This window comes from Carassius auratus, chromosome 4 (assembly GCF_003368295.1).
Source record: "Carassius auratus strain Wakin chromosome 4, ASM336829v1, whole genome shotgun sequence".
Taxonomy (NCBI): Eukaryota; Metazoa; Chordata; class Actinopteri; order Cypriniformes; family Cyprinidae; genus Carassius; species Carassius auratus.
The window spans coordinates 26,959,383-27,010,487 of NC_039246.1; the positions used below are offsets into that span (position 1 = coordinate 26,959,383).

Below are 51,105 nucleotides of genomic sequence, written 5' to 3' on the forward strand. Positions count from 1 at the left end.
GGATCCACTCTCCAGCCTCTTACCTGGAGTGATGTGAAGTAAAATCAAACAGTGATTCTAGAGGAAGTACACACAGCCAGCAGTGTTTTGATGCGTGTCAGCGTGTCGACCTGAAGCACAGCTGGTGGTGAAGCGCACGGTGAGAATGCAGCTCTGGGCTAAAAATAGAAGCAGTGTTTCATTTCTACATACATTACATGTGTGAGCTTTCCCGTGGTGAGCACAGGAGTGAAATAATGCAGACACCGACTTCAGTCAAGATTTAACATCTCCAATACAAGTCCCAATAGAGACTGACCCAGTATTCACAACGCAACCAACGTTTGTGGTTTAATATGAATCATGTCATTTCAACTAGACAATCAGACACTGCTTTAAAGGAATAGTTCATCCAAAAATGTACATTTGCTGTTAATTTACTCACCCTCGGGCCTCACCCAACAGTAAAGAAGATTTTTTTTGCTTTTTAAATGGTTTGGTGTGATGTTTTGTTTGCGAAGGAATCATTCTTTTGAACGGTTCTTTTTGGCTGAAATGAAAGTTTTTATGGTGATGTTTATATTTATTCACTTTACATGCTTTAGACATGTAAAACATAATAACTATTGTGTGCTTTAATAATATAATTGCATGTATCTTGCGTCTAGTGAATTGAACCAGATCTTAAAATCAAACTGTCTCAAAGAACCAGTTCACGGAAAATAATTGGATCTCCCAGTTTGCTTGAGGCTCTGGATTACAGGTATTAATGTCGTAAATAATGTTCAGTTTCTTGCACAGACTAATCATTTTGCTTCCTAAGACCTTAATTCAGACCATGGGAATTAATTTTGTGTTGTCTGTATATGTCGTTTTTTACTCTCAAAGTGACGGCAGCCATTGACCTACAGTAAATCTTGGATGACCTGAGGGTGCGTACATTAAAAGTCAATTTTCATTTTTTGCCTGAACTATCCCTTTAAGATTCTGAGCTCTTGAGCCAATTTAAAACAATTTCAATGTTTCTCCTCATCAGACGGCCTGATCCTGGATTGCTAAAGCTCAGGTGGCCGATATAAGCAGCTTAAATGGCTTTCTCGCTTGATCTCCACAAACAAAATGCTAGATGCTGATTGGTTCCTCTCTGTCTCAGTGGGCGGGGCATGTATCTATCAGAGAGGCGAGTGTCAGGGGAAATTCTTTAAATGCTCATCAGTTTAAAAGCCAGCGATAGACTCTCATCTAGGGAAGAAAATTAAGTCATCACAGTGTTTCTCCTTGACTTTGTGTGTGTTTTTTTCAACAGACTTCACGGATGCAGTGCAGTTGCCAAGGCAACGTCGCCAGGCAGCCGAGTGTGAGAGAAAGTGAAGCGGACTGACTTTACTCTTACACAGAAACACTTATATTCTTATGGGGGTTATTTAAAGACATTGCAATGCTTCATCTACTCAGCGTATTCAATTAACCCTCTGTGAGGAGAGACTAAATTTTAGTCAATTGCTATGCAGTTGCTTAGTTGTTCTGGTTGAGATTTAGCGTGTTTTAAGTGGTTGCTAGTGTATGTGACATTTTATCCACCTGTTTTAACATACACAAATAATGCATAGAAAAGTTAAACAAGCTACCAGGTTACAAACCAGACTTATCATTAGGGGTTTGTTCAAATCACTACCCCAACTAAGAGCCCATGTAATAGTGTTGCTTGGCTAAGCAAACAAAGCTAACCACAACCTGTCTTTTGTTCTTAAGATGGTGCCATGTGAATTACACGCTAGCAGCACTTAATTGCAGTGTAGCATCTGATGCCATCAATAGCTTTTGGAAACATTGGTATTAATGTTCAGTCTACGTCTGACAGCCTGTGCTAGGCACTCAAAATGATGACTCCCAACATGTTATCAGCTGAGTGTCTCTGTAGAGCTTCATAGCATCTCTTCACATAAGCTCGCAGCGGCAAGCGTCGTAAGAGCCAATTGGAAAAGTGTCTAGAGTCAACATTCATACCACAGCCTTTGCTCTCCGAGGGAAAATACACTGGATGGGGAACGTCACAAGGCTTCTTTGAGGCTGAGTTGGCACTAGCAACAGTTTTGCCGTTAGCTTTAGCACTGTACTTATGGCTAATTTGTTCCTGGCTGTCATCTTTTTTCTGTAAGCATGTAAAGTTCCATACTGGCTGAGAGCAATGCACTATGGGATTTATTCACACAACTTTGTTCAAAATAGTTGGTTTGACCAACTATCTTTCAATAAATTAACAAGTATATGATAAACTTAGTACACTTACGCCATTATATCACTACAATTTGTGACTATTTTACATTTGGTAAACTGGCAGCTAATTCAATACAATCTAATTTGTACGGTTTCATATCATCTGCTTACTTCCCACTCACTGTTCGGTTTAGAGATGGACCTTCTAGTATATGTTTATTGGATCATTCATTCAACTGATTCATTCAAAAGCAACAATTCAATCAGCAACAGAACAAGTGGATATCTCTATTAAAGGGTCATTGAATTGTTCACTCAATTGATTTGTTTAAAACGCTGACTTATTGTGAAACACAGGATTGTCTTTATGAATGGGTCAATTATTCACTCAACTGATTTGTTCAAAAAAACTAAAAACTAAATCAATTAGCAAACAAACACTGTGTTGCTTGGTCAAAAGTCGCAAATTTCCTTACAAATCACATTTATTTAATTAATATGACTTCGCCACATCGTGAACTAGTTAAATTTTCTCATGAGATTTGGTTAGATATATATATATATAGAGAGAGAGAGAGAGAGAGAGAAGAGAGAGAGAGAGAGAGAGAGAGAGAGAGAGACCATAAAGAGACTCAGTTGATTCATTATGCTTAATGAGAGTCGGTGTTTTTTTTTTTTTTTTGGTGCAATTTGTTTGCATCAGCTCTCTGATTGGTGGAGATTCTTTTGCAGAATCATGGGTAATGTAGTTTTTCACTAGATATCCCAATGTTAAATGCAAATAATGAGGCCTGGTGGCTTCAAGTGAATCATATAATATTCATTAACAACCATGTACTCTCAGTAGATCTGGTTAATGGTTTTATCATTAAGTATCACTTCCCCTATGGAGAAAATGAATGGGGTTTTTACTTACAGAACCTGACTGATGGACTCTATTAAAAAGAAAAAACAGTTTCTGAGGTTTGATTGGTCAGAAATGTTTTCAGGGCAGGTCTTAGTGACTCCAGGTCAACTGCAAACATCTGAGTGCAGGGCTGCATGTGTTCGGCTTCAATGATGCCAAGCATATGTTCAACACCAGCGCCTCACACTTGAAAAACAGGCTCATGCTGGCATGCATCAGACTGGAAGAGTTGGCAACATCAATAAACAGCTAGCAGCAATTGTTATTCAAGAAGTTTCCAAGGAAACACACTGGCAACGTCTTTCCTTTGTCGGCATCTGGAGATGCGAAACCTGCCCATGGCTGTCATTAGCAGCTTCTGAAGAGATTCCACTGCAGGTTTTCATTTATACACCTTGTATGAATATGATTTTTCCACTCTGGGCTAGTATATACTGTGTGACAGTGGAAATGTAGAGATTTTGCTGTAGCACACCTCAGGAAAACACTAATCATACTCTTCCGCTCGGCTACGCTGACGTCTCTGCATCTCGCTTCTATGTTACAGCAGTGATATGAGAAGACGTGTTTGTTTTCCATCCTGCTGTAAGTGTGCTGACTCTCAACACTATAGTTTTTTTTTTAGTCCAGGATGTTCTGCTCCAGTTTGCAGAACAAATCAAAAGCTCTTTGAGCATGTAGGAGGTTGTAGCTGAATATGCCCTTGTCTCAGGTCCCTTGTATATAGTATTCAAGCATCTATTATTTTAATACTGTTTTGCTGAAATAGTCTTATAATGGGAATGAAAGAAAAAAGGGACTAAAGAGTGCCTGGTTTCTTCTTCTTCTTCTTCTTTTTGTCACACTTAAAGGCAAATATTTATGGACTACACCAGAGCTTGACTATATATTAATGCCTCGACTATCAGGAAAGCAAAGACCCAAAAATATGAATGAAATGCATGACACAGACACTTCAGGCAAAGACTGAAATATTGGAGCCAAAATCCAAATGAACTTCATGTTGGAAAGTTGCTGTCATACACAAATGAAATAAATAGACTTTTCAAACATATATAGAAATATATAATTACAGTCTTATTTCATTTTAAATATTTAAATTATATTATTATACATACAGTACAGACCAAAAGTTTGGAAACGTTACTATTTTTAATGTTTTTGAAAGAAGTTTCTTCTGCTCATCAAGCCTGCGTTTATTTGATCAAAAATACAGAAAAAGATGTTATATTGTGAAATATTATTACAATTTAAAATAATTGTTTTTAAATGTATTATACTTTAAATTATCATTTATTTCTGTGATGCAAAGATTATTTTTTTGAAATTTTAGAAATCATTCTAATATGATGATTCATAAGTTGGAAACAGTTCTGCTGCTTAATATTTTTTCAGAACATGTGATACTTTTTTAGGATACTTTGATGAAAAAAAGTTAAAAAAAAGAAAAAAAAGAAGCTATGTTATTAAAATATAAATATTTTGTAATAACAATATACACTACTGGTCAGTAATTTGGGGTCAGTAATTTTTTTTCTTTCTTTTTTTTAATAAAATCAATACTTTTATTCAGTAAGGATGTGTTAAATTGATAAAAAGTGATAGTAAAGAAAATATATTATTAGAATATATATTATTATAATATTTTTTTAAATAAATGCAGTTCTTTTTAACCTTTTATTCATCAAATATATTAGACAGCAGAACTGTTTCCAACACTCATAATAAATCAGAATATTAGAATGATTTCTAAATGATCATGCGATCAACTATTATTTTAAGTCGTAATAATATTTCACAATATTACTGTTTTTTTTTCTGTATTTTTGATCAAATAAATGCAGGCTTGATGAGCAGAAGAAACTTCTTTCAAAACATAAAAAATTGTAATGTGTCCAAACTTTTGGTCTGTACTTTATGTGTGTGTGATTGAATCATTCACTCAAAAATGGCTCTTTATGAAAAAGTGATTATCTTTCTGAGCTGCTCAATTGATCACTCAGCTGATTTGTTAAAGACCACTGAATCATTCAGCAAAGAAAAGCTGTGTGTTTCCTGGTGTGACAATTATTCTGCTGTGACTTTGTTTGGAAGTTTTTGTGTTGGTGGCAGTGATCCAAAATATAAAAATGCAAATCACAAAATCATCTCAACAAGCAACTACCAATGAGCAAAGACTGAATCTTGCTGTAAGCATACATACTGTAAGATTGGTGTAATGTCAATGAACTTATTGATTTAAATTGCATCAAAAAGTGTTTTAAAATAAAGATGAAAGCAACAGAAAATGGTCCTACCATTTAGCCATAGTAGTGCAACATGGACAATGATTTTATACTAGATGTCAAAGTTGAACAAAACTGGTATCTTGGGACACTCACGACCTTTCCAGGTCTAATCGAAATGTCAGTAACTTCATCCTTTGCCAACTCAACCCTTTCTTAGCCTTTTGCTGTACCCTTGCCATCTGCATTGATTTTCATTGCATTTTATTTTTATCTCTCACACCCATCCCTAACCTAGCTCATTCTGCAAAGAAATAATACAGAAAAATAAGAAATTATATTTAGCATAAAAAGAAGCCTATGATCATTAAGAATTTATTGCATTACAAAAAAGATATGATGATGATTAAGCTAAATTTTATTACTTAAATGTGATAAATACTTTAAAATGTAAATAGTATTAAATCATACTTATTTACCTTGAGAAAAAAATATTTTCATAAAATAGAATGCATTTGCAAAGTTTAATTTCTTCTTTTGATTTCAGGTTGAAATGTGACTCGGACAGGTTTTTTAAGCATTCATTTATTAATTTTCTCTCTCTCTCTCTATGGACAGTATCTCTTAGCCAAATGACCTATTTCTTTCCTTCTTTTTCTATATTCATCCTTCAGTCCTCAGACTGAGGCGAACAGTCCACTGAGTTTCATCACTGTAAATGGCACCTAAAGTATTTATCTGCTCTCACTCTTAGAGCTGCATCTGAGCACATTTTACACGGATATAGAGCCTGACCTGGCAGAGATGTGCTGGAAATTTCCGTATGTCCTGCAAAGCTAATTTCATGAAACGGTGTGCTGGCCATTTCAATTTTAGCAGCATTTTAGTAGCTATTTCAGATGCATTTGCATGTTGCATTGTATGAGTGCAAGTAGTGTTAACACAGACTGTGAATAAAACAACAGAGACGCTACAAAAGGACACTCCTGACTTCAATGTAATTAAATTCGAAATTACAAACGCAGCTGCAGATGAACAGTCTCATGAGGTTGATTGCCAATTAGCAGAACCTGTCAACTAGAAAGGATATCTTGACAATTAGCGCAGTGATATGTGCATTTACAAAGCAAACATTAGACAAATAACAGTCACAACGAGGAAAGATTGAGACACCGCAGGTGCACTGGTCTCACAACCGCAAAACGGTTTGTTAATTATGTGTACACGTCTATGGGAAGTCATGCTAGTTTCTTGTAAAGGGCAATGGCAATGTAACTAAATGCACCTACATTGCTACATGAGTAACCTACATCAGCAGCACTGAGGCTGAGCTCAACAAAGATGGAAAATGTACACCGTAAGCTTTATTAAGCTGCGATTTATGGTGTTTTCACTGGTTGTCCACAGACGACGCACAAAAAAGCATAACATGATAATCTGAGACATATTGCTTTTTATTTCCTACATCTGAAGTGGTTTACACTTTTGACTTTATCCCACAGTTCTGACTTTTTTCTCATAATTCAGATGTTTGTATTTTTTCCTCACAATTGTGAGATACAAACTCAGAATTTCAAAATATAGGCTGATAATTGATAGACGTAAATTTGTCATTCTGAGAAGGAAAGTCTGTAATATAAAAAGCCTTTACTTGTGGCATAGGTTTTAATTTGTGCCGTTTGACTTTTCCGTGCGTTTTATTTTCATCATTGTCTTCATCCTTGGACTAATCGTGACACCATACATTTTTTTCTTTCAGAATTCACTGATGTTTTGAAAATTAAAAAGAACAGCACTTTTTTAAAATTAACGTAATCGTCTTTACTGTCACTTTTGATCAATTTAAGAATCCTAACTGAATGAAAGAAATCATTTACATCAAAAACAAATCCTACTCGAGTCAATAATGCAGTAATTGTTATGCACGTCTATAAGAACTGGATATTTCACAACCCCTCCGACAGGATTTCATGAAAGACTGAAACCGTTCTGAAGGAAGATCACACTTTATATTCAGCGTGATAAGGACACGAAGGCTGAACGGTGTTCTTTATCGTAAGGCGCTCTGTCATAACCTCCTGTATTGCTATTGTCAAGTGCTGTCGAGGGATAGAGGAACACAATAAAGCCGTACTGTATGAGGCTTTGAGGTGCTAAAGCCTCGGTGTTCGAATCCCAAGCCAAATGCACCACGATGTCGCCTGGCTGCTGGTTATTTAGAAACAGTCCGGAGAGATTCGGATCCAGCTGGAATGGATGAAACTAAAGCATATTAGCTGTCAGTCAATCTGTGAGTGGCTCTGGATGGGCCTCGTCTCGTCACGCCGAGGTGAATGCTAATGGACTGCACACATTTTCATGTTTCCTCAGCAGGCTGTTCTTAAAGACAAACTTGTGTCGAGAACATTAAACACCTGACAGAAACACAGAGCTTTCCTGCAATGACACTTTAACTATTGCTTTGCACACTTCATGTCTCTACTCTTGCACATTTATTTCTCTGGTTGTGTTTGTAAAAGCACACTAACACACTGCTCTTGCTATTTCTAAAGTGTCTATAGCAAGTACACTGTGTATAGCATGCGAACATTTTTAAACATTATTGGAGATTGGAGATATTGTCAATTACTATATTTAGTAACAATTTCTGAGTAAAATTTGTTTCTACACAGTGTGCACTACTGAATCCTAGTATTATTTTATTATCGTTAACACACTATAATAGTGATACTTCTACTATTCTTTTCATCTTGAATTAGTTTTTATTTTTTGCATTGATTTACATTGAATTTTTGTTGAATTTTTTAGTAGTTTTGTGTTTTTGAATAATTTTTCTTTCAATACAGATTTCTTTTTTTTTGTATGTCAGCATAGTTTTTGAATTAATTTTTAGCTCATATGCAGTTTTTTACAGAATTTATTTTTATCTTTTTAGTAATCAAAAAGTACAGTAAATAATAAGTACAATACTCAGAATGGGACACAGTACAACACACACCCATCTGGTTTTTGAAACCTAATCTGATAAAGCTAAATTGGATTCTAAAAGAAATGTTTAATAAATAAATAATTATTTTCAAAAGGAGAACTGCATATCATTGGAATTAAATCTGCAATGAGAAGTGCATTCTGCAATTTAAAAAATGTAACTGTTTATATCATGCAACACAAAGATATGGAAGATCAAGTTGAGCTCATTGCATTGTGGGATACAGCAGAAGTAGTATGCCATTCCTAAACATCCATCTGTGCATGTGACAGTCCATCAATCCTCATGTCTCTTTCATGTTTGATCATAAAACACACACACATTTCTTTTGGATGAATGCAGGACATTCTGTCTGAAAGCACAGGTCTTTTCTATGCTGTTTTCTGTGGTTCAGGTAATGCTGTCATACAGGTCAGGACTACAGGAACCATGCCGCACACTGCCGCAGGCTAACGAGGAACAACCACCGTCATGATGATCCTCCTCTGATGTTTGTCAGAGATGACAAGCCTCGTGTTCCCAAATCAATCCTCAGGACGGAAGAGCAGGAGATCTGATCTTATTTTGTTTATTAAGAACATTATATAGACAAAGAAAAAAATCATTCACATTGTAGAACAACAAATAAACAAAAATACAAGAAAAAAACACTACAGAGTACAAGACGGTATATAACTATAATCCCAAAAGATCACATCAAAGAAAAAGATTAAAAGACTTACAAATTTCAAAGCCTTCTTGTTACACAAGTTAAAAAGTAAAGCAAGCAAAACATAAAAAAAGTGGTTTCTGACCTGAAAATGTACATTTATGTATATAAAATGTTGTTAATAAAATAAGATTAAGTCGATTTTGTTTTGAAGTAAATGTCATTTTTTACAATTAACAATTCCAAACAAAAAAATTTTCTAAAGTAAAGAAAAATCCTTATCAATGTTCTCAGTCACAAATACGGACAAATCTTTTCTCAATTATTCAGACTAATGCACAATAGTCTCTGGGTGCTGTTTACAAAAAGAATAATTTGTATCAATTTCTTTTTTTTTGAATTTCTGTAAGAAGCTATTTACAGGATACGCACGGTGGATAATAGCAAAGGAAACTTATCTTATCTTATTAGTAATTAAGTATCTATTTGGAATCAGCCAAATTTTCCTCCAGGCAATATCACAAATCACAAAATAAATAAATAAACTGTCACATTAGGAATTGAAATATTTTCCTTTAGAAATAATGAACGTATTGATCTATTAGAAGAAGTAGACGAAAAGCAATATTTACCCACTGTAGCATCTAAAAAAGCTAAAATTGAGGGGATATGCTAAAATAGTCTTAATTACTCCAGATGGTATGGCTAAGAATACAATAGCAAAATCTTTAGGGGTAATAAGAATGTTTAAACAATTAAGAAATTCATCATAATTTAATAAAGGGTCATTTGCATTAAATAATTGACTTACAGGCCAAATATCTGCCTCAAACCATTGCTGGAAGAAAAGAGATATCAGTTTTTATATAGAGTATCTCTGTTATTCCATATAAAATATTTATGAGGAGAAAAGTTGTGCTTGTATAGAAAAGACCAGGCGAGAAGGACCTGCTGATGGAATTTAGATCATTTAGCTGGAATTTCAACATTATAAATACAAAGCAATAACAAATTTAATCCACCAAATTTGGAGAAAATATTTTGTGGAATAAAGTTCCAGACTGAGGTTGGATTTTTGAGAAAGCGTTTGGCCCAATTCATTTTAAGAGCATTATTAAATGTGCAAAAATCTAACCACCATTTTCATAAGTATGATCTTATTACAGCAAATGAAAGCAGAGTAAATGATGTTTTTCTTTTTGTTTGTGAAAATATAGAAAACAAAACTACTAGGAAAACATCAATAAAACTATATTTTAGCTGACAAATTCAATCCAATTCTTATGGTTCTTCAATGGTTCTGTGCAGAAAAACACTCTTCGTTTTATAGGATATTTTTTAGTTGACTACATGAAAATTAATGATTAAACATTTGAATAAATAAATTAATGCATGTATTAAATAATATAATACATTTAAGATGTTAAATTATAGATAAAAAAATAAAAAATGCACACATACACACACAGCCAGTCAAAAGTTTTTGAACAGTATTATTCCTAAAGAAGTCTTTTCTGCTCACCAAGCCTGTATTTATTTGATCCAAAACAAAAACAGTAAAACTATGAAATATAATATCATTTAAAATAACTGTTTTCTATTTAAATATTTTAAATGCAATTTATTCCTGTGATCAAAGCTAACTTTTCAGCATCATTACATCCAGTCTTCAATGTCACATGATCCTTGTGAAATATGGTATATGGTAATAAAGACAAACAAGCAGCTTACAGCAGAAGTATCGGTGAATGTGGTGTACAGAGCATTGATTTTACTGACTGAAGGTCTGTGTATATGCTGCCAGTCGTTGGGTTTAGAGTTAGTCATTTCTTCTTCCTCTGGCTTGAAAGCTCAACTTTCAGCCGTCTCCATACCGAAAGATAGAAGGTAGAGGAGGAGCGGCGTTTGACTTGAAGCTGATTTCATTTCAGGGTTAATGGGCCCAAAAACCGTGTCTGTCTCAGATCAGAGAGTGTAAAGCAGCCAGACTAAATCTGACCTGACAGCGTTCTCCTCTGTACTGTCATTCACGTCAGAGCGGCTAACCGCATCTGCTTCTGCCTTCAAGACAAAGGAGTCCGCTGGGTGAAGCAGTCGGGCCCACCTACATCCATGAGATTACACCATCAAACTTCACCTGGATGCCTCACATGATTATTATTTGCTTCCAGTTGTAGATTAACTGATGCTCTTTACTGTAACTCAAACTGTATTATACTAGCAAAGCCAGGGCCATAGGCTCAGTTTCCAGCATGAACTGATAAACTGTACTGAATATTAAATGCAATTATAAATCTCACACTCACACATACTTGTCATAAAGATATGGCATCATCTTTTGAAGAATAAAAAAACAAAAAAAACTAAATTATGCTTGTTTAGTGTGTTCACTGTAGCAAAATGATGTATACTTTTTTCACATTAATATTTTCCATTACATATTTCTCATCCTTAAGATAAAACATCTTTTTGCTAATGGCCTTTGAAAAAAAAAAATAATGATAATTGTATATATATATATATATATATATATATATATATATATATATATACAATATTAATAAATTTGAAGGCACATTTTAATTAAAAACATACATACAAATTGTAGGATATAATTTTTATACATGAAACATTCTAATATATACAAAAAAATAACTAAATTAATTAAAATATAATGTATAAACTTTCATTTACTCTTTGCATCATTTATAATAATTAAATTATTTGCATTTATATAATAAATTACATATGTAAATAAACAAACAAACAACAGAAAATGTAGAATATGCTAAATATATTAAAATAAATAAAAAACATATTTCAAATAAATAAAGTAATTTGTCACATTTCAAATATAAGATAAAGAACAAATTCAATAAGATTGAATAATGTCTAAATAATTTATCGTATAATATATTTTTTATTATATTGTTCATAATCATTAACTGTACATATAATTATATAATAAATAAAAATCTATATTTTAAGTTGTTTTTTGCATTTTAAATCCTGCCAAATAAATAAATAAATAGTATGATGTACTGAATTTGCTCTTACGCAAGAATAATTTGCTGAATAAGTGTGCATATGCAAATGTAAAAATCCTGTTTCTATGATAAAACCCCTTAAAGGTGTGGGCCACCAGGATCACGCAGAGCTGGAATGACAGACGTTTGATCTAGAATTTTACAATCCACAGAAATCACGTTTACTGTCAAAAAAGGATCTGTTCTTTCTGTTCTGTCTCTATGATAACGAGTGGTGCACCAATGGCAGAGCAATAAGTCAACGGACCAATGAGAGATCTCTCATTCATAGGGAAGCATCTCATTGGAGCGCTGCTGTGCTCCCATAATGCAGAATGATGGGTAATGATGCTTGGAAAAACAAAATCAGAAGCAGGAAGCACAGCACAGCACTGACAGCACAACGACTGTATTAACAATTCACAGTGTGTATATTTTATGATGACATGTATATCCATGTCATGTCCAGTTCTGCATGATAATAAAAACAGAAAAAAAATTTATGCAATCATATGTTCAAGAAAGAAATGATAGAAAATAAATAACCCCAAAACAAATAAATAGGATACCCCCGATGCAGAAAAAAAATAAAAAAATACATGTGGACGGAATCACAGAATCCAGTCATAAAAAATCGGAATGTCATGAATAAATCAAAAATAGGTCAGTACACTTGAATCAAAAGCAAAATATTAAGAAACAAAACACTATTTAAATATGAATGTTCTGCGCGTCTCTGTGTGAATGAATGGTGCAGACGCAAACTTAAAAGTCTGAACAAAACCTGTCAAAATAAAAGTTAGGTTTAACTTGAAGAAACTATGACAGAAATATATTACTTAATGTAATAATAATACTACTACTAATACTAAAATGATTATTTTTAAGCTATATTTACCAGAAAATGATTTACCAGAAAAAAATTATAAAAGCACAACACAAAATTTCAAAAAAACAAACAAAATAAAAGTCATTTATGAAAAGTTTTTAAATAAAAATAAAAAAAGATTTAAAAATGTGAAAAAATTAAATTCAACGTAAATTTCATGGGGCCCTAAATGAACAAGATCGTCTTAGAAACACGCAAATGATTTGGTTGTTAGTGGTTGTCAGGGTACTGGTATGCGGTTGCTAATGTGTTGTGTGTGGTTGTCAGGGTGTTTAAAAATATGGTGTTGTTGGTGTTTTTGGCCTGTTGCTATGCAGATGCTACTAGTTTCCAGAATGTTGCTACAGTATGCAGCTGTGGGTGGTTGTTCCAGATTGTTGCCCTTGCCATTTCTTGTGGTTGCTAATGTATTGTGGATGGTTGTCGGGTTGTTGTTATATAGTTGCTAAGGTGAGTTGGATGGTTGCTAGGGTCATGCTATGTAAGAAAATCCTTTTAGTAGTTTAAGTGGGTTTCTACAGTGTTTGTTACCAAGATGTTGCTGCAATGTTGTTATGTGGCTGTGAGTGGCTGCCAAGGCATTTCAATATGGTTGCTAGGATGTTCTATGTGATTGCCATGCAAATATGCATGCAAATATGTGTGATAATGTACGTCGTGACACACAAAAAAATGATAGTCTCACTTTTTATTTATTTATTTTTTATGTGAGACTATCGAACTCCACCAGTCTGCACCAAAACGAGCTCCCCTGTGTGAACTGTGAACAGAATGCACAATGACACTGCAGTGCCTTTAACGAGATTAAGAACTTTCCGTCAAGATTTGAAGAGGAAAAAAAGCAAAGAACCGAGACAGAACAGGACACAGGACAATTAGCGAGGGAATAATGAAGAGGATATTATGGCACACAGAAACTCCAGCCTGTTCGGTGCTATTCTGTGAGTCATTTAACCTTAAGGCGAGTGAAGGATGATCAAAAATAGATACAGGCATGTAGAGTATGATGCATACTGAACAGTCTGATGTGTGTCCTCCATATACAGTAGAAGCAGCAACTAACTGTCCTTCTGATAATGAAACACCCACTTAAAGGGACAGTTCATAAAAAAAATATCGTCCTCATTTACTCTAAAAAGCACCATTGAATTAGTATATGTGATGGTATCAGTAAATAAATGACTTAAGTATAATTCTGTGCATCACATAAAGCTATAATCTAAAAATATAGTCACACTGGGAGAGGATGATGACAGAATTTTGATTCTGCTTCAAAAAGCTCTGTTAGATCCAGAAGGAACTTTGTGCACTTTGGACTGATTGCAGTCTCTTTAATGTTGCATGAAATGCGCTCGCTCAGATGCCTTCCACCTGGAAGATGCGCTGCCATCAGACTGTGCCAAAGCCTTCGCTCCGGAGAAGTGTTTGAGATTGACCTTCAGTGAATTGACTGGCATTGACATGTCGACGGTTAGTAGACGAGCCAACGGGCTGTGACAGCTCTCTATAAATCACCCAACAGCACCAGGTAACTAATGACATAGAAAAAAGAATATTAGAATATTTTTGCAATATACAGTATGTATAGTGTTCAGATGTTCTGTATGCATGGAAATAACAGATCCCACAATGCAATGCATTCAACTTCACAAATTACTTTGTGACAAATGACTTTCAACAGTAAATAAAAAAAAAGTTAGAGGAAATTGTTTGAATCTTTAGAATGTTGGAATTTAAATATTTGAACTACATTTTTAAACTTTTAAAGAAAATGTAAAATTCTTATTTGTATGATCTGATTATTTGATCAGACTGACAAAATATATTTTATATAAATAAATAAATCAACTTAAAATTAAAATATGAATTATGTTTATTTAGAATATTTATATTACAATATTCATCATTTTTATTAAAAGTAAATTTATTATTTGAGTAACTATTTGATCAGATAAAGACAATTTATTCTAAACTACATGCAACTTTACATTAGATTTTAAAGATTAAACATTCTCTTTTTTTGTGCAATGGCATTTTGAATGTGTGTCTGATTTAAACAGTCAGTATTGTTTCATGTGACGACAATACAAAATATTTGACATTGCATATTGTATAGTTTCACATACAGTTCACTCACTAAAGCAGCAAACAGTACACAGTACATACTATGTAGTGTGCACTACGCTGCTGTTTCATTCCAAACACAGCTGTGTTCCAAATTCTCTGTCACTTGTGAGAACTTTTTACAGACCTGTGCTCTTTAGCTGCAGGCTCGGAGTTAACAGACGTGATTTTGTCACACTTTTGCAGTTCAGAGTTATTAGTCACAAACTCAGTTGCATCCTGTAAAGACACAGGTTTCAAAAGAAGGTCCACAGACCCCCAGGGGCCCATGAAAGTACTGCAGGGAGACTGTGGACTGATAAAAACAAATGACATAAAACATTATTTAATGTGTTAAATTCATTATAAATATTTTTTTAAATATAATAAAACATTATAGTAATTAAAAATACAAAAATAACATTAAAATAATATACATTTTATAGTTAAAGTGTGCTGTATTGTCTGATGTAAATTGACCGTGAGGCTGAGAGTGCAGGAGGGATTGTGTGTTAATTGAAAGTGTAATGCATTTGCTGCTTCAGACTGCAGAAATAAAGCTATCTGGCACAACTCCTTCCTCTCAGAGAGACAGATTACACCAGAGACTCAGGGAGAAAAGGTCGACTGTCAGAGGAGCAGCAGATGCCGGAGAGGAAAGAGAGAGAGAGAAAGTGAAGCCGAAAAAGAAAACTGTTCATATGTTCTTATATTAATCAATTTAAGTATAGCATGCTAAGGATGCTTGGAATGGCACGATGCTTTATATACACAATACAAATGTTGCAGTTTAATATAAATCAGTTCTGACTCAGCATGATGATTGACTGGTACTAAAAAACAAAAGAAGTTCTATAAGCCATATTTAATTCAAACAGTAACATCTTAAAAATAAATATTTTAAAAACCTCATTTTAAATTAATTTAATTTTGCATAAATTGGATAAATAATCACCAATAATTGTATTGTTTCATTAATTGTAATTAAAAAGATTTTAATATTTTTAAATGCAACATGTAGTTCCAACATCCTGCCAATTTCTATATAAAGCTGCATACTTTTAATCTATAAATATAAGTTGCATTTAATTTAGCGTCAGATGTCTTGACTTTTGGAAGACTGATTAAATAATCACTTAAAATGAATACAAATCTGATGCTAAAATTCCAATATTATAAATATTCAAATGAATTATCTCAATTTCACACACACACACACACACACACACACACTTGTTTCTGTGAATTGTGGGGACTTTCCATAGACTTCAAAAACCTGTGTGCACTGTTTTCAGATAAACATCATTTATTAATATTAATTTTTTTCCCCCACAAAATTTCAGGTTTTACTATCCTTGAGTGGACATTTGGTACCTTCAATATAGAATAAACAAGTACACACACAAACACACACACACACAAACACACACACACACATATACACAATTTTATTTTACTCTGATTGTGGTGTGATATGGATTTCAGCCTCCTCAGTCTTTAATTTTTGATTATGAATATACTGATTTCAATTTTTTTCTTGTTTTACAGCTACTCACATCCAGCATCAGAACTGGATCTGATATATTCAGACATATTTCAATGGTTCCTGAGAGTGATTTACATAAAATACACACTGCTTTTGATGTCTTAGGATGCCATCTAGTGTCTCTGGGGGTAAAAGACTTTCAAGTGCTTCCAGAAACCCAGCAGAGATAAACAGAGCCACACAGATTGAGCCAGAGACACGTCTGTCACGGACGAAAGCGTTAAATATAGTGATAAAATATAGATGAATGTTTGTCCCTGGAGTCGTCAATGAAGGACTTCTGCACTGCATACATGGCCTTGCTCCTGTGTCTCCACAGAAGGACTTTTAGAAGTGTGTGGATAAATAGATTTGTGCTAGTGAATTATTCAGCTCAGGCTCTACGAGGATTAGAAATGACTTTCACCCTACTGTATGTACTCTGCTCCCACAACGTCTGCTAGAGAGGGGTGGTGTATACAGACCACACACACACACACACACACACACACACATGCACACACACACACCCACACATGTGCTTCTGTGAACTAACTATCCTCATTTATATTTAACTATCCTCATCAATTTTCAGTATGATATATGCATGTTTAGAATCATATATGCATGAAATAAAGTGATTGTCAAATGGAACTACATGAAGAGTTAAAAAGGTCATATTACAGAAAACTGATTTTATTTATTTATTCATTGATATGCTATTTTGTTTTATTTTATTGTTATCCATCTCCATTTCAATTATACTTAGTTTAAAAAAAAAATCATTATTTTCTGTTATTGTTACTTTAGCAACTTATATATATATATATATATATATATATATATATATATATATTTATAATTTTTTGTATGTATTTCAGTTTTAGTTAAAATGAGAAATGCTTCCTTAGCAACTACCAGAAATAAAAATGTAAAAAATGATTTTTTTATGTTTTATTTTAAGTTAATTTATTTTTTATTTTTATTTAATGTTTCTTATGCACGAAATTTTTTTTTTTTTATGGTTTTAGTTAACTATAGCAAACTGTCTCTGACTACAGTAATCCTGATGTAGATATCCAATACTAAATTATCCAATATGTAATTTCTTATTTAATGCATATATATATACATATCAATTTTTTTTTATTTGTCCAATAAGACCCTTAAATGCAATTTAACGATATGTGTGTTATATAAGTAAATATATATTCTGTACACTAGCAATATAGATGACCTGAAAGCTAACATACATGGACTAAAAGACATGCAATTGTGATTTTCATCATTGCATATGCAGCAACTTTAATAAACGTGTAATTCTAGAGCTGACCGCTTGATGTCGCTGTCGTCTAAAGAAGAGTCACTAGGTGCTGCATGAACAGCTGCTGTTCTCTCACACACATCTGTGCACTACAAACAGTTAATGAAGGGTTGTCATAATTTACATTAAATGCTTTTTTAATAAACTCAACAAGAAGTTGTGATGATTGCTACGATGTGTTTAGTAACCAATCCCAATAGTGCCGATAGCACAAACCTTGCTACAACTGCGTTACACAATATATAAACGGAAATCTCAGATCTTTAGTGTTTTGGATAGAGATGAAAAATGTGCACCAGTTCATGATGATGTCAAGCATTTATGACTGAGGAGGTTTGTTACACAGTAAACCTGTCGCTCCTCCTATAAATGCTTCAGTCATATCAACACACACAGACTTACTATTACACAAGTCGATAGTATCCTGAACTTCTGAGACACCGGTGAAGATTCAAAGACAATGCAATTAGATGATGTGGAGTTAGAAAAATATGTGGAGACGTCATCCCGTGAGAGCAGGACGGCCACAGACAGCCCAAAACTTCTGTCACACTCTATTGAAGAAATACTGAAGAAACCTGTCAACAAGACACTTAAAACATCTGGATGCACACAGACCAAGATAAAGACGGATGCTCCTAAAATCACTCTATACACAGGTGTGTTCTTTTTTGTATTTTTGAATAGGTTTTGCAGCTTGTATATTGATCGGGTTAAGAAAAAGACACTCTTTCTTATCTTTTGGACCGACTTGAATGTATTTCCTGAAGTTATGAGATCTACTGTATCATATTCTGATGGTAGCTCGAGGGTCCGGTCGCAGACGGGTAAGGACCACGTTCACCGTGATCCAGCTGGAGGAGCTGGAGAGAGTTTTTCAGGAAACACATTATCCTGACGTTCACACCAGAGACCAGCTCGCCTGTCGAACGCAGCTGTCTGAGGGAAGAGTTCAGGTACAGTACACTATCTCCTGAAAACACACTGCGTCTGCAATAATCTTGTTTTCCACGACCAGGGGATGATTTCATAAAATATGGGTAGTTTAAATGTTAATATGCAGGCATGTAAGTAAAAAGTGTATAATTTGTAATAACTTGCAACTAAACACAGATTATTCTTAATTGTAATATCTTTTAGTAATTTTAGTAATTAATGAATTTACATGAAGGTAAACATTTTTACAAAATATAATATGCAAATATTTGTGTGTGTGTGTGTATATATATATATATATATATATATATATATATATATATATTTTTTTTTTTTTTTTTTCTGTATTTGCAAGTAAAATAATAATAATACTTATATATAATAACCTTAATATAATATCTTATATATAATATGTGTGTGTGTGTGTGTGTGTGTGTGTGTGTGTGTGTGTGTGTGTGTGTGGGGGTCATTTTTTTTTTTTTTTTTTTTTTTTTTTAAGAAACTTTATGAAATGTTTTTTTCACAAAGATTGCCTCAATATTTGTGCTATTTAAGCATAAAAAAAATAAAAAATAAATAAAATAAAATAAAATAATAATAATAATAAAAAAAATAAAAAATAAATCCATCCATCTATCTATCCGTCCGTCTGTCTATTGAATATATAATAAATGTTTAATGAAAGTTTACGAAATGTTTGCATTATAAGTTTGCAAGTCCAGGTGTGTATCATGTGTTTAGATCTGGTTCCAGAACCGGCGGGCGAAGTGGAGACGCAGTGAAGCTAAAGCAGCACACACACCTCTGACAGTGCTGAGAGATGCAGAACACACTCACCTCCAGACTCCTGTCCTCTGGGTTCACGTAAATACTTTCATTCACCTCCATCACAATCACCGCATCCTCTGCAGTGACTGGACTCATCTCCCCAAAAACACTGCGGACAAAGGGCAAAGAAATTTCATTGAGATTTCAAAAAACATATTTACAAACTAAACACAAATTACTCTTTATTTTAATCACATTTCAGCTTTTTGGAAAGGTATAAATAGTTCTGTGGCAACATTCAGTTGTAAATTTGCATCATTTTATTTTTTTATTTACTTTTTTAATGTTTTGACCTCATAATGTTTAATCAGATAACTGGATCTTCTGGTGAAAACATCAGATGTATATACTGTAAACTATTATATGACCAATAAATTACGACGTGTTTTTACATTATCTCATCAAAATAAGTTATAAGCAATAAGCAATTTGCAACTTTCATTTGCACGCACATGGTACAACAGTTTTTTTCTAAGCCAGTTTAATGTCATTTAAGTTGAAATAGTTAAGTTGTGTGTAGTTAAAAATTCTCCTATCATTTAGTGTGCTTTAACTCCGCCCTCACAAGCCACGCCTACATCTCAACTGCCAATCAGCTACCACTGCATAGAACCAAGTCCCGCCCTCCATTTCCTGTTTTCCGCTAATCAAATGTATATCACAGTACGGAATAAAAGCTATTTCTATTTCATCACTTTTTTTCGTCATTTAAAAGCGTCTGAATTTAAATACCCTGTTTCTGATTGGCTGTTTTCAATTGCAGTACCTGAGTTCTCACCAGAAGCTCTGGCTGCCGGAGTCAATCTGTCCTCGCACTGGTTCTCCTGAACTCGTCACACTTCAACACGGTTCATACTTCTGACCTCATCACCTTCATGGGCCACTGCCAAACAGACATTTTCACAAGATCAAGGATCCTTTCTATGAATAAAAGGACATATCGTGTCTTGTTTTATATCGACTGTTAACAGCTTTTCCCTCATGTGCTTTGTATTTAAGAACTTCCTTCTTTTTTATTCTAAAACAGAACTCGTACGTGAAGTGATGACCATGTTGCAAGTTGTAATTCAATTTCCTTATCTCATCACAATAAAACCCTGATAAAAGCAGTAAGTGAATGCAATCATTTGTGACACAGCACTCACTGACTAAACCGATGGATTCCCAGAATCATACAAGAAGACAAATGATGAAATGCCATTTCCAGTCTTTCGAAGATGCTTAAATTTCATCTTTAAAAAGAGAAAAAGAGACCATTCAGGCTCATGCAAGTAAATCAGTGTAGTCCAACATCTATAATTCAATTTCACACCCAGTGCATGAAATTGTGGATGTGTGCATGTGTCTGTGGTTAATTAAAAAACATTAAATATGTATTTAACTAATTGTTTAGAACAAGTGTTCTATGTTATTGCCGCCCTCCAAGAGATGAACTTGTAAACTTGAATGGATATGGTGCCATAAATGAATTTCATTGTCGAAATTTCTAATTATCACTGAATTGGTTTATTGGCTCGTAACCCATAAAGTACAGTTTTATCTTAATTTGACTGAGTTCACAGGCGGGTCACGACGGGTAGAGAGGGCAAACGCGAGAGTGACTTAAAGTTGAATACTGAAGGAAAACAGACAACAGATAACAGCAAAAATCAAACCTAGTCTTGAGTTATCTGAGGGTAATGGAGCTGATTCATGAAGTAAATCCACATGTTTTTAGGCTGGAGGACAGAAAACACTAAATGTTTTTCTTGAAACCAACACAGAAGAGCATGCTTTTGTCTCATTGGACTTTTGACTCAAATTCTTACAGAGACAACTATTATTTGACATACTTTTAAAAACTGTTCTGAAGAATCATTTGGTTTCTTGTAAAGCTCATTTGGACTATGTATATCAACTCATTTTTTTTGACACACAATGATGTCGGAACAGTGCACTTGGGCACACACTTAGACATACCTCATAAAACGGTAAATAAACAAAACTTTTTATTGGACTTTGAGATGGATTCAGTTTGTGTGTCATAAATGATGACAAGCTGATTCAAAGTGACTTTACACTAAACGGTGAACACGAAAATCTGTCTGAGCTGGAATATTTTCTTTATGTAAAATGTATGTATTTTTATGGGCTACATTATGGGAAATTTGTTGGAGTCTGATGGTAAAGATGACACTTATCACAGTAAATCAACAAAGCTATGTCATAACTAATACTCTTACTCTTTATGCCACAGAAAGATTAGGTAAAAGTAGTAAGAGTACAGAGACTTTTTTTCAACAAAAAAAGTTCGGTTATAAAAATGATTCATTGATTCTTTTATCACGTGGTCTTGGATAGCATAGACGAGTTTTTAAAATCTTTTTTTTATTTAATAAAGTTATTTATTTTCATTTTATATGTGGCAGTGCATTTTGTTTTAACAATGATTCAGCTCATTTAAATACTTAAATGACTCATGGCTTGGCTCATTACGAATCGTTCGTGCTTCACTGAGTCGAGTCGGTTGTTCCCCCAAATGATTCGGTCCGATTAGTGAACAAATCCTTCTGTGAACCGGATCAAACAATTAACAGAAGATCACTGATATATATTAGTAATTTATTTTGTGATTTCCCCACTAGTAAAATTTATATGTGATTTAATTATCATTTGCTTGCTATTAGCCTATATATGTAAAAACTAATGGAAAAGGCAAAGTTCCTTAGGTGTTCTAATTAAGGAATAATTAACAACATCTATAGTCTTTGGAAAAGGCCTGAAAAATAAATGCATTAAATATATATGAAAAAAAAAATGTAAAATTTTTTTTTTTTTTTAAACAATAGCTATGCTATGATCTTAAAAAAAAAAAAAAAAAAAAAAAAAAAAAAAAAAAAAAAAAAAAAAATATATATATATATATATATATATATATATATATATATATATATATATATATATATATATATATATATATATGTATGTGTGTGTGTGTGTGTGTGTGTGTGTGTGTGTGTGTGTGTGTGTGTTTTATTATTATTAATACAAAGATCCAAATCAAAGCAATGATTCATTTGCGAATCGGTCATGTTGTTGAAGCTCGCGAAATGGGAATCTCTGTTTAACCTAAGATTAAAGCTGCTTTGGTTCAACATTGTTTTTTTTTCGTAATAAAATACTCACGTTAAAAACGGGAAAATAGCTACAGAAGAAATAGTTTACCTACTGATTCATATATTGTGTTGTGGCGGGTTCAGGTTTTTTTCTGCACCTTCACACACTTGTGTTTATTTTTACTGTCGTGGCCTCACCTTTACATCATAAACGTGGGCTACTCTTCCAAATGTTCAACTTTTCACCTTCGTGTTTATCTGTGTTTACAACCTCTATGCAATGAAGCGAAATCCCACTATCTCGGTGTTATCAGTGCACCCTTCTGACTACGTTATTTAATTGATTAACATGAGGATTATTCAATATTTTCTGAGTGATAAAATAAATGTTGGATCAGGGATTTCTGTGGAGTAAAACACGTTAACATGGTGAACAGTGACGCAGACTTACAATACACTACGACAAGTATATAGGTTACGTGAAAGGCCTATAATCAAAGTACCTTTCAATTATATAATAATTAATGCGCAGTCTTGTTTGCATTATCATCAATATTCGCTAGACTTCTGCCCTCTTGTGGCATTTTTAGCAAAAAAAAAAAAAAAACTCCTCAAACAGACTGAAATAGACCTATGCATTGTTTATATAAAACTAATTTGAGGATATGCATGACTAAATTACGTAATTACAATATAAATTTAATTGTAATTAGTTACAGTTACTGAGAAAAAAAATCTGTAATTAAATTACAATTACTTATAAAAATGTTTTTTTTTTCACACACAACGACATACAGATTTAATTGTTTTTTCACAAATTGCAGTGCTGCTCTAAAATATGAGACACCAATGTTTCAGGAGTTAAGGACACAGGATAGGACGTATTTTGATAAATAAAGATATGGAGAAGAGTCACATTTTATATTAAATCTAATATTATTAGATACGTTTTATATACACAAATGTAAATGGTCGGAAAGGAAGGCCAGTATCTCCCAAAGCTGACTTAGGGATTTATGTTAATACTCTTCAAGGATTTTCAAGTCGGAAAGCAACCAGAACTATGAAAATGCTTAAAGAACTAAACTCCGACTCACTATTGTTAATATTATTGATAGGCCTACCCTCCTTGTTTTTATTATTATTTTATCTTCCTTTTTCTTTCCTAAAATGTGATTGTCCTGTTTGTTATATTTAATTATGGCATGAAAGTTAATTATTCAGTATATACAAATAAAAAAAAAAGGAGCAGCTTATGAATATTAATTAAGTCAAGCAACGTCGGCGCGACTCGATTCATATGCATGAGCTGCAGCAAGATGCGCTGACGTCACAGCAGGAGGAGAGCAGAAGTGAGCCGGGCCACTCTTCTCCATCCTAGCGATGATGGCGTCCCCACACCCATGAGCAAGCAGAAAAAGACGAGGAAGAAAGAAAGGAAGAAAGAAAGAAAGCGAGGCCCCTTTCAGGATCGCGATGATTAATTTTTGCTTCGGACTTCAGTTCGTTCGTCTTTTGTTGCTGATATGTCCGGATCATTGACTTTGTGTTGGAGGTTGGGGTAAGGCGCAGGTGCCTCCATCCATCCGTTCATCTATCCGTCCATCCAGCGCAGTGGAGGGGCCGGGCCGGCCCGATGGCTGCTGGGGGAGGTGGAGGAGGATGCGGGGAGTCGGTGGATCATTACCGGGCGGAGGTGGAGCGGCTGACCCGAGAGCTCGCGGAGGCGAACCGGGAGAAGGTCCGGGCGGCGGAGTGCGGGCTCGCGGTGCTGGAGGAGAACCAGAGCCTCAAACAGCAGTATGCGGAGCTCGAGGCCGAGCAGGAGACTCTCAGACAGGAGCTGGAGCAGCTGCAGGAGGTACAGCTCATTCTTCTGTAATAACAGTCACTGAAGATGCTTTTCAGACAACAGGCCTATTGTGCGCTAATGTTATAGAACAGAAAACAACAATTACATTGAATTGAATATTGCTAAGAAATAGGTTATGTTATGTTATGTTATGTTATGTTATGTTATGTTATGTTATGAAACAGAACAGAATATTGGGCAAAATCGGTTCATGTCATGTTATGAAAAGAATAGGAAATAGGAAATCTGAATAGAATAGGAAAAGAATAGAGAACAATAGAATGGAATTTTGACAAAAAATCAGCTGCTTGTGTTATTATTGCAAAGAATAGACTACTGCAAAAATCTGATGATGTCATGTTATGTTTGGAATAGAATACTGGTCAACTCATGTTATGCTACAGAAAAGAATGAACATTTTTTAAAAGTATAGAATATTGTCAAGTTATTATTGAATAGAGTATAGAATAAAATAGACTTGCAAACGTCTGTTCATGTCATGTTATGTTTTGGACAGGATATTGATAATATTTATGTTATGTTGTTTTTCATTATGTTCTTAAAAGAATAGAGATCAGTAGAATAGAACGTTGTCAGAAATCTGGTAATGTTATTATTTAAAAGAGTAGAATAAATTTGACGATTGCAAATAAATAAATACAAACATTTAAAAAATACATAAATAAAAAACTGTTCATGTTATGGTTTGCATAGAATATTGACAATATACTGTAAATGATATGTTATTTTGTGTTTTGTTATTAAAAGGATAGAAATCAATAGAATAGAATATTGTCAGAAGTATGGTAATGTTATAACTGAAAAGAGTAGAATAAATTTGATTATTGCAAATAAGTAAATACATTTTAAAAATAAATTAAAAAATACAAATCTGTTCATGTCATTTTATGTTTTGGAAAAGAATATTGACAACATATATGCTATATTTAGTTGTATTATGTTGTTGAAAAGGAAATAATTTTATGTTAGAGTGAAACAGAACAATAGAATAGAATATTGCAAAAAAAAAAAAAAAAAGGAAAATAATATAATTTTGCCCAAAACTTAAAGATAGATTGACATACAATATGTGTGTAGAACAGAAAACTGTAGAAGGAATTGTAGAATAAAATAGAATAGAACAGATTATAGTACAAAAAATGAATAAATGCTAGTCACAAAAATGTGACCCCCCCCCATGCCCTATGAAACTTAAAAAAGCAAAGCATGTGTAATTAATGTGCTGTAAACCATACGCACTAGAGTCTGTGCTATACTGTTCAATGGAGTCTGTGCTCTGACCTGAATAATGTCGTTTTGTGTCCACTGTGCTCAGAGATTGTGAGTCTGCTCATGCATGTTTGTTTGCAGCATTTATTTACAAAGTTGCAACATAGTTTCAGATATCTAGTTTTAAATTCTCAGCAGCTATCTCAAAAGGTCTGAGTAAACAGTTCTTCAACATGTTACCGTTACAGAGCCGCAGAGTAAATGGTGTTCTTGACCGATGCATGTATATTCCCACAGCCTGAGTTTATTCATAGCTTCATTAGTAGAGGCAGTGTACTCTTGCTGACTGCAGTGGACTGCGCTGAAGGTTAGCACAGCGATAATAAGATTGACAGAGTCACATAGAAACGCGTCTGCTTCAGGAGTCCTTCATATAGTACACTTGAGTGTCAAAGACTATCATTAAAACCCCCTAAAAATCCAAAGCGAAATGAAACTAAACTCCAGAGTAGATTGAATTACAGGCATAAGTCTGGCTGGATTTATGACTCTGTTTTAAAGAATCATATTATAATCTTAACTTTTGTTGTAATGGATGTGAATAAGGTTATAATAAGAATATGAGATTAAAATAAGAACTGGAGGTTTTGCTAATGCACATCTTTATTTGGCTGCTTCGTTTCTTCATTAAACCTCAATGAACTTTATTGATCGTTGACTTACAGATCAGAGCTCTGTGCTGGAAATTGCTCACAAATTTGCCATTGATCGATATTCTTCAGTGACTTCAGATAATAAGAGAACTGGGATGAAAGCCATCATTGCATATCAAGATAATACCCAACTATTGGATAACATATTTCATTTTTATTTAGGTTGAACTGCATTTTATTGGTTCTTTTTGGATGGATGAATTATAAGTAAATTGTAAGTATGTTTTTAAATGTATAGCCAGAATTTCTTTCTTTATCCTTTGTAATAGATGGATTGTTTTTTGTTGCAAGTATATAGGAAGGTATCTTAGAAAGTAGTGCAAGTCAGTCTGTGATGACTAAATGCTTAAAATAAAATGTAAGCAGCTCACATTAGATTTTTTTAATTGTCATTAATTAATATTGCTCATATAATTTATTGTAATATGCATTGGTAATTAAATGCAATAGTAATGGTAATCTTGAGACATACCAGATGATAAAGGCAACTGCTGATACATTATTCATAAATGTCTATTTCTGACATACAATACTCCCCTACTATAACCTGAAACTGGAAAAGAGCAATAATATGCTTAAAAATGACAAACACACACAGACAAAAAAAAATAAATAAATAAATATATATATATATATATATATATATATATATATATATATATATATATATAATATATATATATATATATATATATATATAAATTAAATTAAATTAAATTAAATTAAATTAATATATATACTTTTTGTTGTTATTGTTGTTACAAAAGCATGTTTCCTTTGCAAAACCACAACCCCGTGAGCTCAGAAGCTTCCAGGAGCCTTGTGTGACCTTCCCAAGAATTCCCATTACAAACGGCCATTCATTAAAAAGCTTCATTATAGTTGTTTACTTGGAATCCACCGAGCACATGCATCATTCAGAGCGAGTCTCCCAATCACTTTTCCCACAGTCTTTCATAATGAACAAGAAGAGCTGACAGTTTATTGGCTGATGCCGGTTTACCTCCATTTGTAATATTGGTAGAATATAACAGTGTCTGTTGTGGCTTGTAAGCTGCCAATCAAACACAATGTCAACAGTTGTTCCTTTAATATCACAAATACAAGCAAACACTCAGATGTCGTCTTACTTCTCTGATATCCTCAGTATGAGAGCATTTTTTACTCCTACTGAGAGTCTTCTGAAGGCTTTGAGGATTGAATCTGTCTCAGAACGATAGGGATATCCGAGGCTGTGTCTTTTTCTAGTGGGAGTTTTTCCAACAAATCTAGATCTGAGAAAAACTGGGTTCTTGTGATCCTCTTGTGCATTTCTATGCTTTCGGAGGATTATATAATTAATATGATTGATGCAATAGCTTATTATTGTGGCCATTTACACATGAACTGTACAATGTTTACTTATTCGCTGTTAATGAGATGTTTAGACTCATAGCACTGCATTTGCTAATTGCTGATTGGTTGATGGTAATATGCATTAAGAGCATGCTGAAGTGGTTTCTGGATTGGTGTTTCTGGCGGTGCATCATGTTTGGCTTGTAATGTACATCAAATGAAAAATGCAGAGGTGCATTAGTTGCAGCAGCCCGGAGCTAAAAGCATCAGTCGGCAGAGCAGCATGTCTCAATGCAGCTCAAGTGTGTTTGAATGTGTGCAGATATCAGAATAGGTATCCAAAATAACCTGGGAAAAACCTGATGGATATGTGGGTTTGAAGTGATGAAACAGTAGATAAAGTGTTGAGAATAAAGGCACTTTGTGACCTTTAAAACAAAGGCTTGTGCTTTATCTTTTTGAAATAATTCAGTGACGGATTTCTTCAGAGTTCATGCCGAGTTCCTGATGTGCTCGGCCCGGAGCTTGGACACACTGAGTTATGAATTATGGATGGGACAGATCCAGGCTCTTAGGGGGAGACATGTGAACGTCAGGTTGTATAATACACACAGAGAAAAATTCGCTGCATAATTCATGTGATGAGTGATGCCATGCACTTGACTTCAATAAAACATCCAGGTCAGATTTAAGCATAATATCATAAGAAAAAAAAGCCTAATTAATTAGCATAAAGAAAATTAAGCCTATTTAATTAAGCCCAGGATTAAATATTACATTCTTTATCATGAGACTTAATCACATGGAAACTCTCCATTTTGTATTTTTTTGTATTATGTTTTTTATATTTTTTTTAATTATTTTTATGCTCAGATGTGTCATTAATGTAATACAATGCTAAATCTAACAATATATTGAAATAATATATCTTTAGTATGAATATATATATATATATATATATATATATATATATATATATATATATATATATATATATTAAATATATGGAATTTATATTTTATAATTTTTTTCACATTTAATTTTTTCTTTTTTAATATTTGTCAAACATGCTTATGCTTCATGAATAGCATACTGTATAAAATATGCTTAATTTTCTTGCATCTATATATATATAATATATATATATATAAAAAAAATATATATATTTTTTTTGATGTTGGCATGTTTTTGTAACACACAACTGCTTATTTTATTGGCTCTATCTGATTCATATATGTTAACTTTTATTGATCATATACAGAATTTCAATATACATACCAGTTAATATATATAGTATATATCTCTCAAGCACACTTTTACAAACTCAGGCAAGGGCAAAGCTGTCAGTAATTAATGATTATTTTGTTTAACGCAACAAGAAACTCACGAAGGCGTCCTTTTCACCAGCTCTGTCTCTCACAAGCACTGTACAACATGCATCTAACAGACATCATGTTTCTGTTGCAGCGCCATCTGATCTGATTCTTGTACAGAAATAACCTGACTTTGAGCTGCTTTGGAGCTCTGCTGCTGCTGCAGAGAGGGTCACATATAAAGGTTCACTGCACCCACGGGCCTTCATATCGATCCCTGTATCTGTGTGGAGCTCCCTCCAGAAAATGATAATGCTTAGCTTACCGCCTGCCTCTCACTGTTTAAACCAGACAGACAGAGAGAAAGAGAGACAGACAGAGAGACAGACAGACAGATAGATAGATAGATAGATAGATAGATAGATAGATAGATGTGTAGAGAGATAGAGAGAGAGAGAGAGAGAGAGACGGAGGGCTGCTGTGCTTCAGCTTTGTCTTTGTGAAGAAAGAGAATCTCCTGGGTGATTTTCACAGCCTCTCTGTCTCTCTGTGTGTGTGTGTGTGTGTGTGTGTGTTGTGCGTGTTTGGCTCTCATGCAGTCAGTCAGACAGATCTGTTGAAGTTTCACTTTACTTGAAACAGTTTGTTCTTTTGGAATGTTTGGAAACGTCATCAAAGAGTTGACATCAAACATCAAACAGAGATTAGGAGGAGTATGATAAAAACACTTTAAACAATTCAAAAAAACTTGTGAAAACAAATATAAATCGTATTTAAATATAATTAATATATAAATAAGACATCCAAGTGTATTTATATAAATATTATGCATTTAAATTCATTTAAATATCTCATTAAAATATAAATAACTATGTTTTATCTGAAAATAAATATTTTCATTGCCACATATCCTTCTCAAACTAGTAACCACTGAGGTAAATTAAGTGTAAACGTTGGTCACTTTTCACCATGTTTATTTTATCCTATGTATGGAGGTGAATCACAGTGACTCAGGGCTATATCTCTCCAGTCTGCTTCCTGTCATGTGATACATGAATGTACTGTTCCTCATGCCGCTAACATCTGATACTCCCTATAATTAAGTGCATACCGTGCAGTGTTATGTTAGTAATGTTTATATAATTACTTATTAATATGTTTAGTATTTTTATGTGCTTTTGCCATTTACATTAGCTTTTTAATCTATTTAGCTTATATTCATTTCATCATTATTTCAATGAACTGTTTCAATTTAATTAATAATTTAACATTTTTAAAGTGTATAATAATTTCATTCAGTGAATAACATAAATTCAGTTCATCTTAATAACATTTATAAAATACATTTAAAAGCTTTTTAATGAGATCCGGTCAAAAGAGCTCAGATTGTGACTGTGATGATATTGATGCTTAAGAATATCATTATGAAATATTATCGACAGACTGTTGTTGGAAAAGAACATGATTTTGTGCTTGATTTATTAGGCATGCTGGATGTGATATCATGCATGTAATTAATATTATCTAACAAATGCTTTTGGCAAGAGCCAGAACTGGACTCGGATCAGCCGAAACGTTTAACCTTGCAGATTACTGACCCGCTGCCATGCTTTTTATAATACTGCACGACAATTATCTATTTAATTTGTGTTTATTCCACATCATAAGGTCTAAATCAAGACACAATCAAGTTACTGATTTGTGGGATAAATAAAGCGTGATAAGAGTCCTGTGATAAAGGCTCAGTGCGTCACTCATTATATCACACCATATTATTACTGAACTGATGAATTATAGTCTCAGGACGTCTTGAGGCACGTCACAAAAATGTTTGCTCAGCACAGTCTATATTTTGTCTTTTGTGTCCTGTCCCAATCACATATGGCAAGTTTTCCCATAATTCACTGCTGCACAGCCCTAAACGTCACCGCTGTACAGTTAAAGTCACTTCTAACTAGATTTTTGACTATATATTGAATAAAACTGGCTGCATTGATGCAAGGATGTTGTGAATGGTTACCAGGGTGTTGTTATTTGGTTGCTAAGGTGTTGTGGACGGTTGCTAGGGTGGTAAATGTGGTTGCTAGGTGGTTACTTTCTGGCCCAAGTCAAAAAGTTCTCCTCAAATGTGATTTTCTGGTAATACTTTACAAAAAGGTTTCATATACTAACATTACTTAACTACATTAGTTAACATGAACTAACAATAAATAATACAGTATTTTTCCTAATCCTAACGTAGATTTCAAAATGTAATATTTAAAATTTAAAATATTGAAACTATTTAAAAAATAGTTTCAGTTACTATTATTTTGAACTAACAATAAATAATATTCTCCTAATCCTAATGTAAAATTAAAAAATGTACTATAACAATTCAGTTTATATGCTATTATAGATTTTATTATTATTGGGAATTATATTTAAGCATTTCATAATGTGAATTCTATTTATAATCTTAATTGTAAAGTTTTTGCAATTTTCTTGTTTTTGTAAATTTTTATTGTTTATTAAGTTACATTTTTATATATTTAGTTTTAGTTATTTTAATACTTCAATTTATATTTTGATTCTATTTTATTTTAATGCATTACATTGTTTTTAATTCATTTTTATTGTATTTTATTTTATTTTATGTTAGTTATATATATATATATATATATATATATATATATATATATATATATACATATATATATATATTTTTTGTTCTTTTTTTTTTGTTGAAGTAATTAAATTTGTTTATGGTTTTAGTTTCCATTTAAACTTATGATAATATCCCTGATCTTTTGACATTAATTATAATGCTTTGTGAACTACTATTTTTGTTAACATAATATTTTTTTTATATTTTATTATTATTATTAAACATTAACAAAGATGAATAAATAAATAAAATATATTGCTGATTGTTAGTTCATGTTATCTGTTATCTTTATTATTACATTATGTTAAGCTAGTTTTGACCCCACTATATTGTCCAGTTATAAGAGATTTGCCTGGTGTTCATAGACCCTCTCAAGGGGAAATTCTATCCCAAAGTTTAATAGAATTAGGTGTGTGTTCAAATGATTTGAGCAATAGTAATAGTGAGTCTTGATTTAACAAACCCCACTAAATAATTCAAGAGTTCAACCCCGACTCTGATCTCATCCGAGTGTAAAAACAGCTCTCTTTCACTGACTGACCATGAGGGAGAGTTTGATTAAATTTCCAGCTGATGGAAAACCCCAGTGGCATCTTTTTGAAAGGCTCCATTGCCTTCCTCTGATAGCAGAATAAGACTCATTCGGCTCTCTCTCCATTACAGTGACGCTCTCTCACACAGTAAAGCGGACATTCAGCAAATTCTATGGTCATTCTGCCTCCGATCATGCATGCTGTTATCAGTTCTGTCCCATGATGCACTGCTCCATAAGTCTGTTATTTCTCCTGTCATTCCTCATACCTGGAGCATTGAGCTCCTCTACACCTCCTTATTGATTTTTCACACTATGAGCTTTTCTCAGTGTCTTATGGAAGATCACTGTTGTCATTAATTCCCCTCACGTTTTTCAGATTATGGACAATCTTGCCTGAATTTGCCTGAACCGCATCATTGTCTCCTGTACTTTATAGCTTCCCCTTTTTATTGGAGTTTTTTAGATATTTAATCCATGGTTATTATCATTAACTAGAACTAAACATTTGTGTTAATTGAAATAAGAGCAGAAATAAAGGTAAAACATTAAGATTAAAATAAAATATGAGAGAAAGAAGCTAAATGAGAATTTGAAATGTTGCCTTGGCAGATAAACCTGGAATAATTTTAAACTGAAGCAATAAAATTATTAGTTGGGAATAAATGATAACTATAACTGAGCTAAAGCTAAAACTACAAAAATATATTAAACCTAAATAGTAATATTTATATGTAAAAAAAACCTAAAATTAAACTGAAAATCTAAAAATAAAAGCTAATTTAAAATATTAATAGTGTGACAGTATATAAGTAATACTAAAATGTGACTCTCAGATCACACATACATACTGTATCTACTTTTTAAGTAAGGAATCTTAGATTTTTGACATTATATATTAGAGCATGGACATCTTAGCATATGCTTTTGGTAAAAATGGCAAAACAAGATATTTCACATTTAAACCTGGATTTCAAGCACTGATGTGAATGTATTACAATTAAATAGTACTGTTAAAAGTATGTGCTTTACTGTTGATGTAGTACATGCTTTGGATTGTGATAGTACACAATACTGTTTCATAAAACTACAATGGTCTTACCACAAGGAATTAAAAGCATACTCTGTGAATACTTCAAAAATCCAACTTCAATAGTATTTTAGGTCCCTTTTGAAATACTATCACAAATCTAAATCCCAGATTGCTTTGTCGGGTACGGTTTGTGTTTACATGAAAAGTGTTGGTATCTAGCTATTCATTATACCTAAAAATGAATTAATATATATCACTTATAGATTAAAAACTGTTGGCATTGGATTCCTCCTTGTTATTATAAAACTGAAAAATGAATGCAAGGATTTCTAGCCCAAAATATCATGCACAGATGCATACTTTTTAAATGCATGTTACTGTATATTAAATGTACTGTTATTTGGGATGGACTAATCGTTATATTGCATACTATGCTTAAGGTACAAATTGTGATGCATCCAAATTGCATTTTATGCATGAATGTATTCCTTAATTTAGCATCTTTTTTAATCTTCCTCAGGCCTTCAGCCAGGCGTACACCACCCAAAGGAAGGTGGCTGAAGATGGGGAGACCAATGAGGAGACGCTGCTGCAGGAGTCGGCCACTAAGGAAGCGTACTACATGGGCCGCCTACTTGAGCAGCAGGCCGAGCTGAAGAGCAGCAGATCACAGGCGTCCTGCACGCAGGCTGAGAACGAGAGACTCAGCACCATCCTACAGGAGCTGAGAGAGGTCACAAACTCTCTAAATAAACAGCATAAATCCATTATTGGTTTGACATCTCAAATGTATCCCCGTGTTTAAATCTTTCTCTGTTTTCCCCTTCTGTGTCTCTCAGAGTAACGAGATGTTGGAGTTACAGAGAAACCAGATGAGAGAGGAGATCAGGGAGTTTAAGTTTCGAGAGGCCAGATTACTGCAAGACTACACCGAACTGGAGGAGGAGAACATCTCGCTGCAGAAACTGGTGTCCACGCTCAGGCAGAACCAGGTAAACACACTCAAGTTATCCCCTTCACACCGACACAGCTCTGGTGAGCAGTGTAGAACCATTACACACATTTACACTAAAGAAAAGACGGTTCTAATGTCTTAGCACTGGCCTTTCTGGACTCAGAACAAAAAAATAACGTAAATACAGAAACTACAGAAAACTATCTGATACAAAATAAGATCACTTCTATTATATGCAACATGTATTCAGTAGACAGACAAAATGTTACTATTTTTACTATGTTACTATATTTACCCATCCACCTGTAATTATAAGTATTATTATTAAAATTATAAACATTACGTGTGAAATAGTATTAGTATTTTTTACTTATAAGTACTGTACTTACATATTTTTATATTATATTATACAAACCTGATTCCAAAAAAGTTGGGACACTGTACAAATTGTGAATAAAAACAGAATGCAATGATTTCAATATTTTATTCAGAATACAAAATAGATGACATATCAAATGTTTAAACGGAGAAAATGTATAATTTTAAGGGACATGCAGTATGTGGTCTGGCATTGTCATGTTGGAAAATGCAAGGTCTTCCCTGAAAGAGACGATGTCTGGATGGGAGCATATGTTGTTCTAGAACTTGGATATACCTGAAAGTGACATTCAGCCAAGTATGGTGACCCATACTCAGAATTTGTGCTCTGCATTTAACCCATCCGAAGTGCACACACACAGAGCAGTGAACACACACACGCACTGTGAACACACAACCGGAGCAGTGGGCAGCCATTTATGCTGCAGCGCCCGGGGAGCAGTTGGGGGTTCGGTGCCTTGCTCAAGGGCACCTAAGACGTGGTATTGAGGGTGGAGAGAGCACTGTACATGCACTCCCCCCACCCATAATTCCTGCCAAACTCACAACCTTTCGATTGCGAGTCCGAGTCACTAACCGTCAGGCCACGACTTCCCTGCATTGATGGTGCCTTTCCAGATGTGTAAGCTGCCCATGCCACACACACTCATGCAACCCAACACCATCAGAGATGCAGACTTCTGAACTGAGCGCTGATAACAACTTGGGCTGTCCTCGTCCTCTTTAGTTCGGATGACATGGTGTCCCAGTTTTCCAAAAAGAACTTCAAATTTTGATTTGTCTGACCACAGAACAGTTTTGCACTTTGCCACAGTCCATTTTAAATGAGCCTTGGTCCAGAGAAAATGCCTGCGCGTCTGGATCATGTTTAGATATGGTGTCTTTTTTGACCTATAGAGTTTTAGCCGGCAACAGCGAATTGCACAGTGGATTGTGTTCACCGATAATGTTTTCTGGAAGTATTCCTGAGCCCATGTTGTGATTTACATTACAGTATCATTCCTGTATGTGATGCAGTGCCGTCTAAGAGCTGAAGATCACAGGCATCCAGTATGGTCTTCCAGCCTTGACCCTTACGCACAAAGATTGTTCCAGATTCTCTGAATCTTTGGATGATATTATGCACTGTAGAGGATGATAACTTCAAACTCTTTGCAATTTTTTCCCTGAGAAACTCCTTTCTGATATTGCTCCACTATTTTTCGCTGCAGCATTGGGGGAATTGGTGATCCTCTGTCCATCTTGACTTCTGAGAGACACTGTCACTCTGAGAGGCTCTTTTTATACCCAATCATGTTGCCAATTGACCTAATAAGTTGCAAATTGATCCTCTTATTGCTACCTGTCCCAACTTTTTTGGAAAGTGTATTTGAACTCCAAAATGAGCCAATATTTGGCATGACATTTCAAAATGTCTGACTTTAAACATCTGATATGTTATCTATATTCTATTGTGAATAAAATATAAGTTTATGAGATTTGTAAATTATTCCATTCCTTTTTTACTCATAATTTGTACAGTGTCCCAACTTTTTTGGAATCGGGTTTGTACATATATTTAAATTGATATGCAAATAGTTATCACATACATTTAAGAACTATTTATAAAATTATTTATATATGTGTTTATGTTACATTATATTATACTTATTATTTTTTAATTCATATTTAAATAGCTTCAGACTTATTGATTACTATAGATTTTATTTTTATATACATTTATGAACTTATAAGTCTTTCTATATATTTTAAGTTATACTTACATTTAAGTTGATATTCAAATATCTTGTGACCAATTAAATACTATAAAATAATATTTATTTTTTATACATATTTATAAAGAATTTTGATTTTACATTACACATTTTTTAATTGATATTTTAAAAACTTCTGACCGTTCACAGTCACAGAGGACATACTTGCACAAAATTGTATTACTTTAAATGTTAAAATAAATTCTCAAAACTAGTTGTAAATGCTTTATGCATCATATTTGTTTGTGGCAGGTTATGTAGAAACGGTCTCGGATATTCTCTGTTTTTATCAGGTGGAGTACGAGGGCTTGAAGCATGAAATCAAAGTTCTGGAGGAGGAAACAGCTCTGCTTAAAAGCCAATTAGAAGATGCGCTGCGCCTGAAGGACATCTCTGAGAACCAGTTGGAGGAGGCTTTGGATTCTCTGAAAAGCGAGCGAGAACAGAAGTACGCTTTGCGCAAGGAATTAGCACATCATCTAACCGTGTGCGACGGGGGTTTCAGCTCAGGCTGTGCGCACCTGATCGCCCTGACCTCAGCGCCACCTAGTGGCAGTGCCACCCCGACAGCCGCCACATCACCCAGCAGTGAGGACGGTGGCAAGTGCAATGGGCACATGCTTCAAGGCGCGGCGGGATCAGTTTTGAGCCGACTGAATGGAGACTTCAGGCCATCGAGTTTGAGGAAGACTGAAATTCTGACCCCTGACCTCTTTAGTGAGCTAAATGGCCCTGAAATCCTGAAACAAAGACAACAGCTTCAGCAGGTCAGTGTGGAGGGTGGGGCCTATGTTAGCCACACCCATATAATGAATATATAAACGGCATAAACATATATAAACATTTCTATTAGCATGTATTGATTTTTGTACAGCAAAGCTTTATGTTGCCAGCCCAGAGGTATAATACATTTACCTCTTTAATATTTCTTTCATATATCCTTTGGTTGTTGTTTTCTTCTCTTAATTAACCTATTTTTAAAGCTTTTTAATCTCATCTTTCATGCTCAAGATCCTAAATAGTGAAAAACGAATGCTGCATTGCTTTAGGCGTTGTTCTGTTTACAACGGGATGCTGCAGTGTCGTGGGATGAAATATGAGACCACCATACACACTAATGGGCCATGCTACTAGCTTATTTATATCCTTCCAGTCACAAGAGATCACTGTTCCTACAGTGCAAGTTTATTTGAGTCATATATATTCATATGAACTTTGCATCTATGGGTTTACATTGATCATGCATTAACTGTGCAAAATGCACTGATCATGTCTGATTCACGTGTAAACTCATTTAGAAGAAACATATGAGACAGAGTTTATTAAATTAAGCATATCTCCATTAAGTCTCCTGAGCATTACAGTGCTCCTTTGCATGCATTAGATTAAGTCAGGACAGTACAAGCAAAACCATATGGCTATTTTGTCTTCCTTTTCAGACTGGTGCAAGCAAACATCCAAAACACATATTTAAATTTATTTTATTGCACTTTATCTATTTGCATTTGTAGATAAAATCAATTAAAATGTATATCTTTAAAATCCATTTTCTGTAAGTAGAGCTTCTATTATATAGAAATCTATATAATTGCAATATATATAAAAAGAGAGATAGAGAGTGTTAAGAGTAGAAGAAGTCCTATGTAAAAACTATTAATTGTAATATGTCAACAAAATGAAACAAGAATTTTGAATCTGGCTTCGTCCAATGTTTTCTATCCTGAAAAGATATGCAAATTAGTGCATATTAAATTGCATAATGCATAATTTGCATACATATTGCTAGACATAACATTTCAGAAAACTTGTATTACAAAACTGTTGTCTTAATGTACTGTGATTAATCAATGAGGAAAGCATGGTGATATCTATGTTAAATAAGACCTTGTTGGTTGACCTGCTTCACTAGATAGATATTACTGTTGTTTTTCATGGCTACGATGGTTTATCGTCTAGACCAGCATCAGGACTAACCAGTATACACCAAATAAAGTCATTAGTTGACTTGTTTATTTGCCGCAGGTGGAACGTGAAAAAGCGTCTTTGCTCAACAGCTTGCAGGAATCACAGGCTTTGCTCCGTCACACACAGGGGGCGCTGACGGAGCAGCAGGAGAAGGCCAGTCGATTGGGCGAGCGATTCCGGAAACTTCGCCGCATGCGCAGCAGCAAGGAAACCAAGGGAGAAGAGGAGGACGAAGAAGAGGAGACAACATGCGTCCCTAGCAGCCAGGAAGGACTGAGTCTGGAATTGCTGCAATGTAAATACAGGGTGGCTGTGACAGAGGTGGTTGGACTGAAGGCGGAGCTTAAGGAGATGAAAGATAGATATAATGAGAGCGTGGAGGCAAGATTGCGGGCGGAGGAGCAGGGCAAGGCGCAGCTGCAAGCATTGGAGACACAAGTGGCACAGCTGGAGCACAGGTGCAGGGAAAGCCGGGAGAAGGCGGTGAATCTGGAACGTGAGCTGCGGGCATCCACTAACACAGGCTTGGAGACGCAGGGAATCCTGGGAACTGCCCAAGAAGAGCTGGCGACATTCAGTGAGGAGTTAGCGCAACTTTACCACCACGTCTGCCTGTGCAATAATGAGACACCCAACCGCGTTATGCTGGAGTACTACCGGCAGGGCCGAATACCAACGCGCATTTCCACCCCTGGCCACAAGGGGCAGGACGATCACCGTGTGTTTTTGACCCCGCGTCTCGCACGTCGTCTGGCGGCAATTAACGCTGCAACATCTGCAGAGTCTCGTAGCCCGTCGGACTCACCATCCAAAGATTCTCTCACTGCTGAGCAGAGCCCAGTCCGTACGCCACAGGGTTCACCCGTCGTTAGTGCCTCTTCCTCATCTTCATCGTCATCCCCAGCACCCGAGTCGGCCACGGGGTCCGACCTCCGCCGGGAACCCACCAACATCCACCACCTAAACGCCATCATCCGCGACCAGATCAAGCACTTGCAGAAGGCGGTGGACCGCTCACTCCAGCTGTCCCGCCAGAGGGCGGCCGCTAGTGAACTCGCCCCGCTGATGGACAAGGACAAGGAGGCCTGCATGGAGGAGATTCTCAAACTCAAGTCCCTCACGAGCACAAAGAGGGAGCAGATCGCAACCTTGCGCCTTTTGCTCAAAGCCAACAAGCAGGTAGGCTAATCAGCTCTATTTATTACCCAGCATCCTATTGATTGCCATGAGGCCTGTGAGTATTGAACCATGAGAGTCCTTAAATTGACTGAGACTCTCTGACTTCTCATTAATGTTACTCTGTAGCTTCTACATTTCTTGGTAGAACGGTTATGTTTCCACATTTTGTGGCTACAGTAGTCTTGAGTACCTAGATTATTAACCATTGGCATTAAGTCTTTGTCTACTTTGCCACTTACTCTGACATCTAATTTCTCGGTGAAACGTTTAATTTTGTAACACGAGTTGCCATCTTTCGCCTAGAATAGTTGCAAATTTTTTTCAAATGTTACATTTAATTTTTTTTAATGTTTTTTAAAATGTTTCTATATAGGTCACTATTTCTCGCTTAATTATAGTCTAGCGTACCAAGATTTTAAACTATCAGCATCAAGTCTGGTTCAGTTTTCAACTTATTCCAATGTCTCTTTAATGTTCAACCACCCTCATCCACCTCACTATTTGTGGTTTGATTCACTCATGAAATGTTCCCTTTTTAAGTCCACTTACTGTACATTGTGAACACAAGTGCCTTAAACCAAACAGAGTAAAAGCCAAAGATCTGATGTCGCTAATCTGGCCAACATTGGCAAATCTAGCATTTAGTTAAAAGTTTAAATGCTCCGGTACCATGTAAACATGGCATTTGAGGCGGAGCGGTGTACCTCGACGGAGGCGTTTGATCTATAGCCAGTAAAATGAAATGTTGAAGAAAAGGGACCATTATATCCGACACATCATTTCTTTCTCTTTGTTGGCCACTGTGTGATATAAAGCATGTTGTATGACCCTTCCAGGCCAGAGATGATTAATGGACATTACGATTTATAGATCCAACTCCATAGAGAAAGTGCTGTGCTCTGTGGGCCACAAAGTGATTACTGCATCCATGATTATGTGCAAAGACACACAAGAGGAGTTCTTAGTTACTACCACCTTCAATGGTCGTAATGAATCAGTGCTTTCTTATGTAGTCTATATTATATCAGCAGTGCTTAATTAACTTATTGTTGGCAGAACTAGTTGTTTGTTGGTTGTAATGCTCACAGACGGCTGAGGTGGCTCTGGCCAACCTGAAGAGTAAATACGAGAACGAGAAGACAATGGTGACTGAGACCATGTTGAAGCTGAGGAACGAGCTAAAGGCCTTGAAAGAGGACGCAGCCACCTTTTCTTCCCTCAGAGCCATGTTTGCCACACGGTGAGAAATATGCAACATTCAAAATTCATTTTGGAGTTCATTTCAATGAACCATACAAACAAACAAATACTGCAAAATAGCATATAATCCAAAGTGACAAAAATCGCATTTTGTTGCACTACACAACTACTCGCTGGGAAAAGTAGCTTGCTACTGGAAAAGTATTTCGTATTTTCCAGTTGTCATATAATGCTGAGATTCTGTTTAAGTTAGTTGCTTTACAACATCCACTGGTGCGGTATGCTGACAGCATCATATACGAGTTTAGAGACTAAAGCCGAAGCTATATCTGACAAGATGAGCATTTTTTCCCATCTGTGATTTTGATTATTTTTGCTGTTCAGGGCACAATCAGGTGGACAGATGACTGAATAAGGAGCCAACCAGAGCTTTCACAGCACATCAGAGTGGATGTTTACTAATTAGGGATGTGTGATGCAGAAAAATGCAATTGCTAATTTTAGATTTTCTTGGTGTGGGGGGTGGTGGGGTTTTTGCATAGTAGGTAATTATTATTTTTACTGCTACTACTATATAAAAAAGAAACAAAACAAGAAATATTCCTAGTGTAATATTTAAAAAACCCAAAAAAAAATAAAAAAATAAATAAATTGTTACAACATCCAGCTTTTGGTTGAAAGCCGCGTAGAAGTTTTTTTTAAATAATTAAATTTTTTTTGGTTATTTATCAATATGACTATTTAATAATATAGGCCTATATCTAATAATTTTTACTACTACTTAATAAAAATATTAAACCTAATAAATAATTAAATAATAAATAGATTAATAAAATAAATAAATACATATATTTTTTTATTCTATAAATTATAGATACTAAACACAAAAATTATACTATTGTAATATTTCACTGTAAAATAAAAAAATATGTATTTATAAAAAAAAATATTTTCTAGTTTTTGTTCTAAAACCACAAAAAGCCCTTTAAAGTTTTTTAAGTTCATAAACACTTCTAATAACAACTTTGGAAAGATGGTTGTCACATATTGCATTCCCAAATGCACATAATATGCAACATTTACTGTCAACTAAGATACTGAAGACACCAGATTTTAACGATTATTTATTGAAATAATCAGTTTGGTTTCGATAAATTGTTCAGCACAAATACTAATTTCTATTTTCTCCTCCTCTCTGATCAGGTGTGATGAGTACGTGTCTCAGCTGGACGAGATGCAGAGACAACTCGCGGCGGCGGAGGACGAGAAAAAGACACTCAACTCTCTCCTCCGCATGGCCATCCAGCAAAAACTCGCCCTCACGCAGAAACTGGAAGACCTGGAGTTCGACCAAGAGCAGTCGCACCGCCCCCGCCTGGCAAAAACGTCCCGGCTGAGGAGAAGCACACCCAAAGTAAGTGGAACGCCAGTCCCGCCCCTTCCAGACACCCCTTTGACAATTACAGAGGTCCTTACGGCAGCAGCCGCCATCACCTCGCCCACCACACCCACCCAACCGTCCGCCCCCAACAGCCCACCCTCCCTAGAAGCCCCTTCGTCTCCCGCATCATCTTCCTCATCCTCCTGGACGCCCCCAACCACACCGTACCGTCACTGGACGATGGGCGTCCGGGCGTATGTTGTTGAACCACACACTTACACCAACCTCCTGGCCCGTCGCTATGCAAATGAGTCGCACTATTCCCCAGGCTCCGCCCCTTCCTCGCCCTACCGCTCGCCCCTATTGGCCAGTCGCCGCTCCGTGTGGAGCTCGTCCCAATCCCGCCCCCTTCCCAGCCACTTCCAGCGCTCTACATCCCGCTACACGCCTCCTTCGTCCACCTACAGCCCTTTGTATCCCAGAAACTACGGCTCCCAGCATCCCCGCTACTGACGGGTGCCGCAGAGAGGAGGAAACACACTGGTTTCTGTGTTTGAATGTTTCGGGGAGTGTTTTGTTTGTTTTTTAACTCAGGGATTTAATGGAGCACAAGTGGCCCGGCCTTCTTCAAAAGAGACTGTTGATCAGTTCTCAGGACACTGTGTTCTCTGTCCCGATCTGAGCGCACGTGGACTGTCCAATTACGCGAATGAGGGACTTTAAGACAGATTCAACAGGATGTGACGTTATCAGAATCAGATTTGGTAGTGGGTTGTTGGTGTGTGTATGAGACTGAATGTGTGATTGTCACATGATTTGAACACTGAGAGTCATTTAAGTGGTTGATTTGTAACAACAAGATTTTATATGAAATGTCGATTGCAGTATCTGAGAAAGATGGCTATGTTTGGAATAGGGTACTAATGTACTATACAACGCACATTGCATACTACTGTTTTCAAATAATACACTGATAAAAAATTACTTTAGTGACAGTTTACTCACCCTCAGGTCATCCAAGATGTAGATGAGTTTGTTTCTTCAGATTTGGAGAAATGTAACATTCCCTCACTTGCTCATACCAATGGATGCTCTGCAGTGAATGGGTGCCATCAGAATGAGAGTCCAAACAGTTGATAAAAACATCACAATAATCCACAAGTAATCCACACCACTCCAGTCCATCAGTTAATGTCTTATGAAGCAAAAAGCTGCATGTTTGTAAGAAACAAATCCATAATTAAGGCATTTCACACCATAAACCGTCACTTATCGCCAAAATACAAGTTCATAATAGCATACCCAGTTTTCATTTTTTTTGTCAAACTATTCCTTTAAAATCTTATAAAATAAGTCAATAAAGTGGGAAAATGCTGTAGGACGTCAACTTTTTTGTGTTACATAGTGTGTACTGCATGCAAACTGCAGTATGCTATTCCAAACATAGCCAAAGTCACAGTGCCATCCAGTGGATAAACAGTGAAAATGTGGCCCATCCCATGTAATGGTGAGTTTGCAAAAATAGTTGAGTCTGGTTTATAGAAATATAAGACACTATTTGAATTTGCAGTTAAGATCAGATTGGGTCAGATGTGAACTCATTAATGTTGTGAGTGCTTATAAAGAACAGTGACGCTGCATTGAATATATGTTAATGGTGAAGGGATGCAATTGTCTAGAGATGACTAAATTCTCAGGGAATAACATTATTTGTTAGCTGTCTAACGGTGGCCAATAACATTGCAACGTTTTTTTTTTCAGCACATATGATCTGCAGCAGTGATTTACAATATAACAGATGCAGTGCTCATGTCCTGTCTAGTCAGTGTTCTTCTGTTTGTTGCACTTTTATCAGTTGCATTGATGTTTTTGTTGTTGTTTTTCCCCTTACATAATTATATTTAAGACACCATACTCCAAAACTCAAATAGCGCCGAAAGCATCTCTTAGAAAGGGACGTGCATGGGTCCAAACATCTGTCTTTTCTGTCCAAAAATTGCTGTATTTCATGAGAGGTGGCTGTTTCCTCCCATTTAACACCTTGTGTGACACTGACGGGCTGCACACTGGCCTTCTAGAGCTATATCAGACCCACACCAACCTACACCACATCACACAGTGCTTGAAGCATTTGACAGGTATCAAACCCTCAACCCAAGCCTGCCGTGATTTCCCTGCATGCCACTTTTTAACTGCTGTTTTTTGCTGAATACATTTTTTAAATATACTTTCTTTTTTTTCTTTTTTTTGAATAAATTGGTCCTTCTGCAATTGCTGTGATTTTTCCTACATAAAAAAATACATTGTTTCTTGAGTTTCAGTAAATCAAGAGTAAAAAAAAAAAAAAATTCATGGAAACGTCACCGCTATTATAGAAAGACTCAATTCTGATCCCAATTCAGCATTTAATTCATTATTGCTCACACAGGCCTCAGTATTGCATGAAATTGGAGTGTAAATTTCAGTTTAGCGCTTTATGACTTCTAGATCAATAATTAGGTGGCGATCTTTAAAAAGTAGGATCTTTTTTCTATTCTTGCTGTTTTATGCCGGTTTCCTACACTGAAGTCAAATCTGGGACTGATGAACGTTTGTTTTGGTTCGTACAGAGGGCCTCGTGTAATTATCTGTGATCAGACGGCAGTTTATGGGTGTTGTTTTCAGATCAGGACAGAAACCATGTGATACCTCCTCTCTGTCGCACCTGCGCAGCTGAGGCCTGATGCACACAAACAAACATGTTTGCACATGATCACATGATCATGACATCACTGCATCAAAATCTGAATCCCTGTGTGTCGCCGTCTCATTCAGTCCATCGTCCAGTTTTAGGGAACCTGTCAAATGCTTCTTGCTTCCCGCATCACTTTCTCTTTGATTTTCTCTCATTCATGTCGCGCTGCGACGTCTGCACTTGGTGGAGTTGTAGATGAATGTGTTTTCTAATGTGTGTGTTACTGTAAACAGACACTTTGTGCTAATGCAAAACACTTTTTGAGGGCAGACTGTTATTCATGTCCCTGTCTGCTGTCATATGCATGTGTATACAGTACACGGCCTACAGCAAAACACTGTACATGTCTGTTGTGAACTGGACTGTAATGTTGTATATTCTTCATATATACTGTAAATAACAGGTTTGAATGCATTGATTGAGTCTGCGTCCTCACTGTTTTTATAAATTGTCAAAGCATCAAGAAACAAGAAATGTGAATGTTTTAAAATTATCTATTGGAAAATGCACCTGGGAACAAGGTAGCTATAGTTTCTAGCTGTTCCAATCTAGTTTAAATGGTTGATAAGGAAGAAAATCAGCTCATTGGGACCTGGCTGGGCTTGTAGACCATTTTGGATCAGGAATAAACCAGCTATCTCAGAAAGCGGTTTGACATTGATGCTGTAATGTCACAATAGTGAGGTAAGTAGAAGCTGTGTCCCAATCTTTTGAATCATAATATTAGAATAAAAACATTCTATTCAGCGAAGAATCCTGTAAATAAGATACAAGTTGGTGCACTGCAAGATGCAAGCAGACACTGAAGACTGGAGTAATGATGCTGAAAATTCAGCTTTGACCACAGGAATAAATGACATTTTAAAATATATTATAAAACTATAATTATTTATATAAGTAGACTTATTTTCATAACATTTAAAAACAGAACAGTAATAAATATAATTTTTTTTATTATAAACAGAACTACATCATAGTACATTAAACATAGTATTTCAAAGGAGTCTATGTTATATTATTTATTTTTAAAGTGTGCATCCAAGCTTGCGTGTATTGACATGATTTTAAAATGACATTAATGCATTAATACTTACATGTAAATGCAAACAATAGTGTTTGCATGTCCAGGCAAAATTATATGCCTCAGTTCTCCCATACTGCAAAAGTGTGCACAAATTGTTGATAGTCTAGCTGTGTGAGAACTAATCCGTCAGTCTCTTCTAGAAAGTCGTCAACTTCCTCCTGCCTACCAAGAACTAAACACGCCGGACCCTGTTAACCTACAGGTAACCAAGTATGGAGTTGCTTTTTGATCAAAAGATTGAGAAAAAACTTGAGCAGCAAATCAGCACATTAGAATGATTTCTGAAGGATCATGTGACACTGAAGACTGGAGTAATGATGCTAAAAATTCAGATTTGCATCACAGAAATAAATTGCATTTTAAAATATATTCAATTAGAATTTATTTTTTTTTATTGTAAAAATATTACACAGTTTTACTGTACTTTTGGTTAAATATATGCAGCCTTGGATGCAACAACATCTGGAGTCCTCTGATTACTTTTCCCTCTTAACTGCCCAGGTCTCAGCACCCTGAAGCTTTTCTCCTCGATTCCCGCCTCCCCTAGACTAGATCTAAGGCACCGCTTGGAGCTTAAACACCACAGGAGTGCCTCACGCCCGCGACCTTACCGCACCGTGAGCCGAGTTCACTGGACACACTGCGGTGATGGCAGAGAGGCACAAGCCAAAGTACAACACAAGCCCTGAATGCTGATCACATGATGCTCTGACATCATGGTCATGTGGTCTCTTGTACATTTGCATCCTTGTCCAGCAGCTTTTTGCCTATGACACTTTTTTACACGCTAACTTAAGAAGTGTTCATGTTTCACAGTTTTGTCTGTTGAATGTGGTGATGTACAATCACTGATGGATGTTACAGAATGTGGACTGTTGAATACAAAGGGAAATTAGGAGGGAGAATTTTTTTTTTTTAAATATAAAACCTTAAATACTGATAATAGTACTATTATAATGGAATAATCACTGGAATTGTAGAGTAGTAAAAAATTAATATGCATTATTTTTCATAGTTCTATTTTATATATATATATATATATATATATATATATATATATATATATATATATATTATTAATAAAAAAAATTTTTACTTTAATTTGAATTTGGTTTATTAATTAAAAGCTGAATTTCCAAATAATTTTTTTTCTTTTTAGTTTTTTTTTTTAAATCTAATATTACCATTTTATTTATTATTTTACCTTATATTATGTAGACTATTATATCACTTTATTTCATATCTGTAAGTGCATTACTATAAATGCAATTTTTGGTTGTTTTTATTGACTGAAGTTTGACTTGAAGTTATTTTCTGTAATAATCAACAGCATGTTATATGTTGCTGATAGAGTATTTAAACTAGAACATTCAGGCTGGACTTACCAAAGCCTTTAAAATCCCCTGAAACTGAGGGAACAACATTTACCTAAAGACTGGACATTGGAAGATGCAGTAAGCTTATGTATCCTATTTTAAGCCTTACTCTTCGAAAACATATTCATTCAATGCCATAAACTACCTCTCTGTACATTTGTTTCAGATCATCACAGTCCATCCGATGGGAATGTTGCATGCGTGATTTTGTCCATGAGATATCATCACTATATAATCGTCTCTGTTTGCACTGCTGCTGAAGTGTGTATAATCTTGAACTTCTGCAACCCAGCAGCTATTTGAGCTGCAAGCACAAACACACACATACACAAAACCAGAGCATTCCAGCACTATCAGTTTTCAGTATGACTGTTAACCAAGACTAAGGATCACTAAAATGTCTTAACCTGCTGTTTCACTCACACTGGATCTCCTGACCGATTGTCCAAAGATCTGGACAATCCCATCATGCTCATTCGGACACTCAAACTTCCAACTTTATCAGCTATGAAGCCATCTAAAGTATTAACCATGTGGTATATTGTTTTTTATTTAATTGAAAATAACTGATATGCATTTTTGACCATTCATGTATGACTCAGTAGTCTTAGTCTCATGTATTTAACTAATTAAATAATAAAAATAAATGAAAGACAAATATAAATGATGAATAAGTAGCTGATTAGTGTCTTCCTGGCAAACAGCAATACCGCTTTACTGCATTTATCTATTACTAGATGATATTATATGGTGTACCATTTTCCTGTTTAATGAATATAAAAATAAATTGATTTAATAAAACTCTAGAAAAGTCTCTAGAAGCTGCTGTGTTACAAATCATGTTCATGTAGCCTAAATAAATAGCAAAAAAAGGTCAAATATATATTGTAAGATCTCTTAATTTTAGGGAGGAATCATATTGTGCACTCATTCTTTAATCTGATAACATCGAGTGAGTATTGACTGATTCATCAAATTCATTAATCAAGCATCAGATTCTCCTCAGCTCTTCACTAAACTACCTTATGATTAAATTTCATATTTGAAATCACCAATGACATCTGACCACAACTGTCTCATAAATGTTGCTTTTTATTCTCAAATACATTAAAAACGTATTTTTCAGTCAAGAGCAACTTGAATTTTAAAAAAAGAAAAATTTTACCAACCAATGCCAGGTTTTCGCAACAAAACCCACCCAGTTGATACACAAAACTAGCCCAATTGCGCTTTGAGCGTGGTTCCCCAGTAAAAATCGCATTCTGGGGTGTAAAATACATGTTTTTTGGCAGGGATCCTCCAGTAAAATCTGCATTCCAGTGGCTAAATCTCACGTTATTGAGGTCACCTCTCCCACGGACATGAAAAAACAACCCACTGCAACAGTGTGAAAGTAGCTCAATTCCGTGGGAAAACTGTGGACGTGGCAACACTGTTTGTAACGGCCGCTGCAGTGACGCGATGTGATTGGCTGTTTATTTGAAAAGGTGGGAGACATATCAGTGGGCGGGACTCACTTAGGCTATTTAAAACATATATATACTATACATGTTTTGTTTTTGTAAACTGGAAAGAATAACAACTAAAAGTAATGGTATTTTCACATTAAATGTAAACACTTGTTTTGTATGAACGCTTGTTTTTTTAACTGTATTGAGACATGCTGCCCTATGACTCCACTGGGCAGGGACAACGGCAAGGGATATAAGTATCGTTTTGATTCATCCTTTTTCCTACTACTTGTTTCACTTCTGTTTCAGTTTTATAACCGATTCTTACTATGTGTTTCCAGATCCCTACTATCACTACCACACATTGTAGCCAGCGCAATCCTAGTCCCAGCCTCAAATGTCACGCCAACGGACTGTTGGCTAAACGTCTGATGCTTATGGGACACAAAAGTGGAAACACTTCAGGAGTGTTGAAGTCGTCATTGGATTGGTTGAATTATACTGGATTTCTGGGAGATGTGTGTGTTGAGTTCTTTAATGATCCACCTGGAAACAAAAATTTGTGGCACCAAACCCCCTCATGAAAGAAGAAAGCCGTTTACAACTGTGATGATGAGTGCTTATCAGGATCAACTAAATGCTGGATATTCAAAAGTATGTGAAATATTTAAATTTCGTGGCATTGAATCTTTAAAATATGTCCAAGAGTTTTACACACTGGTCTGTTATTGTGGCGACATTTCCACAACGTGAAAATTGACGCTGAACGAAACAATCTCTGATTGGTTGTTTGACATGTCAGTTAAACGGTCTTATGGGCGGGCCTTGTCCACTGAAAGCTGCCATAGATATCAGTCCTTCGCCCGTCAGTCTGAAGGTCTGGCTATGCTAGACTAGCGCAATCCTATCAACCTGCACACTTTGCCTATGTCTGCTAATACACTTTTCTGTTGACCTCTGGAATTGCCAGTCTGTTGTAAAAAAAAATCTGATTTTATTATATCTTTTATTAGTCATTCAAAGCTAGATCTCATGGCCCTGACAGAGACCTGGATCAAACCAGAGGACAATGCTACACCTGCAGCACTCTCCAATAATTTATCTTTTTTTCCCAATCCCCCGTTTGACTGGAAGAGGTGGAGGTATTGTTCTGTTTCTCTCTAATGATCGGAAATGTAATCCTTTACCATCTTTGGGTATCAACAGCTTCTTTGAATCTCATTCAGTTACTTTTACCTGCCCTCTTAAAATCCATTTTGTAGTTGTCTATCGAACCCCAGGACCACTTGGTAACTTTTTGGATGAATTAGATGTGCTGCTCTCAACCTTTCCTGAGGATGGTACTCCCCTAGTTATGCTTGGAGACGTTAACTCCACCTAGATAAACCTCAGTTGGCAGACGTCCACACTCTGCTTGCCTCTTTTGATCTCAACCGAGAGTTAACTACTGCTACTCACAAATCAGGCAACCAAGTGGACATTATTTTCACATGACACTGCTCCACTGATCATATACTGGTTACTCCACTGCACACTTTGGATCACTTCCTCCTCACTCTTAACCTCAACATGGTTCCTGACACAAAACACACCCCTCTACATGTCACCTTTTGATGTAACCTACACTTACTCTCACCCTCCCGGCTATCTGCAATGGTTTCTTCTTCACTTCCTTTCATTGCAAAAACACTTGAACAAGCTGTGTTTAACCAAGGCTCTGCCTTTCTCACACAGAACAACCTCCTTGATAGCAACCAGTCTGGCTTCAGAAGTGGACATTCAAAAGATACAACATCTAACTACTGGGGTGCCTCAGGGCTCAGTTCTTAGACCACTTCTCTTCTTCGTCTACTTGACCTTATTAGGTTCTGTCATTCAGAAACATGGCTTTTCTTATCACTGCTATGCTGATGACACTCAACTCTACCTCTCGTTTCATCCCGATGATCCAACTGTCTAGTCCTGCATATTTGCTTTATTCAACATCAAGAAGATCAGGCCCTTTCTTTCAGAACATGCAACACAACTCCTTGTTCAAGCTCTTGTTATGTCCAGGCTGGACTATTGCAATGCTCTCTTGGGAGGTCTTCCAGACAGTTATGTCAAACCTTTCACGTTGATTCAGAACATGGCAGCAAGATTACTTTTTAATGAGCTGAAAAGAATGCACGTCACATCTCTGTCTATCAATTTGCAAGGGCCACCAATAGCTCTGCACCCCTTTACCTAAATTCATTACTTCAGACTTATATGCCCTCTAGAAGCTTGCGTTCTGCAAGTGAACGTTGCTTGATTGTGCCA

General features: G+C 35.3%; 2 protein-coding genes across 2 annotated transcripts; both read left to right on the top strand.

Moving 5' to 3' along the window:
- The first annotated feature begins 18,577 nt into the window (after positions 1-18,577).
- LOC113057001 (diencephalon/mesencephalon homeobox protein 1-like) lies at positions 18,578-19,765 on the top strand. Its single transcript, XM_026223990.1, has 2 exons — positions 18,578-18,789; positions 19,511-19,765. The coding sequence occupies exons 1-2, from the start codon at positions 18,631-18,633 to the stop codon at positions 19,763-19,765; spliced, it is 414 nt and encodes a 137-aa protein (XP_026079775.1). The 5' UTR covers positions 18,578-18,630.
- A 4,237-nt stretch (positions 19,766-24,002) lies between these two features.
- On the top strand, positions 24,003-46,796 carry LOC113064548 (protein bicaudal D homolog 1-like). Its single transcript, XM_026235404.1, has 9 exons — positions 24,003-24,553; positions 33,868-34,080; positions 34,187-34,339; positions 36,728-37,201; positions 38,457-39,578; positions 40,667-40,818; positions 41,982-42,192; positions 46,118-46,179; positions 46,479-46,796. The coding sequence occupies exons 1-8, from the start codon at positions 24,329-24,331 to the stop codon at positions 46,151-46,153; spliced, it is 2,586 nt and encodes an 861-aa protein (XP_026091189.1). The 5' UTR covers positions 24,003-24,328; the 3' UTR covers positions 46,154-46,179; positions 46,479-46,796.
- The last annotated feature ends 4,309 nt before the right edge of the window (positions 46,797-51,105 follow it).

Bases quoted from the DNA above. Each gene is read 5' to 3' on its own strand.
- LOC113057001 (XM_026223990.1), top strand. From the start codon at position 18,631: ATGGTAGCTCGAGGGTCCGGTCGCAGACGGGTAAGGACCACGTTCACC. The intron at 18,790-19,510 runs GTACAGTACACT...TCATGTGTTTAG, and splicing joins TGTCTGAGGGAAGAGTTCAG to ATCTGGTTCCAGAACCGGCG.
- LOC113064548 (XM_026235404.1), top strand. From the start codon at position 24,329: ATGGCTGCTGGGGGAGGTGGAGGAGGATGCGGGGAGTCGGTGGATCAT. The intron at 34,081-34,186 runs GTCACAAACTCT...TGTGTCTCTCAG, and splicing joins TCCTACAGGAGCTGAGAGAG to AGTAACGAGATGTTGGAGTT. The intron at 39,579-40,666 runs GTAGGCTAATCA...TAATGCTCACAG, and splicing joins TGCTCAAAGCCAACAAGCAG to ACGGCTGAGGTGGCTCTGGC.